Source organism: Triturus cristatus, chromosome 2_1, assembly GCF_964204655.1.
Source record: "Triturus cristatus chromosome 2_1, aTriCri1.1, whole genome shotgun sequence".
Lineage (NCBI taxonomy): Eukaryota > Metazoa > Chordata > Amphibia > Caudata > Salamandridae > Triturus > Triturus cristatus.
This window is the reverse complement of record NC_140581.1, coordinates 194770682-194842770: the sequence shown is the minus strand read 5'-3', so window position 1 is coordinate 194842770 and position 72089 is coordinate 194770682. Positions and strand designations below refer to the sequence as shown.

The following is a 72089-nucleotide window of genomic DNA, read 5'->3' as shown; positions in this document are numbered from 1 at the left end:
CGGTTAAATCCAACACTCAAACCAATCTGAAACACATATATTTAGGGCAAAGGGCAGACTCGGAGATAGTTTTAAGATCTTTTCAATTTTTTAACCTAGGACCTGGCATTTGTAATGAATATAAAAACAACTTTTAAAACTATTCCAGTATGCTGCACAGAGCAGACCCAGATTTATTAAGGTAAATTTCAAAGGTTGCTTCTCTTCACAGCAACAAACGGGTAAGGCAGTGGGAGACACCATAGGCCATCATATTATTTAAGGACCCACTGAGAAATGATGTTGGCCCATTACAGGGCCAGAATTACAGGAATTGCTATGCACCAGCCTAATACATACAAGCAATTCCCAGTTCTTCCTTTAGGGTAAGTGAGGTTTATTTTTTAAGACAAACCTTTCACAGGAACAAGTGCTTTAACCGTGATGTATCCACCAGTTTAGCACCATATTCTGTTTCTATCTTTGCACTAAAGGTCTATAGGTAGCTGTCAACGGCAGATTTCCATTCTTACATATGTATAAGCTGACTCGAACAGGATGTTTTTGGATATCATGCCCATGGTCTTAGACCACTGCAAAGTACAGAGTTAATTTTAACAGTTTCAATGGTGGACATGCTCTTCCCACCATTAACAACATTTTACGCCTCGATTAATTGGGCTCTAGATATTACTTAGAGCATGGTCATTCTTGGCAAAATTACAGTCACGTACATACAGTAAGCATGGAATTTGCGTAGGCAATCCATGTTACATTGTCTCAGGGAGGCTATCAAAACATTGATAAAGATTTTAATAAGAACAGAGCCTCAAAAAGTCCCAGGTTTACTTCCTTTATCACTTTAAAGAGAGCATTACATTTCCCTCCTACTGCAAACTGTGCCAACTCAAATTGCATTAATAAAACATTAAGGCAGCTTTTACGAGGCATTTCTGGGCCCCACACTATAAATAAATGCCCTGGGAGGCTTTTTTCATAATTAGAAAATGCCACTCTGTGGTAAAAGAAAACCAAGCATAGTATTCCTGGTCTCAGATAAACAGATTTCATTATGTACAATGATAGCCACAAGGTCTACCGAATAGTGCCTTAGACCGGAAGACAACCTGAATCTGAAATAGTGTAGTTATCCAAGTTATCCCATAATCTCATGACTAAGACTTTACCTAAAACATTTCTCTTACCCATCCAAATGAAAGATGGGGTGTTGTTCAGCGACATTGGATTGCCATTTTTAAATACATGAACAGTCACTGCAGTGTGCCATGAAGCCCCAAGAACCTGAAAAAAAATTCTAATGGGAAATCATGGGCCCATATATCTTGCATAAAGAATTATATAGGGAACATTCCTGCACCCATGGCCATGCACTACATTAGATATCTCAGAGTTCTCACCAAATCCTGCATTTCAATTAGAAAGTAGTAGGTGAACTGGAATATAGATAGGTAGCTTCAAAAGAGGGCGGAGCTTGCCCGGCTCTAAGATGGCCACGGAGTAGAGAGGCTCCAATAACCCAACAACAATATCCGTCATTATCCTACAGAACACCACATCTATTAATTTCTAAAGATCTCCACGGACTTCGCTGCGATTCAATCCCCGTGCCTACCCGGAGTGAGCGGCACTCAGCGGCCAGCAAGAAGCTGTGAACGGCGGCTGTGATCTGGAGCCCTGGTGCGGACTCAGCAGGATGAACATTGTGATCAGACGGGACGCGGCCTGATCGGAGTCCCGCTTCACGGCACGGATGAGAGGGCCGCGGCTACGGTGTGGAGTGGAACTGCCTGCGGCAGCTGCTGCAGGGAGGGAGACCTTGGCCCCTCCCTGTAGACGCATCTGTGACAAGGTAGGCCTGCCTCTCCCTGGCCCTCGGGAGTGGCCACCTGAGCATTGCGGGGGCTAGGCAGGAGTGAGCGTGCCATGTGCCACTCAGGATTTATTTTAATATGTAAACACTTGCAGAGCCTACCCTGCCGGTAACTGCACTGTGATGCTGCTACCCCCAGCACACTATAGGCCCTGTGAACAGCACACAATTGTACAGAGAGGCACTGCAAAATCAATATAGCTCGGCCTGCAGGTTATTAAGTTTGAAGCCAGGAAGCCTACACCAAGTAAGTGTACTTAGGAGGCGATGGAGGACTACACTCTCCTATTTTAGACACAGCTTTCAAACAGTAGATGTGGATTGGCCCTGAGGGTGATCTGTGGAGGGGCCCAGGGGAATGTGACCTCAGACCTAACTGGCAACAGCTCATTATTTGTGAGAGTAATCGTAGAGCCGTGGTTGGACAGGGTTCTGTTGGACCACCATTGCTGCTGGGTCTCGTTAGTCTTCACGCTGTATTGTGGGGCGTTGGGCACAGGTGCATTGAAGAGGAAGCTAGCTACCCAAAGAAATACGCAAAGATGGGGAAAACGTGATAAGATGCAATCGAAGCTGTACTTTGAGGACCACTAGACAAAAAGAATAAGACATCCACGTCGCTGATTCGGAACCGGAGACCACAGAAACCACCACAGATCCTGAACTAAAACAAATACCACCATGCAGCGAAGCCTAACAAAAATAGATGGTAAGATAGAAGAGCTCACGTTCAGGATGGGCCGCATGACAGAACGACTGGATAAGCACACTGGGCGGCTTGATGCGGTAAAACAAAGCGTGTCAAACTTGGAAGACATGTTTATGGAAGAATCAACTAAAGCCCAAAAAATGGACAAGCTCCTTCATACCCTCCAATTCAAAGCAGAGGAACTGGAGGCGCGCTCTAGAAGGAAAAAATATACGTGTCGTCGTAGTGGCAGAATCCATCAATATCGAGAATATGGAGAAGTTAATGGAGAACCTTCTTAGTACACTGCTGGGGAGAGATATCTTTTCAGAATTATTTGTTGTAGAACGAGCACATTGATCGCTGACGCCGTAGCCAGCCCCGGGGGCCAGTCCACAGCCAATAATAGCACGGCTCCTGAACTACAGGGATCAAGGTGCAACGCAACCAAGAGCACTGGAAATGAAAACACTCTGCTACGAGGGCTCCTAACTCTCCTCATCTCCAGATTTCACTCGATAGGCCCAAGATGCTGGCCAGCTTTTCCTTCCAGCCAAAGACAACTGTGGGAACTGCAGATGGAATACAGTATGTTGTATCCGGCTAAACTAGGAGTCATAACCAAAGGGACGGCAGAGAAAACCCCCTAGACACAACGCAGAGGACGATGAACCTCAACAGCACACAGAAGAACAATAAATTGCAGCCCAATCTTTTGAGAGGGTCAGAACTAGTAGACAGATAGGGGATATATACTGGCACCAACTGGCTGTAAGCTGTAACCATACTAGTCCTGACACAAGAGCATCACAAAGTGTTGCTTCATCGTTCAATACCTAGATGGAGTGAGAAGATGCTGTGGAATGTATGGTAAGACGGTTCCACTTATGTCTTCGGGTAATTGGGGTTCTGCGCTTAGGCACTACGAATTGCGGAGAGGACTTCTACACCTGCAGCCTTATACGTGAAGACTGTCATGCTGTTGTTATTATGAATTGTGGACAGTAAGACAGTCACTAGTTGGGGGGGGGGGTGGGGGGGGGGCTGAGTACATTTCAGTTGGAGCCGAAACAAGCACAGTACCTATTTGGTGATGTTGATGAACTATGTTGGTGCTAATATTGGCCGTGGGCTGGCCCCAGGGGATGGCCGTGGCGCCAGCGATCAATGTGCTCGTTCTACAACAAATAATTCTGAAAAGATCTCTCTGCCCAGCAGTGTACTAAGAATAAATCGAGATGAGGAAGCCATGAGGGATTACCTGGAACATACAGCCATGACATGGCTCTCCAACGAACATAGGAAACACTTGATGGCCCCATAATCCACAACTAAAATAAAGTTAGCGCACTCTGGTATGCAGTTGTGTAAGGGCCTGGGCACCGACGTTAGCTTTTATAAAGCCTATCAAGACCTTCTCATCCCACACCTGAGCACTATTTCCTAAAACAGCGTGATGGAGGTTATTATGCCTCCCACTATGAGTGAAGAAATGATTATCACTCTGCTTAAGCCAGGCAAAGATCCCTCATAATGTGCTTCATATAGACCCTTGTCAGTATTGAACGTGGATCCCAAACTGTATGCTAAAATATTAGATAACAGGCTAGCTCCGTTAACAGCCGGAGTGACAAGACAAGAAAAGTCAGGATTTGTCCCTGGGCGTAACATTACATCCAATCTCCGCACCATCTTTGGGGTGATACAGCATATTAATCCAGAGGTGCAGGCTGCACGCGATATTTCTGGACAATGAGAAGGCTTTCAACTCGAATGGCAGTTCATGCACGCTGTGCTCTGGCATATAGGAGTAGGAGAGGTTTTTTTCAGAGCCTAGTAGACATACTATATTCGGACCCAGTGACTAGGGTCTGCGTTGGGAGTTCTGTTTCACCGATGCTGGGGATCTCCAGAAGTACCAGAGAAGGATGCCCTTAGTCACCCTTACTGTACGCCTTAATAGCAGAACCATTAGGAAGTGCCATACGCAAATACCACAGTCACAAAGGGATGCACTTCCCAAATTATAATCTTACTATCTCAGCATACGCAGATGACACTATATTTCTGAGATCCGGAGATAAATCTCGTCCAGTTTCTCAGAGGTGGTACCTTTTGGAGCCCTTTCGGGAGTCTGTATAAACTGGGAAAAGTCTATAGTTTTTCCCCTTACCCCCTTAATGAAGCCAGTCCCTCTGGAGTTTCCTCTGAATTGGACAGTAGACCCGATTCGATACTTGGGCATAAGGATTCACACAGACCCCTCGATGGTCAGACGAAAACTACGGGAAAGCAATAGCTAAACTTGAGACAGGTGTTGACCGTTGGATTAGGCTCACTTTCCTTAATGGGGTGCATTGCCAATATGAAAATGGTGTTCCTTCCTAGATTCCTGTCTTTATTCCAGAATATCCAAATTCTATTTACACGTGCATTTTTCATTACATTAAGCTCAATTATGATCAAACTCGATTGGGCTGGGAAACAACCGCGTGCAAAGTGGGAAACTCTTACCATAAAGTATGACATGGGAGGCCTCAATGCAGCAGACCTCGAATTATATTATGAGGCGGCGCCAAGCACCTTTGCGCACTAATGGGTACATGGCCCACAGCATTTACCACATCTGTATATAGAAAAATACGCTGCTGCAGCAGACCCAGATTTTATTCTCTCCTCCCAAGAGACACCATGGTTATTTGGACTCCTTGAATACCACAGGGCAGGTCTGGTGGAACCTCTTGGAGCCCCAGGCGAGTTCCATATTGTATTCACCTCATACATTAACAGAATGGTGCATATGGTTTAAAATTGGTAGGGAAAGAGGGGTAGTCAAGGTCCTAAAAATCACTACAAAGGGTGATTTGTTCATTGAAGGAAAGGTAAAGAGCTGAGAAGCCCCAAGTGCAGAAATGGCGCCTGGGACTTGTTTCCACTGCTTTAGGCTTAGTCACGCACTGCGTACAATTTTAGGAGGTGACAAGTTAGAACCCTCGACCATGCCGGCTTTGTCCTCCCCGATAAAAGAACAGGTACCTATTAAACTGATGTCTAGATTCTACTCCCTCGCACAAGATTCTCGCAGGCAATCCATGACTAAGGCGAGACAGGACTGGCAGCGGGAGCTGGGAATAGTCATAGATGATGGAGGTACTGCTGTGCCATTATTAAGGATACATCACAAAATGGCAGACATAGGCTAATTCAGTTTAAATACATTAACAGGACATATTATACCCCCCAAGAGGTTTCACAGATATGGGCATAGCGAATTAGCGGCATGCTCCAAATAATCAGAGCAGACAGCTAACTTTATACATGTTGCCTGGTACTGTCCTGGGGTGCTCACCTTCTGGAGGGCGATTATTCAGGAACTAGAACACATAACCTGCACCACACTAGAGGTTAATCCAATTATGGCCCTATTGAAGTACACCAAAACGTTTTGACAGCACACCGCAAATTGATAGCGATAGGATTCTTATTAGCTTAACGGTGAATGGCAATGAGATGGGCCAATGGTCCAACACCCACATTGGAGGAGTGGCATAGAGATATGATCTACTGTAGTACCCAATCCAAAGCATGTAACAAATTGATTCCACTGCACAACAGACCCAAGACTATCTGGGGAAACTTACCGTATATACCTGATAAGAAAAGAGACTGGTGAGCAGAAGGGGAGGCTTCGCAGGCTTGTTTATATACGGTTGTAATGATGTGAAACCAACTATACTAGATCACACATGAAATTGGTTAGTAATGTATGTTATCAAGATAACCTAATTTTTGGTAAGTGCCTATGAAATTGTGATTAAATATATCTAATTACACTATATATAGCTATACTATGTGAATTGATCTCGAATATATGTGTTCATCATATAACTAACTGGAAATGGCAAAATATCTATGTCAAATAGTATACATGTATAGAAATATTAAGCATGAATCTGCGATGCGGAGTACGTTTTCATACCTGTCCAGTCATTTGACCTATATGTCTGTATTCACAGAGAGAAAAAAAGAAAAAAAAAGTAGCCTAGAAACTCTTTCTCCAGACCCTTCACAACATATAATCTTGTGAGACTTCCATAAGTTATATGTACATTCCCATGTACCTTATAAACAACTAATTACATCTACCTATACAACCTGGCTATGACTGGACAGCTGACTCCACTTCAAATAGTTTCACAAAGAAAGTTCACGTCTGTGGGATTTCTCTAATAAGTGGCCAAGAGTTTCAAATTTTTGTAAATAACTATTGATTAAACTGTGATAGAAGTTTTTCAACACAGTTGTGTCCCTTTTCACAATTCCGTACTGGAAATTCTCATCTCATAGTTCCGTTGTGCATGAAAGGGAAATGCATAGTGCTAGGGAGTCATGCTCTTGAATCCATTCATAGTTTTCTTATCCATCATTCGAAATTATAATTCCAATGATGACAGCATAGTCTACTATGCTAATGAAAGTTCTTTTGAAAGCAAATTTAGCTAGGGTGTCTGAAGGAAACCTCCCAATAACTGATCTCAAGCCATTCTTATCAAATCATCCTGGGACACTCTTTGTTACACTGTGCTATGTCTCCAATGCCTTAATTTTGTTGTTATGGTGGATAAACCACCACAGAATACTTAGTCCTCAGTGATAACCTGAAACAAGACCAACCATGGTTTCCTTGTCCATAAAAACATAAACCAAGTCTGACATGCCATCTCAAAATTCTGTCGTACCAATCCAAGGAATTACTACTACCTGGCTTTGTTAGCAAAAGCAAGGCCGCTTCCAATAGTTGTAATGAAATGTAAGCACAAAGGCTGTGGGATTTGATTCTTTCTACAATACGAGATAGATGATAAAATATTGATTGATCTGGGAAAGCAGTATTTCATGGCCTCTGGAACCTGTTCAATTCCGTGTTTACAAGTAGAAGAAATAATTCCATTGTTTTCACCCCACCAGTTAGAAATTGCCCTTCTTAGGGTGCTTCCCCTCCCCTCCCCCCCTCGACTTTTTGCTTTTGTCCCTCCTGTTTTTCTGCTGATCTATGTGCTAGTCTTAGGTCTTTGAGCACTTTTGGCACTGCCATTGAGTGCCAAATCGTTGTGATTGTCATACATACTGGTGATTAATGAATACAAAATTAGCTGATTTAAATTAGCTGAAAGTCCCTTGTCTAGGTGTGAGACATATACCTAGGGCATGTAACTCAAATGCTCCTCCGTGTTCCTGCAGCACTGGTTGTGCCACCCACGCAGGTAACGCTTCAAACGTGCCACACGTTTGCCCTGGCAGGGCCTGTGTGTGCAGGTTACTGTTACTCATCTTGGCATTTAAAAAGCTACTTGCCAAGGTTCTGCATGCCTCTACATCGGAGTACTCCCTGGGGTTAGGGTGCGGGGTCCGCAAGAGGCAGGAAATGTGTATGTGAGCGCTACATGCACTGACAGTGAATGGCACCGGATGGTGTGTTCGGTACGGTGGGGCCTGCTTCTAGCATTAACATTGAGGATCAGTGGAACAGCTATTGAGCAGTATTTCGTACATACAGAAGAGTAGCAGTATATTGTTTGATATTGAGGAGTTAGTAATGGCAAATCGTCTCTGGTAGTGAGAGAGGATTTGACATTACAATGTGGAATTACCACTTTGGGAAAGTGGGCATTTCTGTGATTGTGGCTCTCTGTGCTGGTCAGCCTGTCTCCAATCAACATCTGGGTGATTGGGGACAACTGCAACTGTACAGTCCTGATAGACGACCATAAACTAGGGGCTCAAGGGAAACCGCAGACCACTGGCTCTGAGGGGTAACCCTGAGACAAATATGAGGGGGTGGAGTTGGCAGCTGCATTCCAAGGGACAGGGTTCTGCTGCATTCCAAGGGACAGGTTTCTAGCCCGACTAAAGATTTTGATCAAGCCTCCCAGGGTAGGATGGCAGACAGGACAACATTTAGAGAGGGCCTGTGCATTTCAAAAGATGGCTTTTGAACTTCTCATCTTCAAAGGCCATTGTGGGTGTAACGACTGGTGCTCTGTCCTCAAGAGTTAGAGAAGCTTTTGGATTGGAACCATACCTCACTGGTTCGATGCTGGGACATCAGCAAGAGGAACCATTGGGGCGGGAGGGATTGCCACTAGATTATCCAGAGACTTGTGGTGGCCTGAGCTTGTCGTGCGCCAGGAAGGGGACTATCAATTGGTGGATTTTGCCTATATTTTGCTGGCCTGCAGCTAATTGCCAACTGTTGTGGCCCGGGTCCCTAAGCACTCTCCAAGGAACGGTTGGCTGGCCTCCTGTCCACGAGATCCCAGGGACAGAAAGAATCTCCTCGTTTCCTTGAGATCGTAAGGACCACACAGGGTGCAGTGGAAACGGGTTGAAGTGATCGGTGGTTGAGACAAGTACTGTCCTGACGTACGCTGTAATCACACTGCAGAGGAGTGTGCTCGTAAAGATCAGAGGCCCACCTGGGGTGCAGGAACGTGCGGAGTGCTAGGGAAGTTTGCAGAGTTGTGGAGACCCGTGCTTGCAACCAGAAACCTGTGCTGGCTCGCACTCTGTAGCATGTGATGTCCAAGGGGTGTTGGGGGACGTTCGCACAGTACACGGGACCCGTGTTGGAAGCCTACACTGTCACCAATCTCCAGATCGGGATTATGACCGAGCCAGACATCATGGCCTCAATCCAAGGATGCTGGCTACCTCTCCCCGGACCCATGCTGCAAGGTACTCGTTGTTGAGAATATCATGACTAGACCCTAGGGTTCTCGGTGTGCCTTGTGTGCACCCACAGTTAGCTGCCTGGAAATGAAATGAAATACCGTATTTAATAAACGAGCACAGCTACTCAAATTAGAGTGTCCTGGCGCATAGACAGCAGAAGGAGAGGAGTGGAGGAGCCAATTATTGATTGAAAAGCCACATTTTTAGATTCTTTCTAAATGAAAGTAGGTCAGTATTTAGCCTCAAGGACTCCGGAAGGTTATTCCATAGTTTAGCGCCCAAGAGACCAAAGGATCTACCTCCAGTGCGGACAAGGCAAATTTTGGGAACAACAGCCAGGTTTGCGTTGGAAGAGCGTAGGGGTTTTAAAGTAGAATAATGGTTCACTCGTTTGGAGCAACTGCAGCTCGCACCTCTGCCTGAGGGGGAAATATTTCCCCATTTCAGAAGCTTCCAATTTCGCAGTCTGTTGCCTACGCAGGGGTGGGGGGGGAGGAACAGTGATACCGCACTCATGAAGCTGCTACTGGGCACCTGAAGGCCTAATCTGGAGGGATGAAACAAAGTAACTGTTTCCTTCCGCTGTCAGTGGTCCCTACAATCTAAGTGTAGCCAGAGGAGCAACGCATTTCATCGCCTGGTGTAGTTTGAGTGTCTGGTTCACGAGGCGTACTCAAAACCTGCGATTCCTGGACCATTACAACTGTATTGGGCATGCAATATTGGGAATGTCGTGTTCTATGCTGATGTGTTAGTGGGAAAGTAGAATACCTCTGAGCAGCCTGCATACATTTTTTTTGCTTTTGGTGTGGGACGGAGCGCTTGGATTGTGACCACCTCAGGGAAGTACACACATTGGTTTATATTGCTTACGTGACAGAGAGTAACGGGGCAAGTGAATGCCTATGACAAGTGCATATATGTGCATGCTGTTGTGAGTTTGACCATTGCATATAACTGTAAAGCATATACCCAATGTGTATGTTGTTTTGATTTCCATGTGTGTGTAATTCAAAGTTCAGTGAATTATATATATTGTGTGGAGCCTTTTTGTAGTGTACTCAGGGTGCTACCTGGGTAGTGTTGTGCCAATACTTTACACTTTGAGGCGGAGGATAAGCCCTACTGCTCTGTACAAAGCTACCCAAGAGAGGGCACAGGATATTCAATGCATTCCAATCAGCCAGAAACCACTGGGTCTAACACAAGCTTACTAGAAATTATCCTCAGACTGTTCTTAACCTAAAAGGGAAATATGTAGTGCCATGGTGTCATAGTCACTTTCGAATCTATTCATAACTAACTTAAACATACTTCAAACTTCGAATCATGTGAAAGTACAGTTAATCCTAATAATACAAGATACACTTCTGCGATTAAATTTAGCTAGGTATTCTGTCAAACCTCCTATTATCTAACCTCAAACCATTCTTAAACATCAGACTGGAAATTTAATGTCAAGCTTTGGAACACTGTACTATGTTCATAATGCTTCAACTCTATCACTGGGGCTTTCTGACATAAGATAGCCTGTTGCAGAATGCACAGTCCTGTGAAAAATACTTAAGACACACCTGGTTTTGCCAAAATACTGGAATCAATTATTGTGTCGATTAGATGCATTGATGAAATATCCCGGACTTCACAACAAACCTACTCATGATGTATATACACTTAAATTCCTCATCTCATTATGGGCACCCATGAGACTCCTAACTTCACTAACCCGAATATGAGCCAGCCCCTGGGTAATGACTGGCATACTTGATAGAGAGTCTAGTAGCTTACTATTGGATCCAAAACAGGGCTCTGCTGTTTCACAGACCACAGATTTTAAGACAATTGCGGATTGTTGACACAAGTATGACCTTTTGGGTATGGGGAATTTTACATTGCTGACATGTTTTGCGTTGTTTCAGTTTTGCACCCGATTAAAGCAGGAAAGCAATAATAACCTCTCCATTCCTCCACTGGTAAATTGGTATCATTGTTTCCCTGCTCTAGAGTTAGTAAAGAAACCAACTAACTTTCAGCCTGTTCTTCGCATTAAAATCAGTTCTAGTTGCTGGGAAGCTTTTTCTCTCCACCCATGTTTCTGGACCTTTTTGGCACTGGAGAATCTTTCTTCAGCCTATCTTCAAAAAAGGTCATAAGGCTCCCTGTTTATAAGTAGCTGCTGAAGAGCTGTGAGAATATACACTGATTAAAAGGTTGCATGCAAGATACACAAGCAGTTATGAGAAAGGACTGCCACATATTACCGCCTTTGTAACGCTAAATAAACCAAAAACCACAAACAGGTGTACTTTTTGGTGACAATTTTTAGGGTACCTCGGAGATCAAGGACAAGAATTCTGGGGTCACGGATTGAAGGAGCCCAAAGATAGCCAGTCCTAAACCTAACCTGTGGTGATGGTGGGGTGCTGTGTATGACAAGCATGATACTTCATGGGAAAAGGTAAAAATTTGACCCATGAATGCTCTTCAGGAGGCATATGAGTTAACTAAGGGGAAAAGAAAATATCTAAGACGGCTTACTAGTCTTCCTTTAAAAGCACAATTACAGATAGGGAGAGGATGTGGCGTTATGGCTAGAATTAGACATGGAACCGGGGAACCAGGTTTGAGTTCCAGCGTCAGCTTAACATCTGCGAATCTGGCAAATCACCTATTATCTCCATAATCCTAAAATAGAAATGCAAATTTGACCTTGGGTAATGTAACGTCCGCTCATGTTAAGCGATCCAATGCCCTTGGGCCAAGATCAAGCAATATAAAAAAAACGCAAAAACCAAAAAGTTGTTTAAGGCGTAAGGGCAGTTAAAGACGTAGGTTTAAAAGGTAGGTAAAGATTCACATTAAAAGGGGTGGTAGTCTGACTGGAAACTAGATTAAAAAAAAGGTTAGCTAGAAAAAAACCTTAACGACTTGACAATAAAATGATTATTTCAGGCTTTTGTGTAAAGTAATTTCACTCTGTTGGACAGGGCTTGTAGGTCCACAATAAGCTTCTTTAGTCCACGTTCACACCATCTCCAAACAGCTGATAATGTATCACGGTCACGGACATCCTTCTAAAATATTTGAAAATGTCCTTTTTTACAGACCTATAGGAACGAAGAACTAAAGTAAGTTAAAGTCATAAATAAGGCCAGTAAAGGCCAGCAATTTATTCCGTAGCTCTACGTTTAGACCTAAAGCAAGCATAAATTGCAGAACCGGTTGCTAAATATGCTTTCAACTGTAACTAAAACAGTATCATCCAAGTGCAAAATAATAGGCTTGATTTCAGTCTAAACATAGGACTGTACAAACCGCTAGAAGAGGAACAGATATGCAGAGTGGGTGACTGGGCTTTAAAGCACATCAAGAGAGCTTAGGAGCACTAGGGTTATAAAGCATAAACTTTGGTCAGAGTGTACAGGATACGATCCTCGAAATACAATGGCGTCTGGTAAGTCCATAATCACAATTGTATGTGATAACATTGATTTAATGGATTGCTTAAAAGTGAGGTATCTGCAACAAATGTGTTAATTACTCCATTTCTTTAACTGTGTGTTAATGTAAAACCACACCTTGGGGAAATCACTGGGTGAAAAAAGAAATACAAGCTTTTTAAAAAAAGCCAAAGAAACTCGGAGAGTGACAAATTAATGGAAACAAGACTTTATTAAGTAACTTTTAATATCAGAAAAATAAAACTCTTATAATTCTCTTTACAGCAAATATATAATATCAGTGCTTTGGCCATCATAAGTTAAAGGCCCTTTATCATAAAATATATCGTTTTGAACTTTACTGAAATTGAATTTATAATCCCTATAACCTCCCTACATATACAAAACAAATAAGTTGTAAAATTAGTAAATTCTACACTATACTGATAGTTTGTCATTCGCAGTTGTGGATTATTGAAATATGGTACACGCAGCTAATGTATGTTGATTCCTTGGCTTATTAGTTGCAGTGTACAATGCATATACAATACAAAATACATGCATGGTGAACATTTGTTCATACCTACAATACGGCAGTTTAAAATTAGGTCTTAATACTGACATTTAACTATTCTACAAGCAAGTAGCAATAAAGTTCTGCATTACATCATACTGTGCCATCCAGGCAAAGTCAAAATAAAAACCGTCATTTGTAAACCTTTTTTTTTTTTTACGAAATGTAACTTTTCAAGTGGAAATAAAAAATAAACACTCTATATTTTACTATTTCAATAGACATTTTTTTAAATTTGTTACACAGAGAAAAGTATTTATTTTACCATGGGAAAATAATGCTTAAAAAATAATTGGTAGAAAATTGCAACAGGGCATCAAAGCTGATGCCAACATAGATTTGGAACCCTAGGAATAATAAGTAGAAAATTATTCATAGGCTGAATTGTGAACACAATACAAAAAGGGTTAGTAACAAGCACAGTCGTACTGATCCTTTAGAGAGAAAACATCATTTGGAAACACAATCAGTTTATTACATGCCTTCCAACAGCTGCCATTTTTCAACGTGTTAAGAATCAATGGGCAACCTTTTTTTCCCTGTGATTAATAAAATAAGAATTTGTTTCAAACTAAAAAAGTAAAACTATATTCTATCTAAAAACGCAATTTAATAATTACTTGATCAGACTAATGAATGGAATGTTTGCATCCTCACTATTAGTCAAATTGTATGCGATTTAAAGAAATCATTGTAATGGGAAGAACACAACCTGCTTTACTATGAATGAGGTGATTGGCTTTGTTCTCTGAACACATAATCTACAAGCAAATTAAGAAAAACTAATATCAACTTGATAGTGTTTTATCCCAAATGAATTACAGCGAATGTGAAAATGGCAGACTATACTATTTAAACTGATAAACTGTTAAAAAGTTACTTGCAATGCAACAGAATTAGGCCAAAGTTGGTGCAAATTAAAATACTTAAAAAAACTCGTACTGTGCTAAATCCATCAGGGCCCGATACCCATCACAATACATTATCATGTCTAGCAAAATTATAAGGCCAATGGTCAACAAACAATAATCACAATTGTTCAATAAAGTTTCCTTACATCTCAACTTCATACATAGCCAATGTTATCACAATACTTTTTTTCTACTAGCCTGTCCCATCATTAAAATGTAGTGCAGAAACATCGGTTTGCTAAGTGTATTCGACTAGTCTGCAATTAGTGTTACTGTAGCAGCGTTAAAAAAAAGATATCCAACTACGGCCTAATTCTAAGAAAGCTTAATAACAGCGAGGAGAAACTCCTAGGAAGACCACTAAACGGTACCATTTGAGTTAACATATTTAAGAAAGGATTTGAATAGCCTGAGTAACTGATGCCTGGCAAATAGGACACAATGGCATTTTATTTTCACATATTTTGTCAGCACATTCCATGCAGAAAAGGTTATGGCCACAAGGAACAAGGGCGGCAATTACATCTTTTTCAAAGCATATAACGCAGTCGTGCTTTCTTCTCGATTCTGGAGGTGAACTCGATGTAGATCCACCATTGGATGAGGACCCTCCATTAGAAGAAGAATAGCTGTGTGAACTATTAGAAAACGCAGGGATGTATATCGGAAGGCCAGCTTGGCTATGCACACTGCGTGGATTACTACCTACCCTCAGTGTAAGAGATTGCTCCATGCCTTCTACAAATGTAGGTGACAGACTTTCCGTGCGCTGATTTTTTATGTTAGCTGCCGTATCTCCGCTATAACCTGCAAGGGTATTTGTAGATTCAAAGGGTGCCCAGAAAGTCTGAGGTGGTGGTGGTGGTGGTGGTAAGGAATCAAAGGTCGGTGGTGAACCAGCCACAAGATCTTCTGAACCCATTGGGTGGAGTGTTTCTCCAAACCAGAAGGCTCCCGTTCCAGCGTTAAATGGGCTTGTTGGACTGAAGTCTGATAATCTATTGTTTCCAAAAAAGGAATCTGTGGATCCACTGCCGAGAGAGCTGGAACTGTCATTTCGGTAACTGGAAATCATTCTAGTGCGGACAGGAGCAGTTGCATTTGAAGGAAGCCAAGCAGATGCAAAATTTCCCGATTCAAAACTTACATCTGTACCATTGTAATGGAAATCATTTTCTTCGTTGCGCTCAATGTAGTTGCCAGTGCGCATAGCAATATGCATTTCAATTTCCTCACGGGCTCGGTCTACATTTTCAGGCATTCCAGTCACTTCGAAGACTGGCTCCTTGTCCCGGCTTGGAGTTACTATATATGTGTGGGTCTGCTGCTGGATTCTTTTAATTGTTGCGCCCTTAGGGCCAACCACTAGTCCAACAACACGGTATGGTACTCTAACTTGTACAGTGGTCTGACCTGGTAGGTTGGTAGTCGCAGGAGCACTGCCAGCAAGAACAGGCCCATTTTTGTTGCGAGAAGCTCTTATCATGGAAAAGTGCTCAGCAGCTGAAAGGATTTCCCGTTTAGCCATGGCCACATCCTCTTTTCTCCCAGTGACAACAAAAATAGGTTCTTCTCCACGAACAGGAGTTTTGATGTAAGTATTTGTCTTTGCTCTTAGTGCTTTAATTTTGCAACCTTGGTAAAAACAGAAAAATAGGGTTTAATACAAGTATTTTAGAAAACATGGCATAACATATCTACCAAATAGCTTGCCATAAGTGGCAATAGGAGTTGCATTAATATTTGTAAGACATTCAATAAATTCAGGCAGCAATAGATCTCAAACAACAAAATGATGTACAACAAAAACCATCAATGGATACATTACGGACAAGAAGATGGCAAACGTTGCTTCGCAAGACTTCTTTAGTAGGTCATTTAGAGTACTCTTGAAATAATGATTGGTTGAAAAGACAGGGATGGCAGAGAAGTATTAGCAGAAGAGACATATTTAGAAAGTATACACATTTACTGAATAGACAACTGGAGAGAGCCGTAGACAGGAAAAAGAGTGCAGAGGAAGGGTGAGATATAACCACTGGACAGAGTGACTGGAGTGACAGAGCTAAATGAGAAGTCATATTTCACAGAGGTTATCTTGAAGAAGGAAATAGGGATTCATATGGTCAAGGGTGTGTAATTAATTTAAATATCTACTTGTTCAATGGACAGAAAAAAAAAAATCACAAATCTGTCTCACATAAATAAAATGTACTTGTCCCTTCAGGAGTCATGCTGTGAGCTGACAAATGTTGGCAGCAATCACATTAGATCATACAGGGGTGTGGAATTCCTATAGCCCTACTCACAGGACATATTGTTTGGCGTCAACGACTACAAGTGTTCATGTTTATTTTATCATTGGGACAGGTAAGTGCAACCGCATGTAGCAAAAACCCTTTGGCTGCAGTTTACAGTACCACATTATGGATCAGGAAGGGCATCATCTACAGTTAAGGTAATACTTGTGTCCATATGTTAATGCTTTTAGAAGTTGTATTAATGGTTCATTAATACAAAACCTTTCTTATTATGTTGAGTGCTCTAAGTGAATGTTGTAGGCTTGGACTGCACTAACTGGCAATGGTTACAGTGTAAAAATGTGTAAACGTGATTAACAAAGTTTAACAATATGAGGCATTATACAATGCTCCCAGACTGCACTCTAATTAGATGCAAATATCTGAAGAAACTCGATAGGAAGATTAATGATCCTTTGCTCTCAAAATAAAATGTTCCCCAAAAAAAAAATGTAACTAGAATAAAAAAAAATGTAGGTTACATTTCTTTGAAGCATCATTTAGTAATATGTGTTTATGCATGCTAGTATTTCCCAAAGTTTAGTGCAAACAGTCTCAACAAGATAAAGGAAACATGAAAATAAACAAGTACTGGCAAAACCAATAGGTCTGATATTGGTGGTAAGCCTTTAGGTTTTGCCAATGCAGGTCGTGTTTTCATAAGGTTTTCGCAAAACGTTTTGGGAACTGCCAGGCCCTCAACATTATAACAAAAGTTGGCAAAAAAGCAATAATATTGTTTGGTCTCAAAAAGCACCCATTGTCACAATACTCCTTGGCATTGAATAAAACTATTTTATGTGCCGATATGCTCCTTGAGAAACAGAAGAAACCAGTCGATGGATGGCGAAGGTTAATAAAAAAAACAAAGGTCTTGGTTAACTCCAGAACTAATTAGAGGCCAAATTGTTAAAGAAAGTCACAAAACTGCTGCAATGGTATATATCCTTGCATTAAGGCAGATTTACAGCTTTCATTAATTCACACGAATTTACAGAAGCAGGTCAGGAAATCATATTCCTAGAAAGATTTGTGAACTGCTTTTGTGCACAAGCAAATATGTAAGTGTAGATTTGCTCCTGCGAAAACCTGTTGAGCGTTTACAAGTTCACTTTCCCTCCAACCACTTTTTCCCAAACCTGGGAGAAGCTTTGCTTCTGCCATTGTCAGGATAAAATGCCCAACCTGTCTAAGTATGGGAAAAAGGGAGCTGGCATGCTATGTAGTAGGTTTGCACAGACTTAAGAGGGTATTCCATCTCTGGAACTATTGCTTAATGCTACCTCCAGCCCCAGATCTGTGGAAAGGTGGCAAAAAAAGTAAATTGCTAGAATTCAAACCCTACGATAGCATGAGCCTTGGCATAATAAGAAAGGCTAATATCAGTGCTTTTATATAATGTATTTGCTGCCATAAGTTGTCGCTGCAATTCATGGCACCAAAGGGACAAGTGGATTTGTTTTACAGGACAAGTAGATCAATAAAGCAACCTGTTCCATGGACAAGAAGTTTTTTTTTATTAAATTCCACACCCCTGATCATAGCTTTGATGACAGCCTCCCCTATTATGCCAGAGCTCATATTATAATCAGGGTTTGGACTTGAGCAAGTTACTGATTTGGCTAGCTTTCTGCAAATCTACATATTGGGCTGGAAGCAGACGTGTGAGCGATGAAATGAATGCAAGTCTGTGCACAACACAGACTTAAATGTTAAGTGTGTACAACTCTTTACCGATCTCTCCCCAAAACAAGCATTGGCATAGCCGACAGGTCTCGCTTTTGGGACCTTCTAAGTATTTAGTTATGCAGCACAATATCCTTGGTGCACCAACATCAACTGTTGCATGGCTAAACACTTGCTTATAAGGTCCCAAAGGCGAGATCTATTGGCTATGCCAATGCTTTTTTTTGCTGTTGTCTCACTGATGGTGTGGTATGCGCAGTTTACCTGGACTAGCATTTTAAGATTATGACACAAGCAGGTGGTGTGAACAAGCATGGGCCCTGACTGTCTTATAAGGTGCGGGCAGGTGGAATGGAGCTGCAGTTCTAAGTGAGTGTGGAAATCAAAGGGTGGACTACGGTAACCCAAATGGTCAAAGGGATGAATTAGGTGAGCAGCCCAGGCAAGTTGTTTCCTTTAAGTGGTGGCTGGAGCAAGACCATTAGGGCGCAGCAAGGCTATCACAGTATAGAAGGGGCTGTGGAAAAGGCTTGGTGGGGTGGGAAATGGACTGGGATTAGGGTGTTGTTTACCAACAGAGGACTCTCAAACGAGTGTCTTTCATGGGCACTGCGTTAGAGGTGTGCTGGCATGCCTCATTCCTCTGTGGTGCAGTCAATGTATAGTGTAAAGATAGGTGCATAATCCTGCATTCAAAACTGGCCTAAAACAGGAGCCTCTCCACAAAATAAACAGAAATAATTCAAAAATGCACGCTTCAATTTAACGTGTTTGTGGTGCTGTAGTAGTAGTGCTCCATTGTTGGAATAATTACTTCAACTAACCCGGTTTACTTTTGCTATAATCGCGGCACGTAATGCGCGGGTGCCGCGATTATAGCAAAAGTAAAGAAAGATGTTTTTTTCTATTTCTTTACTTTTGCTATAATTGCGGCACCCGCGCTTCACTTTTAACATTAAAAGTGAAGCGCGGGTGCCGCGATTATAATGACCCGTGAAAGACAGCTGGCGGCTGCGCACGTGAACGCAAGCGCTAGGCCAGCCAAAGCGTGGGTAGCAGCACTTCTAAAACGCACCTATAAAATGTCTCGCAAAGCAGAGCATGCGCTGACTCAGCGAGACCTAAAAAGGAAACATCAGGATATTTACTCCTGACAAGGACAGGAGTGAAACTTTTGAAGGTGGGGAAATAGCATATTTGCAATAGCTAAGCAGACTCTCATATGTATATTTGTTTATGGGAGAATGAAATCACGCAAACATTCGCTAGGAATATAGTTTCCAGCCTTCTTATAGAAGCTCTTGGGAATTCCTGAAAGTCCTAAATCTGCACCAAGGCAAGGACATAACTGCAGGTGCACTTTGGTGACTATGTGCAAACTGGGCTCCAAATTCATTTTCACTTGCTCATAAAGTTACCCATTTTGGTTTTACACTGCATTATTAATCTTTTTTAGGTCTACACCTACCAGATAGCACAGCTGCCTGGTTAGTCAACGGCATCTTGGGGACACTACTAAAGCTTTCCTAGGAATGCATTCTGCCCGTTGGTTACCATTGGCTTTGTGGTTTGTAACTCACATCTGAATGTTTTCTATTTGCGGGCTGTATTTGTTTAGGTTGTCCAGCTTTAGTTTGTCCCTTCTCTTGCCCAAACCCCATTTACTGTATTCTTTCACCAGTATTGAATTTCTGTATAGAGGCCTTTAAATCTTGTTCTCATCCAGTCACATTTGCTGAGCATTCAAAGACAGAGTTCAAATGTCATGCTCCATCTTCCAGGGAGCTGGGTGTTTATTTTCGTTCTCCGACTTTCAAAGTGTGAGGATTTATGTGACAATCATGCTTGGGAAAGGGTTGGTTGGGGGGGGGGGGGGGGGGGGGGGGGGGGAGTTGCTCTACGGTAGTATTTTTTTACTAACACAAAATAACATTTAACAATTACCTATGCTGATATTTCAGAACATAGAAGACAGAAAAGAAGCACCTCTTATAGAAATTCTGAAGTCTGGTAGAAACAAATATGCCAACATGACCAAAACAAAACACACTAGGTGATGCCATTTTCACACATTGTTTGGGCTCCATATGCTTTCATCAGTAAAACTGTAGGACGGTGCAAATGTAACAGTCATTTCAATTGAAGATGTGTTGTCTGTAATGGCAGTGCACTACCACACCATGCATACTCCACTTCAACACACTCCACTCTATGATGCACACTCCTCTGTACCACTCCACACTGCACTACACTCTGCACCACTCACACTATGCCACTCCACATCACTGCACTCTACACCACTACACTCTATGCTACTTCACTCAATGAATCTCTTCTCTACATCACTTCACTCTACGCCACTGCACACTACTCCAGATTACTATGCACCGCTGCACTCTCTTTAAGTCAAATCGAATCTACTCTGCAACACTGCACTCTACGACACTCTATTCTATGAGACTTCTCTCTACCCTGAAACAATCTACTCTATGCCACTGGAATCTACCATGAGCCACTCCACTCTAAGTCACTACTCCATTACACTCTACACCACTGCTCTCTACATGAATGCACCATATGCCACTACTCTGTGTCACTGAACTCTACACCACCCTGTGCCACTGCATTATTCTACAGCACTCTGCGCCACTCTAATCTACTGTGCAACCCTACACTCTTCACCTCTGCACTTTATGCCACCGCACCACTCCACATTAGGATACATCACTCAACGCATCTACTCCTCACCACTCTGCTCTATGCCAATGCACTCTACACCACACTCCTATGCACCACAGAACTCTGTGCCACTCTACTCTGCATCACTCCAATCTAAGCCATTCAAATCTTTTCTCCATGCCACTACACATCACACTACTCTATGCCACTGTACTCTACACCCCTCTATAAATCTGAACTGTCCTGCACCACTCCACTCTACTTCGCTCTATTCTGAGACAATCTACTCTACATCACTGCACTCTATGCCACTCTTCTCCACTCTACGCCACTGCAATCTACTCTGCACCACTTTACTATACACCAATGAACTCTACATCACATTAGTCAAAGCCAATGCACTCTATGCCAATCTACTCTGCACCACTGTACTTTACGCCACTTTACTACAGTTAACTCTGACATTCCACTCTACGACACCACAAGATACTCCAATGTTTGACGCTCGATCTACTCCATTAAACTTTACTTCACTCTACACTACTTCACTCTATGCAACTCCCTTTGCACTTCATGCTACTATACTTCACTCTATACTACAACACCCTACTCCCCGCTGCTCCACTTCACTCTAGGCCACTCCACTGTGCAACAATCTACACTGAGTCACTCTAAAGCACTCTACGCAACACGCTCTATGCCACTCTACTCAACAGCACAACACTCCACTCTACAACACTCTACTCCATTCTGACACTCCACTTACTCTATGCCAAGCAATTCTACTTCACTATATGCCCTTCCACTCTGACACACTACTCTCTCCATGACACTCCACAGCACTCTACCACTCCACACTTTGCCATTCCATGACACTGTTCACGCCACAGCACGACTCCAAGCCACACCGTGATATTCCAGTTAATGACACTGCACTCCCCTTTACCTCACTAACTTTCAGCCATGCTGAACAGCAACCATGCTGGTGTACACCACGGCTAAAACAGATTTGCTTTGCAAGTGCTTGCTTTTCTTTATTTTTCAATTTTGACATGAATCAAACATGTTTAGTAAATGCTTAAAACTTGGTATCTAAAGTTGAACTAGCTTTTGGACATCATTTTTTCATGTTGCAAATGTTCCGTGTACATTTTATTTTGAAGGAAAACAAATCGGGCTTCTGCATGCATTTTAGTATATCCAGGGGGCATTATAAGTAGTCTCAAAATGTTACATTTTGACACCATGTGGAGGGGTCGAGTGGAGATACGAGAGTTGGGCACGAAGAAAAAGAATATGGACTGGTGTAGGATTGTGGAGATTAGGGACGAGGATGTCCAAAAAAGCGCGGGATTCCATGGACAGCACACCAAGGAATGCAATAGCAGGAAGAATGCTCATGTTTAAAGTGAGGATATTACCTCAAAGTTACTGGGCGAAGAATCAAAAATTGAATGGTGAAGTTCTGGATTTGAACAGTGTCTTGCGATGATGCGGTAGATAATGCTTACAATCTATTGTATGTGCAAAGGTGGTTATGGGCTTCATTTCTATGTCTAAAACAATAAAAGGTTTAGTTTTTTAGGTCTCGCCTAGCGATGCAGCGCGAAGCGCTGTCGCTAGCGAGATCTATTGTTGTCGACTTGCCTCGGAAGGGAGACAGGGGATGTGCACGCGCACAAAGGACTGCAGTTGTGCACGCGTACGGCGGCATTAGCACAACTCCAAGGACATGAGTTGTCGACTTGGGCTCGGAAGGGAGACAGATGAGCACTTTCTCCCGGACAGCCCATGTGCATGCTCACGCCATCTGTTCTCTGCCAATGCGCGCTCCCACCGCGCTCGCCTGGACAGCCACACGGAAACACTCACCACTCGCGGGACGCTTCATTTGTTTTTCTTTGTTTGCTTTAACATGAAAGCTATCCCGAAGATGCAGCGGCCTAAGCACATCCCTTAATTTAGGCCAATAAGCCACTCTTGGTTGATTTGGTGCTCCCGATAAGCGCAGATACAAGACTATACAACATCACACCATCGTAGCGGTCCAGACACTACCGCTCAACAACCGTTCAAATGGCCTCAAATCCCAGTCTCAACCACGTCACCAATCTTAACGCACCCCATCTAATGGGCTCAAACGCCAATTCCTTCCTTCGACATCTTCACTACCCATGTTGACCCCTGGCCCTTTACCACCGTCCAGCTTGCCCAGAGCGCGTTTGGGTGGTTACAAAGCATTGTTCGAATACTCAACTATTTTATTTCTCCCCGCGCGACACTCGCTACGTCGTTCAAAAGCCTACCGGGGGAGTCGCATAGGTAGGGAAGAACACGTGCCTGTGCTCCGGACTCATGGGGGAATCGAGGACATCCCGAGCAGAGCGCATGTGTTCATCAGAAATGGACTCCTGCCCCCATACCAACCAGCCAACCACCATTACCGTGCTCAGCCGCTCTCTTCACATCTGTCCAGCACGCGCACACAGAATCCCTCACCTTCCGGTCTGAACCAACTGCTCCAGCTGTATCTGGGTGAAATTTCTCGCAAGTCGGTCACTGCCCGGATAAAAGCATTTAACTGAGTTATCACGCGTGCGTAGTGATAGAAGTTGAGCTGAGAGAAGTCACATACGTAAGTAAGTTCTACAGAAAACTGCGGGGGCACATTGAGAAAGTAAATCTGCATGAGGCTTAAAACAGAGGACGTGCGTGCGCAGTGCAGGAAACAAAGTCTGGCGCATAGCAGTTTCTATTTACTTGGCAGTACTTCTAGTTCAGTGGTTCCCAAACCAATACTGTGCGCATGCTATACTGCGATGAATTGACATGGTGTGGAAGAGGATTTCGAGACCCCAGTGTATAATTTGTATAGCCCCATGTTCATAGAAAGTTTGTTGGGGGAGTTGTGGGGTGGGTGGGGGGGGGGGGCCTGTAACACTGTGCTCTCGTTAGTGTGTGCATGAGGACAGCCAGTGGGCACGCAAGCTGGTGTGCTCAAGCTAGGGTCACACACGCGGGTCTGTGAGTCTGTCCACCCATGGAGCAGTGCACTCAGAAGAGGTGTGTGTGTGTTTGTGTCATTCTTGGTGCGGGTTTGTGAACTATGCGAGTGGATTCGGCTATGGCGTGATTGTAAGGGTGACCTCTGTACGGGTCTGTGGGTCGGTGTGTAGGGGTGAGTCTGTGGTAGGTCAGTGAGTCTGTGGCACCGCAGTGTCTGTATATGGGTCTGTGGTAGGTCGGTGTGTTTCTGTGAGTTTATGGCACAGCAGTGTGTCTAGATGGGTCTGTGGTATGTCGTGATAGGTGGGTGAGTCTGTAGCATGCAGGTGCAATTCTCTGGTAGGTTGGTGTATCTGGATGTGTCTTGCTGTGCCTGGTTGTGAGCGAGTGCCCTCCGGGGCGTCTGTGTGTTTGAATGTGTCAGTTTGAGAGACCAGTTGTTGGGATGCATTTGCCAGTGAGAGTGTCATGCGTGTGCAATGCCTGGCTGTGCGTGTGCTCGCCTGCCTGTGAGAGGTGTGTGTGTGCTCGCCTGCCTGTGAGAGGTGTGTGTGTTCGTGTGTGTGTGTGTGTGTGTGTGTGTGTGTGTGTGTGTGTGTGTGTGTGTGTGTGTGTGTTCGCGTGAGTGTGTGTGTGTGTGTGTGTGTGTGTGTGTGTGTGAGTGTGTTCACGTGAGTGTGTGTGTGAGTGTGTTCACGTGAGTGTGTTCGCGTGAGTGAGTGTGTTCGCGTGAGTGAGTGTGTTCGCGTGAGTGAGTGTGTTCGCGTGAGTGAGTGTGTTCGCGTGAGTGAGTGTGTTCGCGTGAGTGAGTGTGTTCGCGAGTGAGTGTGTTCGCGAGTGAGTGTGTTCGCGAGTGAGTGTGTTCGCGAGTGAGTGTGTTCGCGAGTGAGTGTGTTCGCGAGTGAGTGTGTTCGCGAGTGAGTGTGTTCGCGAGTGAGTGTGTTCGCGAGTGAGTGTGTTCGCGAGTGAGTGTGTTCGCGAGTGAGTGTGTTCGCGAGTGAGTGTGTTCGCGAGTGAGTGTGTTCGCGAGTGAGTGTGTTCGCGAGTGAGTGTGTTCGCGAGTGAGTGTGTTCGCGAGTGAGTGTGTTCGCGAGTGAGTGTGTTCGCGAGTGAGTGTGTTCGCGAGTGAGTGTGTTCGCGAGTGAGTGTGTTCGCGAGTGAGTGTGTTCGCGAGTGAGTGTGTTCGCGAGTGAGTGTGTTCGCGAGTGAGTGTGTTCGCGAGTGAGTGTGTTCGCGAGTGAGTGAGTGAGTGTGTGTCCATGAGTGGAAAATGTAGGTGTGTCAGCATATGTGCAAGCATGAGTCAGTGTGTGTAAAGTTGTGGGTGCGTGCATGACCGTGTCGGTGTGTTTGTGTATGTGCGCCGTATGGTGGTACCGGGTCCGGTTTTGCTGCCTCATTTGGTCAGCCATTCCGCTCCGGTGCCGCGACTGCTGAGGGCGTTTTGAGTGGGCGGGCTGGGCCTCCAAGAGTGCTGGAGGCCCTGTTGACTTCAGGCGGCACTGGGGGAAGGGCGCGTGACTTCAACATCGCAGCTTCAATACCCCCACCCCTATTCCAGGTATCTCAATAGGTTTGCAGGTGCGGGGATACACCGCGTGGGGCCTAGTAGTGGCTGTTCTGTGCGGACCGGGTAGGGCCTTGTCTGCTCTGCTAGTGTGGGTGGTCTGGGGTTCCGCATGTGTCCTCTCTTTGAGGATCCCGCTGTCACTGAGTGCAGCTCGTGGCAGCCACAGTGGGGCACCGGCAAGCCTGCAGTATTCATACTCACAACCCGCGTTTTGAGTGCCCAAGGAGGCAGAAAGGGCCTCGGTGCCCCTGGTGTGCCAGATATGTTTACATTCTACAGAGATATGTTTAGCTCCTACTGACATTAAATGATCATTGCAGCGCGATTGAGTGCGGGGCAGTGATCTCATCGCGGAATTTGAGAAGTATCGTCAATAGTGTGGTTACGGTGCGAAGTGGCACCCTGCCCAGGGACACACCATATACCAAAAGCACTTTGCTTGCATCTTAGACGTCTTAAGCCCATACATTCATCATAAAAAAAGAATTTACAGGTCCACGAAAGCAAATGCTACTGTATATAATGGCGCTTTTGGGAAAATGTTGGATACATGTACCCACTTTCACGAGTTCGACATCAGACCATCTATGATACAAACGGGAAGCGGGGGGTTGAGGGGCAAAGTGTCGAGACTTCCATTGTGAGAGGCTGGCAGGGCCGGGGGAATCCAGTCACATCTTTCATACTTCGTATATGCGCAAGGCCGGCAGAGCTGGGGTGCAGTCAGTCCTAGGTCGGAAAGGTTTTGCTTGCCTTAAGCTGGATCAGTCAGTAACAGACACCCTTACCGAGCTCCAGAGACTTCATCCTGGGTACCCGCATCCTTGCTGTGAGATGAAGCCAGGTGTGGAGCCGGAAGGGGCAGGGAACTGCGAGGACCCGCCGTCAGCTGGGGACAACGGAGGTGCATTTGTGTCGCAGTCATGGTTTTGGCTCGCTTACCATCTGATAGGCAGGGCTCCACACCTTATGTATGTGCCCCATGTGCATCCCTTCCTGGCCTCGCTGGTTCTGGGGGGGAATTTACCAGAAATTATGGGCCAATTACTGTACGCTCAACGTGTCCCCCTGGCTGTGACTGAAATGAAGAGGGATCATGGTCACAACCTCCGACTGTGGAATTGCGCACTTGCAGGGTTTTCACAGGGTTTAGACTTACGGTAATTCCTGAGGCTCGGCCAGTGCTGCCCCACGACCATGAGCTGACAGATGGGAGGAGGGCTAAGGAGATGTGGGCCTCTCTAGGGCTTCTATTGGGGGGGGGGGATGGCTTCCGAGCACAGCACCGGAGCTCTTGGGGGTCGGGTCTCTCCCTGACTGTAACAGAGGTTGGGCTGCCTGTTCACCTGATGCTACGGGTAGCGCGCCTCTCTCAGCCTATGAACAGCCAGGTTTTCTGGACACAATATCGGATATTTATTTGATGGTTTCTGTGTCCTGGGTGCCCTTGGGACCCTACGTGAGAGGAAGAGGCCCTGCTGTTACTTCAACCACCAGCACAGATTTACAAGCCCAACATAATTCCCTCAGAGGAGCAGGAGAGGAAGACTGTAGGAAAGTAGGATCTGCTTCTTATGGTTATCCCCACGTTTTGCTTCATGTGATGCTCCCGCCTCATCCTTTTACTTTGGTGGTTACACAGTGAGTCTTTTTTAGTCTATAAGCACCATTTTATTTAAAAGGTTTCTCCTACTGTAGGCACAACACATTTTCCTGCAACATTCACTGCGTCATGCGCGCATTCACTTTCTAAACAGCCCGGGACAATAGCGGCCTCTTCTTTCAATAGGTCTCCCATTTATAAGAGTTTGAGCTATTGGCATTGTACATAACAATGCCTTTTATTTATGGTTTAATTATCAAAACATATAACTAAGACATTGTCATTTACAGTGCCAATAGCTTAACCTTAAATAGCTTAAATTCTCGCAAAGGCGTGACCTATTGCATTGCAAATGCTTGTTTTTTAAAGCCTGAAATCACGAGGAGAGTGAGGAACAAGAGTAGCTAGTTCGCTTCCCCGAGGGATATGTAGTAATCAAAAGGAGCTAGCTACTTGGATTATGTACGTGTCATATGTGTCTGTTTTGGGAAAAAACAATTGTTTTTTTATGAAGGCCCTCACCCACCAACCTAGTTGGTGGCATGCTTCATCATCGGGCCCCAACCGAGGCACCGATGTTTTTTTAAAGCCGCCATCCAATGGTTCGTGTAAAATCTTTAACTCTCGTATACCACCCCGTACTTTTCCGAACACCATAAATTTAGTTTTGGAGGTGTTCAGTTTCAGTGTCCTCTTTTTGCAAAAGCACAGACATGTTTCTAAGTAGTGCCTGTAGACCCATGGGAGTTGTAGATATTAATAAGGAGTCATCAGCAAAGAGCAGGAATGGGACTTTTGCATTGTTCAACGAAGGGGCATCCTTCTTGCAACCCATTAGACAACTAACCACATCATTAATGAACAGGGAAAACAGTGTGGGGGCGAGAACACACCCTTGACGCACCTCACGTTGAATCTGGATCCTCTCAGTCAATTCCCCGCTTTCCCCCCACCTAATCTGGGTGCAATTGTCCTTATGCAATCTAGCAATCAGACACCAAGTATTCCGGGGCTCCTTGGTCAAGCATGGTCTTCCACAGCAGATCGCGTGGAACCAAATCAAATGTGGCCCGAAGGTCCACAAATGCTACACTGAGCCGCTGTTTCCGAAGTAGCACGTACTTCCACGTCAACAGGGAAAACCTGAAGGCTTGGTCGTATGTGCTAATTTTAGCACGGAAACCCACTTGGGCAGGGGACAGTACCATATTAGCATCCATCCATTCTTGGAGTCTATCTAAGACTTGCCTGGCAAAGATCTTCTGAAGATTATCAATTAGACTGATAGGTCAATAATTGGAGGGGATAGCAGGATCGCCCTATTTAGGTCTCGCCTGACGCAGCGCATGCGCTGGTCTGGCGAGACATTTAGTAGGTGGGTTTAGAAAGTGCTACCCACATTTTTGTGCTGGCGACAAGCTACAGTGCACAATGGCGTGCACGCGCACAGCTGCTCCCCGCATTCCCCCCTCCCTTCTCGCCCAGCCATCTGCCTTTCCTGCGCGCGCATCCCTAGCGTGCGTCATCGCGATCACTTTCCCTTTTGTGATCGCGATCGCGATGAGGGCACTGCCACCCAATCAATGGAGGAAAACAAACCCTGTTACACTGCACACGCGATTCACACTCTCTCGGATACGTCTTGTGTTATTCGTATCTGGGCTGCCGGGACACCAGAAAGGCTTCCTTTCACATGCAAATGACCTACATGGGAAACACTAATTCCGGCGTTTACTTTCATCCTGACCCAGTTCACACTGAAGTCACGTGACCCGTCTGATCAATAGCCACCCGCCTTTCAGCGGGATTCCCAACATGCTGCAGGGCTGATTGTATTAGGGTAACCCAAGTCTAAGTGTAGCTTTCTCTTCGATAATGCGCCGAGGGTCTAGAAAATTCGCAGGTGAAGAATATCCGTAATTCATTTGTCACAGAGCAATTTACCTCCATTTCCGTTTCCCCCGAGTGCAACGAGTACTTTAAGATGAATAACAGACCGTTGTTTGTTATCTGATCTGGGGAGTCAGATGGGATTGAATTTTTTTTTATTACAGCTGATGAAACCTTTTAAAATTTCACCGGTATTGTCATTTCACATCTAACTAACCCTGCATGCTTGAAGACCCCTGCAAAACTGAAGAATGCAATTTATTTCAAAGTACTAATATGAAGCAAGCGTGCCACCTAGTGTCGACCAACTTCAAGTTTATTATGATCGTAAGAATTCCATCTGTCTTTTTACTGCCTATACTTGTCTGCGTTATTTATAAGGTGTGGCCTCGAGGCCGTTTTAGCTGTGTCGTCATTCTACTGTAATAAAAAAAAACATGCATACAAAAATAAATCTTTACTCTGGGCCAGTCCTCTTTACCATTTGGTTTGTTCGACTGTCATTCACATTTTGCTTTTGACAGCAGAGGCACGGGCAATTAATGTATAAACCCATTCCAGCCTCTCCTGTAAAATGAGCGATGACAATTTCGTAATCACCTTTACATCTGGCTCAAAACAAGAACACGTTATTCCTAGGGTTGGTGAGACAACAGTGTACTTTGCCATTGCTTTTCGCGCTGCATTCTTTCATAGGGTTGTACGACGGTACAACGCAGGGAAATACATTGCATGCCTTTATAATGTCAACTCCTATGGACACGCTTCCGTGTAGAATAAAAGTTCATCAAATGTAGGCAAGTAATGTCTCTTAACGTCTTTTCTTTGTCTTTATTCAAGAAAACAACACAAAGTCCAGCCAACACCTGTTTTGTCGTTAGGGAATTAACCCTTAACTTCTTCTGGGCTGTAACATTTCATATAAGGAATTCAACACCTAACTGCCTGTTATAATTCCAACCCGGCTGGTCATTAATCATTCCAGTATCACAAATCCAAATAATTCTGTGCCGTAAATGTAGAGGAGTAACAACTTTAAAGTAATAACATCCGACGTGTATTCTTTAACACCCAACCACACAACCTCAACCACCCACACAACCTCAACCACCCACCCACCCACACAACCTCACCCACCCACACAACCTCACCCACCCACACAACCTCAACCACCCACCCACACAACCTCAACCACCCACCCACACAACCTCAACCAACCATACAACCTCAACCAACCCCACACACACACACTCTCAACCCCACACACACACACTCTCAACCCCACACACACACACTCTCAACCCCACACACACACACTCTCAACCCCACACACACACACTCTCAACCCCACACACACTCTCAACCCCACACACACACACACTCTCAACCCCACACACACACACTCTCAACCCCACACACACACACAACCCCACACACACACACAACCCCACACACACACACACTCTCTCAACCCCACACACACACTCTCTCAACCCCACACACACACACACACTCTCAACCCCACACACACACACACACTCTCAACCCCACACACACACACACACTCTCTCTCTCAACCCCACACACACACACTCTCTCTCAACCCCACACACACACACACACTCTCTCAACCCCACACACACACACACTCTCAACCCCACACACACACACACACTCTCAACCCCACACACACACACACACTCTCAACCCCACACACACACACACACACTCTCAACCCCACACACACACACACACACTCTCAACCCCACACACACACACACTCTCAACCCCACACACACACACACTCTCTCAACCCCACACACACACACACACTCTCTCAACCCCACACACACACACACTCTCAACCCCACACACACACACACACTCTCAACCCCACACACACACACACACTCTCAACCCCACACACACACACACACACTCTCAACCCCACACACACACACACACACTCTCAACCCCACACACACACACACTCTCAACCCCACACACACACACACACTCTCAACCCCACACACACACACACTCTCAACCACACACACACACACTCAACCACACACACACACACACACACTCTCAACCCCACACACACACACTCTCTCAACCCCACACACACACACACACTCTCAACCCCACACACACACACACACTCTCAACCCCACACACACACACACACTCTCAACCCCACACACACACACACACTCTCAACCCCACACACACACACACACTCTCAACCCCACACACACACACACACTCAACCCCACACACACACTCAACCCCACACAACAACAACCACACAACCACAAAGGGAGGAGACAACTGCAGCAGGACCTTCGGCTCGATCAGGACAGCAGAACCACCGGAAAAGGAACCCCTTGGTACAACCTGGGCAGCAAGAAGTTGCCACTGGAGACATCGTGATCCTATGAACAATAGTGTCATCAATGATCTAATCCAAACTGTAAACTGTGACAAATAACATCCCTATATATTGCAGTACCACAAAAACAGCAACAAGCATTGGCATAGCCAATAGGTCTCGCCTTTGGGACCTTATAAGTGTTTTGCCATGCAACAGTTGTTGCACCAAGGATATTGTGCTGCATAACTAAATACTTATAAGGTCCCAAAAGCGAGGCCTATTGGCTATGCCAATGCTTGTTGAAGATAGTTATTACCTCTGCTCCCCTCCAAGTATCAGGAATATCCCCTCCGGCCAAAATACAGTTTGACAGATTTGTTTATGTATGGTCCTCATATTGTTGGTTCTGACTTATACAAATCCCCCGGTATCAGATCGGGTCCGGGGGCTTTGCCTGCTTTAAGTTTACTAATTGCAGACATAGTATCCTCTAGGCAGAAAACTAACGGAGGGTTGCTTATGGTCTTTTCAAAAACAGTATTAACTACGGTTGGGGTAGCCTGATCGGTGTGTAAGCCCATAGTAGCCACATCATCGGAGTATAGGTGCGAAAAGTGGTCCACCCAGACTTTGTTGAATATCATTATTGGGACCCAGGGGTGTGGAATTCTTTTAATAATCTACTTGGCCAAGGGACAAAATGCTACTGAGATCTACATGTCCTGTAAAATCCACTTGTCCCACCTACACCTACTCCATAAACCAATTATAAGGGCTGACAAAGAAACAACTGTGTCGATGTTTATGGGAAAATATGTACTTTTCACACTGCTCGCCATATACGCAGAATTATATCACAGTCCGCTTTATGCGAGGGCAGAATTAATGGTGGATAAATTTGCTCCAGGAACCAGCAGCCTCTCCTATAATATTTAGACCAGGAACCGGCAGCCCCACCTTTAAACTGGGCTCAAGAACCAACACTCTCTCGACTTAAACTGGGCTCAGAAAACAGCACCTGCGTTATCAGCTCAGAAAACAGCACCCCCAGGCCATTCAACTCCTAAGCTGAGCATATGCACCAGTGCCTCCCTAATTTTGTCCCACGAGCCAGAACCCTGTAGAGCACACCCAGGAGTCTTCAGCCACCTCTAGAGCACGCACAGGAGTCTCCATTCTATCGACAAGGCCCAGGAGTCTCCAACCCTGCAACAAAGTTGAGCCTTTGCTCCCTAAACCAGACACAGAAGCCAGCATCAGCTCCTAACCTCCCACCCAAACCATGCCACAAGTCACACCCCATTCACACCCTAAAAACTCAGGCCTACAAGCCACCATACCTACAGTCAAACAAGACCAATGAGCCAGTTTCGCCAGCCCTCTAAAACAGGCTGAACTTGCCACTGTTATTACTCCTCTAAAACACAAAGTCAAGAAGCAAGCGTCCCGCCGAAACATGGCCCAGGAGCAAGAATCCCCTCTAAACTTGTCACAGAGGGAGCGATGTGCATAAATAATTTACAGCTGGGAAGTCTGCAAAGGTCCACAGTGGAGGAAGCAGGCAAGCATACTGGACAGAGAACTCACCGTTGATCACAGAAAAGAGAGCTGAAGTCCGCTACTCCAGCGCACAGGTGGCTGGAGACAAGATAACTTCTGCAGGAGGGAAAAGCATCCAAGAGCATAAACTGCCTACTTGCACACAATCAGAAGAACATACACATTACAACCATGATGGGAATTGGTTCTCAATATAGGAACTTTGGAAGGATTAAAAGCATAAACCACACATCAACTCCCCCTTATTTGTGTGTGTTGTCCCTCTTGACATCACTGTAATTTCACATTTAAAAAAAAGCTGAAAACTTACAAGACTCCAACAGCATTCCTCAAACGCAGAATTTACCCTTTATGGGGGGCCAACAACTTACTTAAATTTCACAACTGAAACTATATGGGATACCACAAGCAAGGGATGTAAATAAAATGAATGAGTATAGAGAACTGGAGAACAGAGCCCATCCAATCAACCAAGGAGCCACTGTTGTACGTTCACAGGAAAAGTAACAGAGGAAAAGAGCACACAGCTAACCTCCATAGACCTAGAAAGGGATGCATACAGGGACTTTAGAGACCGGTAAAAGCGGGCGACCAACAACCTGCGCAAAGGAGAAAAGTTTGAGAGATATGAGGTAAGGGGCAGCCCACCTCCCTGCACCCAGAAATGGGTATATGCAGCGCGCACAGAGGAGGTGGAACCCTTCTGCCTGCACCCATCCGGATCAGAGGGGTCAATGGGACAGACACAGAGTGGAACGAGGGACTCTAGCGTCCCTGCACTAAGGTGAATGTGATGTGTACAGAGAGGCAAGGGGGAGGGGACCATTTCCCTGAGCCCTAGAGAAGGGGTAGTATATGAGGTGTGTACAGAGGGAAGTAGCAGGCACCAGAGACTGGTTTCAGGTAGGGGCTGGAGTTGGTTCTTTGGTTAGGGCAGTAAAAGGGAAGAGTCGGTAAAAGGGAAAAGTCGTTAAACGGGGGAGAGGCCAATCCCCCGAGGAGAAGGGGAGATCGCAAGACTGGGGTGCGAGTGGAGGGTCATGGAAGGCAGGTCGGTGCCAAGTAAAGATGGTCTGTGAAAGGAGGTGCGGCCTATGCCCCCACTGCTACAGCCTCATGACATACTGGAAGTTTAGGGTGATCCTAGCACTGGTAATGTATCTGCTCCACAGCTGCTTCCCTGGAAGTCCCTAAACTGCAGCCTCTTCTCTCTGCTTAGTGGCAGGGCCAGAGAGGCTGCCTCATGTCTCTATCCTGTCCCACGCTACCGGCTCTCCTCCTCTGGTGGCTGCCCCTTTCTCCCTCCCCAGCGTCTGCCCCGCCCAAAACCCGCCCTGACAGGGAGGCACACCTATCCCCGTTCACAGGCTGCTCTCTGCCGAGCCCATCTGGTCTGTAATTCCCTGAGCTGCCTCTTTCTGCACCCGGTTCTGACCTTCTTCCGGGCCTTCCCACTGAGCAGCCTGCCCAATGCTCTGATCATAGCTAGTGTGAGCCTGTCTTTGTCTCTGGCCCCGTGGACAGCCTCTTTCTCCCGCAGACCGGCCTTTTCCCCTAGAGCCACAGCCTCTTCTCCCTCCAACCATCCTAAGTACAACAGACAGCTTATGTCCGCTAGGCAACCTCAGGCCTGGTCCTCCTCTCTCTGGGTCTGTCTCTGAGCCCCCTACCCGACTACTGTCTTCCAGTGCTCTCGGGGCTTGTGTCTGCTGCCTCCTGGGCCCCTCTCGCGGGCCTGGTCTATGTCTCCAGCCCCGCTCCACTCTTGTGCCTGTCCATCTGCTCCTGCGCACACTGGCCTCTACCTGCCAGCAGCTGCAGAGACAGTGCAGTTCTCTGTCTATCTCTGTGTCAGCACCGCAGCTCCACTTCTGGGGCAGCTGCATCGCGTTTCCAGATCACAGAGCCAGGGAGCTGGAGGGCAGAAACCAATGTTTAGTGATTTAATGTCTTATTGTCCGTCGGACAAAGTAGACATTAAATCTTCTTGCCGATTATAAAAACATCTACATATTCGGACGTCGGGCGATATGATTTCCCCACCCCTGATTGGGAGTAGGGTTTTCAGCATTGTCCTTAGATACGATGAGCCAAAACATACGACTATCCCTGGCTTGGGCTGCTAGGACCAAATCATTCCAATTTGTGCCAGCATGTTCGCACTTCGCTTTACTGAGTGCTGCTCTATAAATGTTGCGGGCAGAAATTATATCCTATCTAGAACGCTCTCTAACTGCTTTTTGTAATGCCTTTTTGTCTTTCTTACAGTCGTTATTAAACCAGTTGCAGGACCTTGCGATGGCCGGTCTTTCAGCACGATTCTGTTTTAGAAAAACTGATTGTAAGACATTGAAAAGTTCTTTATGTGCTAGGATGACATACGGGACATCGATGGAGTCAACTCTACACAGGTTCATTAAGGAGACCACTAAAAACTCGTAAATTCTAGCATGGAGGTCCTGACCAGCTTGGATTTTCGGCCATGTGACTCTTCTACAATTATTGGTTGGGCTTGGCTCTAATAATTTGGAAATATGGCGATGGGCATCCCTATCCAAAGCCTTGCCCTTTAATTTTAATAGCAAGGAGTTATGGTCACTATCTACCCTTGTTTCAACGGTCATATCCTCTATTAATGGTCATAATCTAACATCAGTAAAAATGTAATCTATTATGCTTGTATAAGCATCCCTCTTAAAAGTAGCCTTCCGTCCTGTATCCGACTGGGTTCTTCCATTACAGGCCCTTAAATTCCTACCAGCAGTTAGAGAAGCGATTTGTAAAGAAACATTTAAGTAGCGTTGGCCATATTTACCAGCACCCACATTAGGGATGCCCCATATCTCATCCTCCTCTTCAAGGGAAGCACTTAATGAAGCGGAGGGCTCGAATACAGCGTTGAAGTCGGCAACAACTATGATTTTAGAGTTCACTTGAAAACCCCTACTAGATCATCTAGTAAGGAAACTACTGTGGATTCGCTATTAAATGGTTCTGTCCTAGCATAAACATTTAGCACGGTCAGAACTAAGCCAGACGGAAATGTAAGATGAATTCCCATAATATCAAGTGAATTTATTAAAAGCTGCTTGTATCTACAGGCTAAAGTATTTTTAATCAAAATTAACATACCACCACTGGCCCTACCGGACATTCTGGGAGGGAGGTCATCCACACAATATGAGGTGTAGCTTTTAATATGCACCTTGTCTACGGCCCACGTTTCTTGGAAAGCACAGATATCAATATTTCCTAAAGCGATAAACCATTCGGGGTCTTGGAGTTTTAAGTGTATCCCTGCTGGGTTCCAGGATAATAAAGTTAAACTATTGTCTGTCCTGTTTCCACCTACAGGAACACCCTCAGGAGCATCCGCTGCACACTTGGCTGTATATGCAAATCTATCCTCAGTGGTCATATATAGAAGATTTTCAACTGCTTGTCCAATAGGAGGATTACCATCTTGTGGCGTATAAGCTGCAGCACTATTAGTGCTCAAAGAGTCTATAGGTGACACGACAGTGAGTGTGTCAAGGGTAAGTGTAGACTCCAGTGGTGGGCTACCAGTAGTAGATTTCACATTAAGGGCCCCTGTTATCTCCCTAGGATTAGTAAACATTAGATCTTCCCCACTGGTATTAGGGTGGACCTCAGGCAAGTTACCCCGTCCCATGACTACATTCTCCAGACTTCCACTATCCAATGGGATCAGAGGGGTCAGTCAATCGTTTTCATCTAGGGGGTTGAAGATATGAAATTGGTTGTTAATTGGTATTGCATATCTGGTTTGCCTCCGCCCCTCCGTGAAAAACTCCCCAAATGGTGCCAGCGTCATACAATGGTGTTTATAAAAATATCCAAGGGGTAGAACACTGATCCCTGAATGTGCCAGTGACCAGTTACCTGCCCTTTCTAAGATCGCAAGTGGGTTTCCTAACCTTGTCCTCCTGTTTAACTCAAATAAAGAATTATTTTTCAAGCTAACCCAATGTTCCGATGCTCCCAGGGACAGTTTAGGAACATTGGTTAGTACTATGGTATAAGGAATAGCTTCCGGGGGCAAATCGAGTACATCATTTCCTGTGTATTATCTGCTTAGTTTTTTGTGGGCACCTAAATTCCTTTGCAGCTTTATTTCCTCCGTGCGGACGTGTTTGTGCGTGTTGGGAAGGGATACTTTTTGGGTGTTTTGGCACTGGGCCTGTGTACTTGGGAGTAATGGCTGGATCCGTTGCCCTCAGTTGTGTTGCCCCCACAGAAGTAGTATCTTTGTTCTTGGGAGAGCTGACAGGGAGAGCCGTACCTAAACCTGGCCCAACATTAATGGTTTCACTATTGGAACTACAGTTGGGCCCAGTGTGCTGAACTGGCTTAGAGCAGGCGGATTTATCCTGAGTTGACTGTGAAGAGTAATGTTCATAAGGTTTGGCTGCTTCTGCATATCTAGGGAAACAGCACTTGTTAATTTATCGATTTCCTTCTCTAATTTAGACAACTTATGTATCAAAGGATTCAATAGAGTTGATATGACATCGCCCAGTTTGGACAAAACTCTTCATTATCAACGGATGGCAACGAGGGTGAAAATAACTGAGAAAATGCAGTATTAACCACAGTATTAACTGCAGTAGTTCTAGCTTTATCTGCAGTTTCCTCGACAACCTCTCTCGCTACACCTCTGCGCCCTCTTTTAGGTAGGGGTATGGTTGTTTACTAGGACCTGGCCCTTTCCGTTTCTTGGACTTGTGCCCCCTTGTGTAGCCTTAGTAATTTGGCTTCTGGTGTGGACTTTTGGCCGAACGACCATTTCGCTTGTGAGCGGGGCAACACTTTGCACAGGAACCTGGGTGGGCAGAACAATAGTTGTTAGAAATGCGGGGGGCTTAGCAACAGTGCCGGAATTAGAATGGACACCTGTGGTTATGCAACCAGGAGTGTTTTGTTGTAGAGGAAGGGATTGGGGATGGGAAAGGGGTTCGAGAGAGAGTCTACGCTCTGTGAGGGCAATTTCGTGCACATGGACTGATTCAGCCCTCTGAAGGAAGGCATCAAGAGTCCCTACCATCCCTTGGCCTACTAGCAACTTCTTCTTGGATAATTCCTTCTGCACCATAGTAACGTTGAGGGTATTTTCCCCTTTTTACACACTAATGCAATTCTGTAAACGTCCAGTACCTTATGTATCAGTCTTTCCAGGTGCGAGTCTCGGTCAAAGTGCTAGCTCCCACAGTAGGGGCCTGTGTAGCGTGATGAGTAAATCCTGCCCGGGACACAAGCCAAATGGTGTGGCCCAGCCCAGCCTCTGATGGGCGCAGACGGGCCCGCCCTTGGCCCGGGCACACCCGCGCGCTGCGGGTGCCCTGCGGGTCTTTTATGCGCCTCCCGGCGCACGCTCTCTGCGTGCCTGCCGCTATGGACACTGGGAGTGGTAGTCCTCCTTAACGGCACTGGCATGGCAACTCCAGCTGCAATGATGGCAGTGGCGGCGTGTGACAGACAACAGGTATCCAAACAGGCTCAGTTAGACCTTGGGTATGTCTGGAAGCCCTTGAAAATTCAATGAAACCCCTTTATTATCGAGATTCATTTTTGGAAATGCGCTGAGTTACAGACCGCTTCAAATCTGCTATTGTTTGTCCTCAAAATGTTTTACCTTGATAAGGTCAAATTACTGGGCCATGTCCCTTCTAACTTTTGCTTCAAAGCGTTTTGTAAAAGGGATCACAACTCAATTGCAGAATTATATGGAATCTAACCACTGCTTCTAATTCAACCATAGTTCAGAGCCAGCATGGGCAGTGAACCAGCCATCACTTCAGTTATAGACCCCCTACAGTTGACAAAGGTGGTGAGGTGGGCTCAATTCTTCTGGCTCTCTCCACTGCCTTCGCAACACAACACCGTATGCTCAACATCTGGTGAGTTGTGCTATGAGATGCCATACCTTTCAAATACTTTGGCCTACCCTTTAAGGAAGCTGAGGTCAAGGAGTAAAGTCAGATATGATGGAAAATGTAGGAATCTGCAGGCACAATAGAATTTCATTAAAAATAAAATGGTGTTAAGGTGGACTTAAAATAATAGAAGCTAAACCTCAACACCCAAGAACACCTTAAGTTCCAAACTTTAGCTTTGACCTTCAGCTTATCTAGCACCCCTCCATTAAAAACTCAACCTCAGCTTCCACCTCTGTTTGTGAAAGGTAGAAAATTGATGTGCATGAGATACATTGTTTAAATAGTTTTATAACTGTGTGAATAAATAGCTGGGTGACACTGAAAAGAAATGGCTATTGAAAATGTTTTTTGGGTGGGAATTTATTTTGTTAAAGTGTCTAAGAAGGTGAATTATTGAAAACATGTTATTATGGAGAAGAGCGGTCATCCCTGTTACAAAATACTCTACACGTGTCACTATATACTTTTTGGACATTTTATGTTTTTACAGATTTGTATAGATTAGAACATGGGTTCCTTGCATATGTAATGAGTATACATGACATTACAGAGTTAATTTTATAATTATTTTTATTTCAGACGTTGCTTGAAGGGATGGAAAGTTTTGACCTACTCCAGTGTGTGATAGCATTGCAGGTATAGTACTGAGAAGTTCTAAGTTTTTCAAAAAATAGATCTCATCCCAGTGCAATTATTATGAATGTAGTTCATAAATATACATTTGGAACGGTGTTACTTTTTGTATAAAAATTTGACATTTATAAGCATGTATGATGGGGATGGACGTTAAAATTGAGCAAGTACGTCATGGTGAAGGTAGTAGCCTAACTCTGGATTAATGTCTTTATAGGCTTTAACATTTGCGCCGTCAAGGTATTAGTCAACTTTTTTAAATATATTTTTTATTTTAAATACCACAATATGTAATGCCAACTGTAATCGCATGAAGGAATATCTTTGAGACAGGAATCATGGAACATGCACAACAATGTGCAAAAACAATTTGCATATACATCCATGCATCCTCCGTATCATTTGTCATCTTAGATGTTTGTCCAGCAAGATAGCTCCTCCGTTGTCCCCATATATCCCTAGGCAGACACACCGTAGGCAATATTGTGCTGTAGACCGAGTTTGTGTTGCATAATGCTAAATCATTCAGCCATTTATCCACCGTGGGGGTATTGGGGTGAAAGTTCAACTTATTTCCAGCTATGCTTGGGCACCATTTTGACAAAGCCCAGGAGGTCCGGACGGGACTACTTTTACAGCGATAAACCTACCATATCATTTAGTGTGTTCAAGCAGCTCCAATATTCTGCCAATAGTTGGACACTTCCAGGCTAAATGAATAAAATCTGTCCCTGCACAGGCACATCTCTCACATATTTGTGCATTTTGACAGGAGTATAATAAACTTAATGCAGATATTTATATTAAATTAGTTTATGCCTGCCGTTCATATATACCTCTCTGGTGTGGAGACAGCAGCATTCTCACTGGGTATCCATTAGCTATACCTCCAAGTCCTTAGACCAATTATCTTTGAAACAGGTCTCCACTTTAGGCATATCCGCAAGTACTGTAATATACTTTACAGAGATGGTCTTGCCGAACAAAGCTGGTTGCAGCAAGACTAAGTAGTCTCCAATCTGCTGGCTCTTGTGCATACAATGGAAAAGGTGCCCTCACTGAATCCTTGAGTTTGAGGTACAGGAGCACGGCTAGGTTGTAGAACATTCCCTTTGTAAATATTCATCCACATAAATAAACTGTCCCCTACATACAAATCTCCCATTGTATGAATTGATCTATTGCACAAATTCTAAATCATTAATGGCTCACTGGTGATGGTCAGTTTGGGGCTCTGTATCAGCTTTACATGTGGAGAGTATATAGTACCTACGGCAGAAATGTGGGCTAATTCTGCCCATGTCGCACAATCTATCACATGTATGTGAGACCGAGGCCATTTCAGTGGTTTCAGAAGAACATTTGCAAGCCTCTAAGGTGCCGCCAAACCCAATTTCAGGTGCTGGTGTGGTACAGGTCTTCAACTGTGAAATCAGTGTGTGGCGAAGTGTGCTATGTAGTAGTAAACTTCAAAATGTGGTGCAGCAAAACTTCCCTGTCCCTTTAACAGGGTCCAGATAATTTGTGACTGTAGTCCCCATTCAGGTTAGTTTGACGTGTGAGAACTTCAATCGGTCCCAAAAAAATAGAGTGCGTGCACCCAGGATAGCATGTGATCACACGTGACTTCTCTCATGCCACAGCACGCCAGTGAGAGATAGATGATGAATATAAACGCCCACCAACCCTGGTTATAGCACTGAGTGCCTGCGGCAGTATCATAAAATGTGAATATTTTATCGCAAGCGTTTCTAAGGAGTATATTTAAGTAAGTGGGGTAGTGCATTGTAACCCTGTGGGTTCAGCCTCAACCGTTGAATCTTGTAACTGGGTTAGGTGGTGTGCATGGGGTCCCATATGTCTTTGGGACAAGATCGTGGGTGCAATAGTTCTGCATAAGAGGTCATTTGGTCTTGACAGAAAATGAGATAATTCAGCCACTTTAAACTTGTGTGCCCTGCCCCGCCCATACCGACAAGGCGACTGCACTTCGCCAACAGGAGACAGTGTGACATACTTCCAACTGCCCTGTTCCACTCCCTCTACATGCCTCAAGAGAGTCATAAGTAGGGTACGGGCAATTGCTTGTCCTAGATTGAGAGGGAGTGCTGCTCCAATCTTAGTCCAAGTTGCATGTATTTGGGTGTACACCCAAGCCAAATGGAGAAAGTCAGTCCCCTCCGCCTAACATCGCACACAGCAGTCATCAGCGCATAGGCAGAAGCAATGTACTCGAACATTTGTATAGTAGAGTCTGTGCAGGAATATTTGATGTATTATGCATAGCCTACTACTGGGAGCATTTCATCCTGTTAGTATTCAGCAGTATTGCCACTCTCCCCAAGTGGCAACCCACATATTTCAGTAGCATCTCTCTGCAAGCTTCTTTGTGTGTGACTGGGAATGATGGGTGATAGGGCAATGGCTCAAGATGAGAATAAAGTATTGGTTTACCTGGCTTTCGATCAAGTTGGTACCACGCCGATGACGTACATGCGACCAAGGCATCTGCCAAATTAGGTGAGGTCCTCATTGACCCTAAATAGGTAGAGCGAGTTATATGGGCCATTTATATCTCTTAACTGCCAGGTGTGGCAGGAATGGCATTGGCCTATACCAGTGAAAAGCGTAGTGTGGCTGGGCATTTAAACAGAAAAGCTCCATACCTTGCACTTTGAAGCGTCTTTGAGCAAACAGCCTTGTGAGGGTGTCCCATTGCAGGCGTAGCTGCTTTCCCACCCAGGCTAGGCGGATCAATTGTTTTTTGTGTGCCTGAAATACCTATCGCCTCGGAGCTTAAGGAATGTTGTGAAATTTTGGCAGGATGATCATTTTCATGAGCAAGATGTGTCCCGGCAAGGACAAGGGTAACGAAATACAGAGTGCAATGACATCTGTAATTTCGGAAAGAGCAACCCCATAGATCGCTCTTATATAACTTCTTCCTGTTCACTGGACACGATCACTCCCAGGTCACGTAAGTCACACCATTGCAAGGGGAAGTCTGGAGTGAACTGTTTTGTTGCTGGCGTGAGAGGGAAAAATTATTTCCCCCAGTTTTTTGGACACAAGACAATCTCATGAAGCGGACAAACTCGCGGAGCACTGCAGTGAAACTGTTCCGCAGCACCCTAGGATAAAGTGTGATATCATCCACATAGAAGAATACTAATAAATGTCAAGAGTGGTATCTAAGTGCATATGCCCGATGATGCTGAGAAAGCTTTGCTGCCAAAGATTCTACTGCCATGGCAAATAACGGTGATAACGGACACCCCTGTTGGGTGCACCTGGAGATGATGAATGGCCGTGAGTCCACGCCATTAATTATTACCTTTGCTGTGGGTTGTGCATAGAGGAGGACTATTCATGCTAGAAATCCAATACCTCACAATACGACCATTAAATAATCCCATTCTAAAGAATCGAAAGCCTTGGCGGCGTCTAGAAAAAAAACTGTCACTGAGGTAATATTCGGATCAATATCTTGCAAGCGTGAGTAGTGCCTGCAAATGACTGGAGGTAGACCGTCTGTTTAATAAACCCCGATTGATCAGGTCAAACCAGATACGACATAAGTAGGGAAAGACGATTAGCTAGTATTATAGAGAATTTTGACAATGCAGTTAATGACAAGGGCCTGTAAAATTCACAGTGGTCATGGGGTTTTAGGACTTAAGCACGGCTATAATCATGGCTTCTCGCATGGAGGGTGGGAGGAGGACAGTGGTATACAGCTTTTAGGACTACAATCAATGCACCAATGTACATTTTATACAACTCGTACAGTAGCCCATCCGGCCCTGGGGGCTTTCCAAATGGAGTTGCACAATGGCCTCTCTGATCTCGTCATTTTCGTTCTCCGCAGCCAATAATTGTCTTTGTGTGTCATTTAGCCATCCAGCCCTATGTCAAGATTGGCATTTATGTTTGTATTCTTGGGCCTGCAAGATGTATATAGGGCACCACAGAATGCAGAAAATGTGCTTAATATATCCAGAGTGCCCTGAACCAGTGTGCCACACATATCCCATATCTGCAGGACATAGTTAGTAAATCGTGGTTTACGCGTCATAGTTGCCAAAGTATGTCCAGGATATTCATCTTTGCCGTATGCTCGAGCCCATGCGTATTTTACCCTATATAGGCATTCTCTCTGCAGCCTCCTGATACTCAGACAAGGTGAGGTGGATTTGATTAGAGCATTCAGTGTCCTCAGAGCCACCACAATGGGCCTCCAGTGCTTTCAAGTTTTTCTACATTTTGCAAAGCCGATCGGGTTTCATTCAATGTATCCCTCCACCTTTGGCCAAGCATGCACTTTGTATGGTGACTTTGAAAGCCACCTATTAGTGCCCATTTCAGGGAAAGAGTCTTTGTTCGGATCGAAGAAATCGGTGATCTCTTGTCTCAGGTCCTCGCGCAAAGGGGTGTTAACGGCAAGGTAGGAGACAGTCTCCACATCACTCCCAAAGGGGCATCAGAGGCGGTGGGGGGGGTCAAAGTTTCAGCAAAACAGGGGAGTGCTCAGACTATGTACATGCTAGGTGCCGGACCTTGTGAATCCAACTACACAAGCCCTTGGACACCACCCAATAGTCTAAACTCGAGCACCTGTTATGCACCCCAGAGAAAAGATACCTTCCTTAACCGATGGATGAAGTGCCCTCAATGCATCTATTAGTTCATGCTCTTCCATAATGTCACAAATGTGTCTTGCTGCAGTACCATGACAAGTGGCTGGAGCTTGCAACCTGTCCAGGTCCTGGTTCAGAGTGACGTTACAGTCTCCACCCCAAAGGACATATGTAGAGCCAATGTCTGTGATCCAGAACCTGTCAAAGAAGGCTGAATCATCCACATTAGGCCCATAACAATTCACAATGGTGACTAGATGCACCGAATTTCAATTGTGTGGCAGTAGTTTGCTCGCAGTAAAGTTCAATAAGGCCCTGCCAGTGCAGTTAGGGGGTCTACAAGGTCACTATCGGGCTCACTCTCACACTAGGGCACTCACCAGCATGTATGTGTCAGTAGCCTCCTACAGTGATCCCGAAAGCCCACAGGTGTCAGCAACGGCCAGTAGCAGCTGGGTAAATGTTCTATGCCTCACCTCACTCAAGCGTGTTGGCAAGTGCTGTGCAGTTCACATTCATGAGCAGTAGGTCGACGCCCCCCCCCCCCAACCTCTCCGCATAGGCCATCACTGGAGATTCACCATCTTGAATTTGAAGGCGGAGCAATAGACAGGCACTCCACTCTCCCCCAGCACCCATGCCCTTCAGTAGTCGGGCAAGCCTCCCTGCCTAGGCTGCAATCATCGGGCTGTGTAGGCCCCAGGGAGATCTCTACACTCCACTCCCATTCGCCCCAGACTGAGCGATCTCTGGGAGTGGGCACAGAATTTAGCCACAGGGTCTTGCTGCTTGAGGAAAGTTGTGCCTGCCTGGCGGTATGTGAAAATGTGTAGCTTGCCACTGTAGTGGAACCCCAACTGTGCTGGGTATAGCATCGCAAATTTGACACCGAGCTCCAGCAGTCTCTTTTTTCACTGAGACAAAACCATCTGTCCTCCTATACCACTTGGGTATGGTCAAGGTAGAACAATAACCTGAATGATTCGTGGGTGAATCCTGCTCTAGCCCTAGCCAGTGCAAGTATGTCATCCAGATCTCTGTAATTAAGTAATTTGCAAGTATTGAACATGGTTCAGTTCCGGGGATCAATCTGGGTGGGGCCCAAGGTATGGTGAGCCGGATCCACCACAAACTGGAAGGAAAGGTCATTTCGTCCACCAATTCTTCAAGCTTCCCCATAGTGGTTGTTTCCCAAATGCCTATGATACGTATATTACATCTGCAAGATCTTACCCCCAAGTATTCATTCTTCCTCTTTATCTTTTCCAGTTCCTCAATCATACATTTGCAATCTGTTGTTGAGGTATTCGGGGTATCTGAATCAGAAATGTGGTTCGCCGCTGCCGATAGTCGTTATTCAAGCGCTTCCAGTTTTTCTTTCATGGAGCCGCAATGTGAGGTAAGTGAATTAATCTGGACTAAGCTTCCTTGCGTTTCTAATAGCAGAGACTTGACTCCATGTAGCTGGCTCAACAGGAGGTTCCGCCCACATGATCAGCTCAAGCTGCGTCTCATGCGAGCATGTTAACCTCTTGGATTCAAATGGCAGCTTGCCTTGCTTCAGATCAGTCCTTCAGGTACTGCCGACTATGTGCCCAGAGTCACTAACAGGCAAGTGGATATGTAACATTGTGAGCTCAATACCAGGATGGATACACAAGGTCACAACCAAGAGGTGTTCAGCCAGAGGTTTCCTTAAGCCCATGGGAGGCCCAAACGCCTCACCCTAAGGTTATGTGCCATGAGCGGGTGTTGGAAGACTGCAGTTGTGCTGAGGGTCTGGATCGTTCATGCCTCGGTGCACACCATATGGGAAGATCTAGTAGGCAGTGCCTACATTAGGTCCTGAAGCTCCCACAAGTCTTGTTTTTTTACGCATGTGCCAAGGGGGTCACACTTTAATCACCAACTCCCCAGCGCAATAGCTACAGGCAGAGAGCAGTCTCAGGCCCTGATCTGCCCTCCATCTCCAAGAGAGGGGAGGGGTTTGCCAGTCGTCCCAACCACTCAGACGTGGTGGTGTCTCAGCGCTCTGTAACACGCACAGTGCGGGTGCCTCTAGCCGGCCCGTACCGTTCACAAGCGGCCCATGCTTTGCAAAAGTTTGGAGTGAATCAAACAATGAGACTTTTAATGGTGGATCTAAAGACAACTTGGGAGAAAGAATATCTACTTGCTTCCCCCTGCTCAATACAGGGTGTCACACACATCAACAATGTGAATAGTAGAAATTATAACATAATTTTGATACCTTCAAGGACATCAAAACTTTTATACCAGTGTTATGCATTTTTCACTTTTATAAAAATTAACAATTTGCTGCATGATTTGCAGACTGTAATGCAAACAAGCACTGTCACTGGCAATAGGTCTGGTTGATAAATTAACATGTTCTGGCATTGATTCTTGCACACTCATGCGTAAATCCATCTCCTCTCCAATTACCTTCTACATTCATCCACCTACACACCCACAATAAAAACACACATACAAACTCTATAAAATATGCTAGATGAATTAAAAAAGCAAAAATAGAGAAAGAACACATGCGGTCACCTAAACATAGTAGGCATATGGTTGCAGTGACAAATAAAAGTACACATTTCAGTGAGTGGACCTCTTGCAATGCTAATGTACATATTGGGTCATTGGTTCTTAAGATGGTAGAGCTTTAAAAATGTCTTGGAATGGTACCTCGGTGATCAGCTATGACCAAAACCAATTCATTAAGGACGCCTGATTTAAATACAATGGTCATGTGGAAAGCAGTCTACTGCAGATGGAATGAACGACAAGCAAGCAGCATTTTACCACAGTCTGGGGGGCTGCAGTATGCTCTAACAAGCACTGGCAAAGCCAATAGGTCACACCTCTAGGTGAGCTACTGGCTCCGCTAATGAGGTGAGGGTGGAGAACAGGAGGGCAGGTGGGGGATGGAGAACAAGATGGCAGAAAAAGCACAATGAAGCAGCCAGTGCTGGGAAGTGGGGTGGAGAAGAAACCGGGACTTTGAGAAGAAACAGGACACTGGGGCAGGCGGGAGGGCAAGAAGAAACAGCATTGGGGCAGGCAAAAGGGCAGGAAGAAACAGGGCGCTGGGGCAGGCGGGAGGGCAAGAAGAAACAGCATTGGGGCAGGCAAAAGGGCAGGAAGAAACAGGGCACTGAGGCGACGGGAAGAAACAGGGCAGGAGGGCGGGAATGCCAGGAGGGCGATAAGAAGCGGACATCGAGAAGAAACGGGGACTGGGGCAGGCAAAGGGGGAGAAGAAAAAGGAACTGGGGAAGTTGTGAAGAAACGGACTTGAGAAGAAACAGGGACTAGACTCGAGGAGAAAAAGGAACTAGAATCTAGAGAAGAAACAGGAGCCAGAGGTGAAACAGGAGCCTTCCCAAAGCCTCAGATACAGGGAATATCCCTTTGTATAATTACAAGCAACGGCTCTGGTACTCTATTGACACAAACGAACTAAAGGAACTTCTCACCAATAGCAGGCACCTGTTAACTAACAATCCGGAGTTGGCCTCTGACGACTACCATGACTGAATCCATTCAGCAGTCAGCGCTCTAGCTCCTCTAAAAGATGGCTGGAGCTGTAGAGAAAGGCCTTCAGTCCTTGCTTTTCTGAAAACCTCAGACAGGAAAAACACCTATGACTTGGGCAAGAATGCCGTTGGAGGCGGGACTATGATAATGCACAGAAGGAAACTGATAGAAAGATGTTTGCGAAGCATAAATTATTTTACCGCGAAATCGAGCTACTTCACTGATAAAATAAACTCTGCCAGTAATTGCCCCAAAGAACCATTTGCCGCCTTATAAAAACTTTCCAGAATCAGAGGGAAAAAAACTCAGCTAATGATCAAACCTTCTGTAACACGCTAACATCATTCTTTCAACTGAAGGTTCATGGCATTTACAATGCCTTTTCAGTAAAAGGTAAAAACGGAGCACAGGCAAATCCTTCCAACTCTCAAGAGTACCCGCTTTACTTTCCTGACCCACTTCCGAGCAAAAGCTCTCATCTTAATTCCTTTTCTGCTCCACCACGAATCAGGTGTTCAAACTACCAGGGACAACTAAATCTGGCTCCCCTGCAGATCCTTTTCCCACAAATACCATCGGTCTCGTCCCAGAAATGATAGGATCCCACTTTTTCAATTTAATGTTACAGACAGGAGGAGTCTTTCCAACGCATTGGAAAAAAGCCACCATTTTACCACTTTAAAAAAAAGGCAAAAATGTAGACCATTGGAGCAATCAGCCTATTGCACGCTTACCTCCATCAGCAAAGATCATCAAAAAAAATGAATCTCGAACAAACGTTTTTTAATAAAAAGAATTATTTCTTGACGACTCTCAATATGGCTCTCATTAATGCAACAGAGAAAATCAGATGCACAGTGAACAGAGGCGGTAAGGCCCACTGATCCTGTTGGACTGCTCAGCGGCATTCAACACGGTCGAACACCACCTGCTGATCAGCTGTCTTCAGGATTTGGGGGTTGAATGCTCTGCTCGATCCCTTCTCAAATCCTTATTAGCAGATCAAGAGCAATGAGTGTAAATCGGCAACTCAGTATCCACTCCTTTTCAGCTTCCTTAAGTGATGCTCCAGGGCTCCTCCCTTAGCCCTTCTCTTTTCAAATTGTATGCCACTCATCAAATCCTTTGGGTGTGCCATAGTGTCATACGCTGATGACACCCAGACTATTGCGGCAATACCAAGCAATATTCAGGACACTGCATCTAGGTTTCGCAAGTGCATGCAACAGATCAGCACATGGATGATGGAAAGCTGTCTGAGGTTAAACTCTGGAAAGACCGAGGTCCTGCTTTTCGGATCCAAACGTTTCTTTTACTAGCGGCTCCAAGAACTGGGAAACCTGCACAACCCAGCCGTAAAAGCCAAAAACTTAAGGGTAATTTTCGATACTAAGCTCTGTTTTAGATATCACATCAATGCGATTTCCTCCTCCATCTTTCTCATTTTTAAAATTGTTAAAAAAACTGCCCATTTATTTTGGAGTCCCTTCAGAAAACGGTTGGGTCTGCGCTCATTCTGCCCAGGCTTGACTACTGCAACGCCCTTTTTGTCAGACTTCAGAAGAAGCTGTTGGCCAGACTTCAGGTTCTTCAAAATGTGGTTGCCCGACTATATTATTAACAAGCATTTGCAATGCAGTAGGTCTCGCATTTACATGAGTTTAAGCTATTGGCATTGTAAATGACAATGCCTTTTATTTTATGCTTTAAAAACTAAAACATAAATATAAGGCATTGTCATTTACAATGCCAATAGCTCAAACTCACGTAAATGCGAGACCTATTGCATTGCAAATGCTTGTTTTTATTATCATTGTATTTAGTCCTTGCCTCTGCTGGCATTTGGTGACGTCTCCTCAGGGAATAGAGACAGGCTGCTGTCTTGGGAGAAAATGGCAAACGGAAATTAAATGCGTGTTGCCAGCATTGTATGAACCCCGAATTAGATTTGTTTTACACTGTGCAAGATAAAGTAAATGATTACATTTTAGTACGGTAAACAGAACACATAAAGGACCAAAAAGATATAAATATATTGAAATGCACCCGTGATCGTTAAGCAACCATATGTAAGTGCCCAAATTTCAAAAGTATCCGTTTGTTGTTCTCCTTGAATCGAAAAGGAGGCATGTGGGCAAGTGTTACAATGTGGCTGCCTGATTCCCGTGGAGAGATGCTATCGTGGGTTTCCCAAGTAAGCGGCGTCTCGCCAGTGAATGGGCTGTAAACGGGGTGAAGTGCTATCGACGAGCATATGTTCAAGTGGCGCCAGCAGTAAATTACTGTCTGAAATGTTCAGGGGGTGTAGCTTGGTTGGTAAGGTGGGGTGGGGGAGTTTCAGATTCTACAACAATTTAATGCTAAAATACATTATATCGCAAGAAGGGTGGGTGAGAGGGGCTGTGAAAAGGGAGAGGAATGCGATTTTCGGGGTACTAATGGAAAGACATCACAATACTTTGTAAAGTATCGAACATTTTTCAAGACTTTCAAAACAGAGAGATGGAGAGTGTGTAAGCGTTTTTGTCTGTGTGTATGTAAAGTCCTGGTGAAATACGACAGACACCTCACCAAACCAGACTGGAAGAGCCTGTACCCAATTATTTACTTGAGAATATATTTATTAGGGGGGGGGGGGGGGGGTGTAACACCCAAAACATGCCCCCTGAAGCTACGCCTCTGGGTAATTGTTTGAAGAAGAATTTGTGTTAAATCCGCATAACAGACATGGGGTTCAGTGTAATAAATCTGATGAGCTAAGACAAAGTGATGACATTAAAAAACCAAGCATTTGCAATGCATTAGGTCTCGCTTTTACGCGAGTTTGAGCTATTGACATTGCAAATAACAATGCCTATTGGCATTGTCATTTACAATGCCAATAGCTTTAACTCGTGCAACTGCGAGACCTATTGCATTGCAAATGCTTGTTTAAAGCTGCAAGAGCAAATGCAGTAGCAAGCTGGTTGAAGTGCACTCAGCTAAACTCACGAGGGAATGACTGACCGTGGTAGGGTATGTGCGTGTGTGAAAGTAATCGCGATCACATCAAAGCGGCCGTGCGGCCCGCGAAAGTGAAAGCAAACGAGTGCTTTCAGGCCTCCAAATGGTGCGCGCGCCCGGCTGACGCACATGCACTGTATTTGGAGGCCTGAAGTTTAAGCATTGAATGTATTGTGGGTCTGCAGTCTAGTAATGATTTTAAATAATTTTATACAATAGCGATGGCATTAAAGAGAAAAAAGCATACATCAAAAGGATATCGAGTTCACAAGCAAATAAGCACAAGTTACTAAATTCACGAGTTATGGAAATGAGTCGTGAATCATTTGTCAAGTTCTGTGTTTAATAAAAGTTATATTCCACTCAAAACGTGTTCCTCAGTTGCCCATTTGCATAGCTTGAATTTATTTTTGGAATGAGAATCGAAAGCAACATGCTTTTTGTCCTGAATTGTGACACAAGAAGAAGGGTGCAGTGTAACAAAAAGTGATTGCGGGAAATTTAAAAAGTGAAGATAATTCACAGCACAACTCTTACATACTCCAATAAAACAATTCTAGTAGAACCTTCATTTCACAATGCAGAGCACAGTCAACATGATTATTTAAAGCTGCAAGAGCAAATGCATTAGCAAGCTGGTTGAAGTGCACTCTGCTAAACTCACGAGGGAATGACTGACCGTGGTAGGGTATGTGCGTGTGTGAAAGTAATCGCGATCACATCAAAGCGGCCGTGCGGCCCGCGAAAGTGAAAGCAAACGAGTGCTTTCAGGCATCCAAATGGTGCCGCGCCCGGCCGACGCACATGCACTGTATTTGGAGGCCTGAAAGCACTCGTTTGCACTTCCAGATCCCCATTTACAAAAGCTCTCGCGAGAGCAGCGCTAAAGCGCTGTCTCAGGCGAGACCTAAAAATTCCCAGGTGGCGGTCCGCTAGATCAGTGCTTGCTAACCTTCACTGACTTCCTATGCAGGCAGGGATCAATTTCAAAGCCCTCTGTATTGCCTTTAGGACCCTACACGGGGCTGGTCCAGAGTATTTTAAACAGGTTCTCCTGGTACACTTCTCAAAGAGAGCTTCGATCCTCCACTGCCAACCTAGTTGAAGTCCCAAAGCTCAAGAGCTGGGGTGGTAGGAGCTCCGTCTCCACCACGTTCAAACTAAGGAACTCTCCGCCTCCTCACAAAGTCGGCTTCTGATCTGCTAGTTTTTAGAAATGAGCTCAAAACATGGGGTTTTTATTCAATAACATACGGTAGCTCAGTTCCCGATGCATTTTTGTGGTTATTTTGTTCTCCTTTGCAGGGTTATTACTTTGTCAGAGTGGGCAGTGCCTAGATGCCTCCTGGCATTAGTTGCGCTCTACAAATACAATATCACATCATGACATGGAACAACTTATATCACCTGACTACAGGTAATCAACTTTTAGCCTCTCTTTTTACTTCTTCAGATTGTATCCCAACTCAATATTAAATAAGCCCTCAGGGATGTGAAATTCCTATAGCCCGACGCCCGGGACAAATTGTTTGGGGTCAAGGGCAACAAGTTTTCATGTGTATTTTGTCCTTGGGACAAGAAGGCCCAACCCCCTACAGCACAAACCCTTTGGCTGCCAGTTTACAGTAACACATTATGGATGCGAGTAAGGCATTGCCTGTAGTTAAGGCAATATTTGTCTCCATGTTTTAATGATGTTAAAACATGTATTTATGGTTCATGAATGCAAAGCCTTTATTCTTAGGGTGAGCACTAAGTAAAAGTTGTAGGCTCACACTGCACTACCAACAGTGGTTCCAGTATAAAAATGTGTACACACGTTTTCAATGTTTATTAATATGAGGCTATTTATAATGCTCACCAGAAGGTGACATGCTTCATCATTTGGGCTTTCTCCTCTCAGTGGGAAAACCTAGTCCCACTGAGGGCTACAACCACCGCACTGAGAGGTGGGAGCTCAGGGATGTTTTGTATGGAGAATTAGGATACTCAGATCCCAAAGACGAGCACTTGTGTGATGTGAGGGCGCAGCGCAAAAAAATAGAGGGATGTGTGAATGTGATCTAAAACTGGCCAGTGCTAGTTAAAAAAATGATTATTATTGGCTCATTAGCCCTGCCAAGTATAAAAAACAGTGCAAAGCAGTAACTATTGAAAACTGCTTGGTGACATGTTTCAGCCAATAACCATCTCGAGAGTATGTATGGCTTTCATCAGGACCAAAACAAAGCTGCTGCTAGGAAGTGTTACACACGTGCAAATAAAGTTTGAAAAAAGACCTTTGTCACCAAGCAGTTTTCAATAGTTACTGCTTTGCACTGTTTTTTATTCCTGGCAGGGCTAATGAGCCAATAAAAATCATTTTTTCACTTGCACTAGCCAGTTTTAGATCACATTCACACATCCCTCTATTTTTTTGCGCTGCGCCCTCACATCACACAAGTGCTCGTCTTTGGGATCCGAGTATCCTAATTCTCCATACAAAACATCCCTGAGCTCCCACCTCTCAGTGTGGTGGTTGTAGCCCTCAGTGGGACTAGATTTTCCCACTGAGAGGAGAAAGCCCAAATGATGAAGCATGTCACCTTCTGGTGAGTGAGGGCATTCATCCTGAAAGGGATCCTTTTCCTTATTAGGGCACTGTCACTCTAGACACAGTTTGATCATAGTATTCTTCTTTCCTAAGCTCATGTTTTAAAGTTGCCCAGACCCGAGAGGTTATTTGTGTGTTTTGTGATTACTTATTGGGGTAAAAACCTCTTGCAGGTCTCTAAAACTCGTTCCCTTGGACCCCCTTTTCCCTTTTTGTGTGTTATCTATTTATAATGCTCCCAGAATGCTCTCTGATTAGAGGCAAATATTTGCAAGCGCTTGAAAGCAAGATTGATTCTTTGCTTTAAAAAAAAAATTCACATAAAAATGCAAAAACATTTCGCTAAACTACTGTAAAATTTGAGGTACCATTTCTTTGCAGCATCATTTAGTAAAATGTGTTGATGTATGCTAGTTTTTCCAAAAAATATTCATCATGGAAAATCAGTGTAACCAGTTTTAATAAGGTTATGGGAGACATAAAAATAAACAAGCATTGGTAAAGCCAGTAGGTCTGAAATTGTTGGCCAGCCTTTAGGTTTTTTCAATACGTGACTTGTTTTGGCATGGTTTTTGTAAAACCTTATTGGTGTGGGAGCTGTCAGGCTCTCACCATTATAACAAACATTGGCAGAAGCAAAAATAGTTTTTGGTCTCAAATAGCATACATTGCCACAGTAGTTCCTGGCACTGAACAAAACGACAGTGTGTTGATATGCTCCTTGTGAAAGAACAGAATGTCATCACTCACAGTGAATCTAGCAGAGAGAGAATTTTAGTAAACACAAAAGGCCATTGTTAACACCAGACCTAATTAGGGCCCAATTATTAAATAAAGTCTCTAAAGAGCACCCAGTGAAGATATGAGGCTTTCATGAATTCACAAGACTTTAGACAAGTAGGCCAAGAATTAGTACTCCTAGAAAATATTTGTGAACTGCATTTTAGCATGAGCAGCATGCATGTGTAGATTTGCTCATGCAAAAATCTGAGTGTTTGCAAGTTCACTTTCCCTCCTCCCACCTTTTTTCCCCAAGCCTGGAAGACGTTCTATGTCCACTGTCAGGAGTATATTTCGAACCTTTCTACGTATGAGAAAAGATTAGAGAAGAGTTGGTGAAAACCCTTAAAAGACGCAAGTTAGTAGCTTTGCACAGACACAAAAGGGCATTCCAACTCTGGAACTATTGCTTTCCATTACCTTCAGCTCCAGTATGCAAATCTGCGGAAACGTGGCAACAGAAGGGACTTGCTAGTATTCAAACCCTACTATGGAAGGTGCCCTGGCATAATCAAGAGAGGCTACTTCAGAGCTCTTCTATAATGAGATTGCTGCCATAATTTGTCGCCACATTACATGGCACAAAAGGGACAAGAGGGTTTTGTTACGGGACAAGTAGATTTATGAAGCAACCTGCCCCATGTACAAGTAGATATTTTATTAAATTCCACACCCCTGGGCCCTTTATGAAGATAGCTAGTTTTATAGTTAATGATTCTTCTCTCTATAGCCTTTCTTTTTGAATAACGCTCTACAACATACCATGCCCTGAATGCCTCTGTGCCTATGAGTTTAGCCATCCTTAAGTTACTAGCCAACGACAGGGAGGGTCACATTCAGTGACCTGTGTAATCGATAATCATTTGGCAGGTTGTTTGCTACTCCTTGCCTTTGGAAATGTTGTGATGTGAGCTGTCAGTACATAGGACACATTGCAAAAATACTAACAGGTCGTAAAATGTTAATATGCAATTAAGAGAGGGCGTCACTTCTGAGATTTGCAAAGAGATTTAGCAATAGTTTGTGACTGCAGCCGCATTTGAAAACCACTGATAAGCGTCCAGCTCCTCATAGAAGGTCAAAACTGGTTTGCAAAGTGAAAGTTGTCCAACTGGGCAGCTTTTCATTAGGGAGTAGTTTCAGGTAACCTTGGGATGAGAAGTAGTGGTCCAGGGGTACATTGTCTCCTCCTTCAAAGTCTTCTCAAACAGGAAAAAAGCACACACAATGGTTCCTTTAAAGAACATGGTCTGCTTAAAAAACCAGCATTGGTAATGCATTGGTTTTGCCTATGCAATGTATAAACAGCTGTTTTCATCAATCATCGTCTGGCAGAAGGAAAGGGCTCCCTGAAAGATAACACGGGAGTGGAGAGGATGTGGCGCAGCAGCCAAAGCTAGTGACTCGCAAGCTGGGGATCCCGGTTGAGTTTCGGCTGCGCCGCATAACATCCTGTGATTAGAATGCAAACCACGCAATCTCTCCGGGTGATAAATTGTTATATAAATATGCTGCAAGAGTAAAAGGCAAAACTTTATAAAAATACAGTTCCAAAGCAGATGTTAACTGTATTTCGGCAGCGGGAAACTAATAAGAGAAGCAGAAGAGGAACAACCATTGGTAAATGTTGGAAAATTACTACAGCCAATCGAAATGGAGGAAAGGTAAGATGTACGCACAGGAACCAATAGGAAGCCAGGAAAGAGATGAGGAGGGATGTAAGTACCTTTTTAAGTTTATATTAAAAACAATAGATTTCTCAAGCACAGTGCAAATGCTGTGCAGGCGAAACCTAAAAACCTGTATGAGAAAGCAGACACAGGGCTAAAGGTCTTCTGCCATCTGCAGATTATCATTCTGTTGTATGTAGGCAATCACATGAGGTCGTTTATATTAAGTAGGTCATTCTGCAACCCATGGCAAATGTGATTTTTGTGATGCGACATATCAGTACATATGCCAGATGGCAAAATAAGAGACAGGTTGCAAAAAGTTGGTGCACAATCTGTACCAACTATAGCAACCTGTTAGTATATCGTATTATTTTTATAGCACCAAGACCCGTGTCTATGAGGTTATTATTTTTCGTCAGAATTGCTAGATAACAGCGCTATTGAATGTGCTATACAAATTCCCTGCCATTCATAGGATACCTCGTAATGTATCCTTTCCTATCACATAACTCAGTCAATGCGGCTGGATAATTTGGTCCTGCACAGTTGCATTATTCCAGTGTCTGTGGGTATTATGTGACTTATTGGAAACAGTCTGAGAAGCAAAAAAAACAAAAAAAAACACAGAAGGACAGTCAGTGGTTATGGCACCAAAAGAGAGCAGACTAGGAAAGTGAAGATTATAGTTATCCGACAACTCAGCATTGAAGGGGACAAAATAGGGAATCAACCGTGGAAATTGCAAATTATTTTACCTCATGGCTAAAGAAGAATCCTTGTTTTTGTGCACACATGGAAGCTAACAATTTGTAATACATCATTCCATTGTTTTAGGACTATACTGCTATAATGTATGCGTCTATGAAAATCTTGCACTTTTCAACACACAAGGCAGACTAGCCTTGATTCCGGCTACCATGTTATCAAGATTCGAGTACTGCAATTTACTGTACAATGGATGCCCTGTTTGCGCCGTTGCTTGCAGAAGGTGCAGAACAACAATGTTACAGCAACAGGCTTAACAGCGAAAAGGAAGGAGGGCTTGGGTACTTTTCTCAAAGGTAAGGAGATGCAGATTTACCATGAAGTAAGTTTTTTGCTCATAAATGTGAAATAACTTTGCAGTTGGTACATCTTTTACTGTGGAGAGTTCAGCACCGGCTTTACCCTGGTGGTAACGTGACACCGTGTTCTATGCTTTAATGCAGAAATACACATTTGTAATGTGTTAATTTATCAGTGAAAATCCATAAAATACATAGACATGTGTGGCAACACGATTACTGTAAGCTTCTCCAATTAGCACAGGTCCCTAATTGAGGAGGCATGTCATAAAATGAATCAGACTATTAACTGTGTAAGGATTCAAGGAGGACAAAAACGTGATCGCATGTCCTCAGCTGGGTATCACGTCACTGCCAATGATGTCGCTAAATCATGTTTATACCGAATGTCTGTCCAGATCCGCAGCAGTGGCTTGTACCCATAAATGCCAACCAAAGAAAGAACACAAATGTTGGACAATGCAAGGCAAGTTCACTTCAATGGTGCATTTAATATCATTTTGGCCTGCACTGCACCCCAGAGTCATTTAAATAATAGTAGTATGGTAAACACTAGTACCCCCCTCCCCCCCCTTCACAAAACCTCCCCCGCTAAGAAGTGCTGCCACCAAAGACAATATGGCATGTAAAGACATCTGTAGGGTTTCGGAAGAAGTCTCCAATACCACCTGCCACACAATAGATAAAAATGGTACAATTCCTAAGCCATCTAACAACAAATTGAGTCAAGCAGAGCAGCTTCCTATAATCAGACCCCATCAGTAATTGCATGGCAACGTCGATAAACATTTTGCAGGTTGCCAATATTCGATATTCATTCAAATGGAAGACGGAGTCAATATGCAATTGCAGTAAAATGCACTGTTTTCTTTAAATTAGCACCAGCTTTGTATTGAACCCAAGACAACATAGATCTTGAGATACCGAACTGCAGATAACCTATTTTGTGTAAAAGAAATCTACAGAGCCACCACACACATGATTCCATCTCTTCGTTCAGAATGGATTTCGCAACATCTCAGTTTGCCTCACGGGATGCCCTTTCTCAAAATTATTATGTTCTATTTTTTCCTGACTTTCTAATGACCTCTTACAAAGAGGGAAAAAAAAAAAAAAAGTTATATGTCTCCCCTCCATTTCCATCCTGGTGCACGATCCTATACCAGTAATCAACTTCTGTACTCCCGATTCCCTCTTCCCCTCAATAGCTTTTCCCACAACACATTTCCATAACTCTACATCGACGTCCCCTGCCTCTTGACGATTTAATCATGTGGCGCTGGGGAGACGGATTACCCTTACATGGGGCATTTATACCTAGGGCTTTTACGTACTGAGGAAATCATCACTGTCAGGCTTGCATAGGTGGCTACTAATATAATCTTGTGAAATGTGGTCATTAGCAGCTTGACATGTTTTTCAATTGACACAAGTAGATCTTAATACAGAAAGTGACCCCTGCTCTTAAGAGAAACGAGAAAATGCCCAACATTTGGCAAATTTTGGGGGTTTTTATGAAAAAACTGTGATAAGTGCTGTGTAAAAAAGTGTATTTTAGTTTTTTCATGGCTTCAACAAAAGGTTTGCTGTGCTAAGATAGCACTCCTTCCGGCTCTCTAGGACAGAAAGTTTGGGGGGGGGAAATCCAGGACAGTTTTACATGTGGTTTTCGGTTTCTTATTTTTGCAGCTTATATTACATACGTGCAGTTTGTGAGTAACGGGTGTGAAACCAAATGAACCCTGAAAGTTGTACATTTCTGAAAAGTAGATACATTTCTGATTTCAGAAATGTGTTATTGGTGTACATTGGTTATGGTTTTTCTACATAAAAAAGTTGCCCAAATCAAAAAGTAAGAAGGGAAAAAAATACATAGGTGATCTTTTAAGTTGTAATTTCTTTGCCCCCTTACCAAATTTCGAAAGTAATTCTGTTCCGTCTAAGAAACCCCTCCAGTCGCAGAGGTACGGTGTTTGCTGGCTGTCCAAAAAACATGCGACACCAAGAGCCATCAACCGGGCTAAAACTTACGATTTTGAATTATGTACCAACCGTGCATCAATTAATAAGATAATATCTATTGAAAGACAAATAAGTATGAAGAAAAGCGATGCGTTTCAGAAAAGAGCCCAAGAATCTGAGTTTAAGACAAATGACCATTAAGCTTGAATGTTACCCAAAAGATGTACCCAAGGGATTCAGAAGGCGACTGCAAAAGCTGTTCTATATATCATACCAACTTGCATTTAGATGCCATAAATGAAAAGAAATAGGATTTATATGGTCTACATTCCCTGTTCCCACACTTATCCTGATAGCAAGCATTAGCAAAGACAATCGGTCTTGTCTTCATAATGTGAGAGCCAAGCTGTTGGCTTTGACAGTGTTTGTATTTAAAGTATTGTTTTACAAAAGTAAAAGAAATCAAACGCAGCAAAATACTGGAAGAGGAGCAAACACTTTTTTGATGGTACTTCAAATCTGTACATGGAGTGAATTGTTTTTAATCTGAGGAAACGGCATGGTTTTTCTTCCAAATACTTTTCACTCAGGAAACTGAACAGAATTTAAACAAGCATTTGCAATGCAATAGGTCTCACACTATTAAAGTCTGAGCTATTGGCATTGCTATTAATAATGCAACACAAATAGCTCAAACATTCAGTAATGCGGGACCTATTGCATTGCAAATGCTTGTTTTCTTAAGACATGGTACGGGGCAGAGTCAGAAAGGGGGTAACAAAAACAAGCAACAACATCCTTCCAAACACTGCAGTTTGTTATTACAGTCTGGCTCTAAGGAAACATCTGAGATGTACCGAGGAAAAAGCCCTGAGCTGAATAAAAACATTGACACCTAGACGAGGTTTGTCCACTTATTGTCCGGGTGGAGGGCTCCGATCACCGCCCAAACCTGCCGCGAAGGCGACTTCTACGAGCCGCAGGCTCTCCGAGGGTGAAACATGTCAAATTCCAAAACCCTGGCCCATGTGGATTCGGAAACACTAGCCCATGTGGTCACAATAGACAACCTATCCGAGGGTAACACAGGCAGAATAGGAGACTGTGAGAACGAGTCAATTGGTGAACGAGTAGATGCATGCGCAGGTCACGTACGTACGAATGAATTAAAAAAATGAATGACTGGGCACAAGGCTAAAGTATTAGTTAATGAGTACTGGCAGAGCGCAGGCACCTCTCACGAGTAGATGACACCACCCTACAACATCCTGGCCTCCCTCAGTCTTAAGCATTCATCCAGCCACACTGTCACTTGTTTTTCACTCATTCATGCACTCTCATTCATCCATTTGTGCATACATCATTCATCCATACATTCCCTTTTTCGTGCATTAATTCACACACGCACCCTACGACTCACCCATTCATTCTGCTTTGAACTGGGTCAATAACCCATTTGCCCGTGCACTTCCTTATACTTGCATTGGATTGCCCCCTGATACGCTCTCGCCTTCACCCAGGCACCTATAGACACAACTACTCATACAAAATCATATTTTTAAAAAAGATGACTTATTGGCTTTTCTAGCGCTCGTTCTGGTCGAAATAACAATCGATGCGGCTCTTCTCAACCTGGTCGCAGATTCAAGGCACATGGACTGCAAACAATAGTCAGCGCTGTTCTTTTGAAATGAAAGCTTTGGGGTTGTCGCGTGGTCAGCGCTCCGACTCCCATTGGTTGCTGGCCTCTTGGAAAGTCTGCCATAGCACAGTGGACTAGCCTAGCCTACTTGCCATGTTCACTGTGCGAGGATACCTCCAGCTGATGTTTACAATCACACATTTACAAAGGTAGCGAGAGCTGGAAAATGTAGGAGTGCCATCGAAATAAAGTCCTATGTGTTCCCTCGTAAACTGCATTCCCACATGAACACACGAAACGCATTCGCTGTGAATTCAATTGTGTACGTTCGAGGCTACCGCAGTACGGAGCAGAGGCGTCTTAACACAACATTCTCTGTCTACCAGGCAAAGAAGGGAGAAAAACCCAAGAAGGCTGGGGCTTAGAAATACAATGCGCTCGACCAAGGATGCTAGTTGAACACAACATGACCCTGGGCAGCTCACCGTTCCTAAAGAGTGGGCTGAATTCGCTTCTTCTTATATTGAAATTATTTTTCTCCAGAAAAATCTTATAAAAACATACACATGTTCACAATACATGTGGATAGTGAATAAAATCATAAAGATTGACTTTATAACAGTTTAAGCATTCCCAAAATCTGCCAGTGCAGACACTGCTACCAAGGCTACCACAGGCGCAAGAGTCTGGTAAGAACATAAATTACCGGGATCGTAATCCGGAATCCGAGCTTGGTAATCAGCTCCCACTCTCATCCCGACATCTAGAAAGACAAAAGCAAGGGGATGAGCCTGATGGGCATTCTTTTTCTCCCCCACACAGCCCTCCATGACCTCTCTTTCACAGCGTTCGAGGCTCCCACCGTGCTCGTCGTCGCTGCCGCTCTCGTCGCTCATGAGCCCGTTGGAGGGGCTTTTGGTGCCGTTGGGTCGGGTCCTCCCCAGGAACTCAATCCCCTTGTCCATCATGCCAGGCATGGTGGGGCTGCGGTGTGTTAGGTGTGAGTAAGGGGCAGCCCCGCGCCTGGCCGGCTCTGGGTCTCTGGGAGGTGGGGAAAGTTAAACATGGAGTCGCGGTGGTGCTGCTGCAGGAGGCGCTCGGTTACGCTCATAAACGACGCCCCTTTACGCACAGCAGGAACGTTAGAGCAGAGGCGGGTGGTGGCTGAGGTCCGTTTGCTTTCCGTTATGCTGTCTGAGGACAGTTACTGGGTGCCGCTTTTCAGTCCCTGGTTGTTCCTGTCCGTCGGTCTGTGCGCTGCTGTCGCTCATCGCAGGCAGCCGAGGAAAGGAGCTTTGGTCAGTACTGCAGGAAACACCGAGGTTTGTTAGCCGCTTTCTATCTCCTAGGAGGAATCCCACCCGCATGTGTGCTTGGACAGCAGCAGCCCTGCTCCAGGAGTGAGGGACACGGATGGGAGCGGTGGTGGGGGAAGCGGAGGGCACAGGGGTGTGGGGGTTTGGAGCAGGAGCACATAGTGGTTGCGCGGTGCCTAGGACGTGCGTGTTGAGAAACTGCATGCTGGCTTGCGAGGGAAGCGGGACAGGAGATGTGCACGCCGCGTGGCTGTAGGCGCGTACACCAACTCAAATCCGCCAAAAGCCTGCGCGTGCACATCTCCTGTCCCACTTCCGAGGCAAGTCAGCAACAATAGATCTCGCTTGCGAGCAGCGCTTCGCGCTGCGTTCGCAGGCGAGACCTAAAAATAACGACGCATCAGAATGTAAAAGGAGGCACTTGCCAAGACCTAATTTACTTTTCAGATTATTCAGCCTTGTGCTTTTCTGCAGTAGCCCAGGTAGAAGAGTTATAGGACCAGAAGAAATGTCATGATAAGTATACCTTCTCTCTCAGACAACAGCTGAGTGCAGTAAATGACCCCTCCGATTGTACCATAAAAACTTTGTGAGCCAAAGCTTGTGCTTTCATGCAATATGTGGAATGCAGGGGTTAAAACAAAAAAAAACCTTAAACTGCCTGCTCTTCCACCATACCGCAGCAAAAAAAAATCTGTTACTGTGCTCTTACAGACAGGCTGAGAGGAGTGGGGAGAAACACAGTGAAGGAGAAGAATGGATCTGTGTGGCAGTGAAGCAGTACACGAGGGAGAAAGCTAAAAAATCATGTGCACTCACATGGAGTGCCGAAAGAAAAAAAAAAAAATAGAAGAAGTTGCCCAAGCGTATAAAGGATCATTAAGAGGCTATATTACAAGGGTTGGTACAATCACAAGTAGAGAAAGGCAAACCATCGAATATGAAGAAAGGAAATGAGTTATAATAAAACCAACCAATGGTAAGAAATGCAAAGCTTGTAAGCCAATTTCAAGTACACAATAGGTTTTTCGCAACCAGACAGCGTAGTAGGCTCAACCAAAAAATGATAAACACCATTACGTACGCCTATCACCAGTCACAGAAGACCCAAATGTTAATCTTTTCAGGGAATGTTTCCGGCACTTCAGGCATTTCTAAAAGCTAGATAACGAATGGAGTCCAGGGTAGTGTGTCTTATTCAGCTACTGCAACCACAACTTTAGCAAAAATCGTAGACTTTCCGCACCTATCCAAGAGGGAAAGTTTCAAAATCTGCAGGAACCTCAAAAGTCCTACCACACAGCTTTTCTACACCTCCCCAGATAAGAACCGTATCCTCCACTTGTATGTGTGTGTGAGCATATAACAAGTGCAAATGCACCAATATGCAACACAGAGACAGTAAGTTTCTTCCTTGAAATTCCTATCTTTTTGGGGATGTGGGTAGCTGCAACATTTAGACCCACCTATCAACCTCAACCATTTGTGAAAGCTACCCTCAAGAGTCCGTACTGGTTGGGTGAAGAAAAGACACCTCTTGACATCAGCTTGATAGTCCTTAATATTTTAAGGCCATAAGTTCAATACATTAAACCCCATCCTTCAGCAGTCAGAGCTCCACTGCTACTTAGCTCCAACTTCCCGTTACTTCAAAACATAACATTCTTATCTGGGGCATCACATCTCTAACTGTTCCACAACTTACCACATAATAGCATACCACATGGGGCTTATGCATACTCCAAAATTGTCCATCCTAGATTGACCTGCAAATGTTACGCTTTGGCTAACATCACAGGATGTTAGCATGTTTCTGTGAGGGAAGGTTTTGGAATCTTCAGAGAATTACAAATGCCCAACCAACAAGCATTTCCACGCTTCTGAGAAAAATGGCACTGCATGTGTGTGAATAGGCATATCGCTCACAATGTGAACAGATCAAAATTTAGAACGTGAGAAGTCAATGTAGTGTGAATGTTGTCTTCACATGATTCCAGTTTTGATCCAATCCCATGGCACAAATGGAATACCCCACACCGCACATGGAGGAGGAAGCGTTTTTATTGAGAGAAGTCTGGGAACACAAGATGACAAGACTTTGGCTACTAAGAAGTGCCCCGCATGGATTCAGGATACACTTCCATTAGATCCCAATCACATTTCACTTTCGGTAACAAAATCTTAACTTATCCAAATGTTGAAAGCAACTTCAGGTCTCTAGACCCAATCATGTATTTATCCAGCGTTCTCATGTTTACTGTTTTCTCCTCCTACCCACTTTATGCAATTTCCCTTCTTTATATTTTTTTTTCGCCGTACACCATTTTATTTGCTCCATATTTACTCATGTTTGACACTCAAATTTTAGTACTCCGTCTCACCATCCTGTTAATTCAGATAATTAATTATTCTAGTGTTAACTCCCCAATTTTCTCCGTGTCCCGCCTACTCACCATCTTGTACTCTTTCTATATAACCTGCTCTTAATGAGCCAACTCTTGTGATACTGTCACTATTTTCAGTGAACACAATCCAGACTGTTCTAGGTCTCACCACTTCACTGATACTTCTTTACCCTGATGTCCACATTTGGAACTCCTTTAATCATCAAATATTCAATTAGTTATGTGCTCCTTGTACCTCAATCCAAAGCTCTCGATCCACTGTCACGTTTAACCCTAATATACAGTAGACCCTCTCTCAACTGCAGATCACCACACCTTCTCCCGATGAGAGCTTTCTATATAACTCCTTCCTTCGAAACTCAGACTTGCCACTCGTCAACATCTAGCACCTCGGCCTCTCCAACCTTTTGATCTTGAATCTCCTTTCTTTCACATCGTTTTACGAAATCTTACACCACCGCCTCTCCTGATCTCACCCACCCACTCGTCCTCCATCATTCCCACCCCTCCCAGTTTCCTCAAGCAACTCAACCCCTTGATCAGAAGCACACCCGTCAAAAAAAACAAAATTTTTGGCTGGATGTCCCACTTTTGTAACTCACAGCACACTCACCCTGGCGCCCCACGATCTCGGCGACATGCTCTGAGGTAGGCACAGGCACGAACTCGTTTGTGTTGACGCTCCGCCGGCTGCTGCGGATGAGCGCGGCCTGCTCCCCCCCGTAAGCCTGGGCCAGCGCTACGGCCATACCCCCGTGGCGCCCGTCCGGGTAAAACAGCTGGGCCTCGGGTTGGCCTAGGCTCTCCCCGGGAAGCAGCAGCAGCACCGGCCCGTCCTCATCTTCTTCCTCCCCAGACTCGGCTTCCTCCAGCGCCCGCGGTGCGTCCGGCTGACCGCAGCCACCCTCTTCCTCCAGGCCGAGTACAGCCAGGCGCTCCCGGAGCAGTGCCGCTTCCATATCTAGGCCGGGGCCCCCCTCCTCGGGCAGCAGCGGCCCGGCACCGCTCGGCATCCCAGCCGGGGCTACAGTGCGGCCTAGGGCTACCTCTCGGACGGAACCGGCGCTGCCAAGCCGAGAGGGGGACATGCACAACCACCGGGGGAAAGATGCCCGAAACAAGACAGACCCAGAAAAAGACGTGGATGTGTCCAAAAGATGCTAGAGCAATTGCTTTATTCGGACTGCTATAAAAAACGGGGAACACGTGTACATACTTAGAATATGCACACGTAAATCCATTTAGAAACGTTTTTTGAATTTAGAACCACGAATAGAAGCAGGATCATGATACTATTTAATGCAGTCACACAGAATCAATGAAAGAAGTATGTCAGAGTTTACAAGTTTCCGTGGCCCTTGCGCGAGTGACCCATCCAGTCTAGATTTTTACTTTGCATTGCGGTACTTGTAGTTCTTGTTTTATAATAGGTTGACCAGGCCTATGTAATGTTGTACGTAGCCCCCACATATAGAAGACACCAATGCAGGGATGTAAGAACAATCAGGTATTTATTTAGATGCACACATGTAAGAGTGCCGGGCAAACACTCCCTGCTCCGTGCCGCGGCTCCGCTCTATCGCGCGTTCCGGTGTTCGCGCATGCGCATAGCCTCACACGCGTTCTGCCCTCGCGCGCTGCGTAACTACGCAGCGTGCGAGAACTAGAACGCACACTACATATCTCCCTCCTATTCCATGGCCCTGATAACATGTAGTCCTCATAGTCTCTAAGGTACACTCCCTCCATCTAGTTCAAAGTCTTTGAAGCGGCTAGGCCTCACAATCTCTCTGCCAGCTCGGGTACGTCTTACCGGGGTGCCGGGATTACCAGGATCATTGCTTACAGCTGGGCTCCCCTCCATGCCTCGGGGGTCGCCCCGCCCTGTCCGGGCTGTGGCCTTCCTCCATCGGTAGCTCTTCCACTTCCATCGTCCCCTGGTCTCCCTGCTCCCCACTGTACTCTCTCTCTGGTGTTCCTCTTCTTTCCGGGAGTTGACTTCCTTCGCTGTCCTTAGGGTAGGTCTCATGGACTACTCTCTCGTTCTCCTCCTCTGGCCATTTTAAGATCTTGTTGCATTTCGCCATACGGTCGTGGGACCACACGTTTCCATCGCTGAGTAGGGCGGCTCTCTCATATACTTCCTCCACCTGTAGAGGGGGACTGTACTTGCTGTCTCCCTTCTTCCTTCGAACCGCTAACTTGACTCTCACCCACTCCCCTTTCTCCAGAGTGGCGCTTTTGACATTCCGTCTCTTGTTGTAGTACTCCGTGTACACTCTCTGGGCCTTCTCCAGGTTGTGTTGTACTACAGCTGGAGACCATTTGCTCGTTATTGTCTTTTCCCTCCACATGACGTTGTCCTTGGTGAAGGGGTGTCTTCCCATTAGGATTTGGAAGGGGCTGTACCCCGTCCCCGTGGGGGTGATGCGGTAGGCCCACACTGTTTTCTGTATCTCTTTCTCCCAGTCCTTCCCCATCGTGATAGCTGCTTGAATGGAACCCATTAGCACTCTATTGAAGCGCTCTACTTGTCCATTGCTCGACGGGTGGTACACCGCAGTGTGCAGCAATTTGATCCCGTTTCGCTCCGCATACTTGCTCCATTTTTCCGATCTAAATTGGGGTCCATTGTCACTCAGCAGCGTTCTGGGGATTCCTTCCCTTAGGAAGACCGAGGTGAGAAATTTTATCACCGTCTCTGCTTCCATTTGTTCCTGTATGTGTATTTCCGGCCACTTGGAATACTTGCCGACCAGGACACAGAGGTATTGGGGCGTTCCGTGGATGTCCAGCACCGGTCCCAGGATGTCCACCGCCACATCTTCCCACGGCCCACTTGGTACGGGGAATTTCCCCAGCGCCGGCCGTAGGGGAACCAGCGTCTTGTCTGCTCCTTGGCACTGGTTGCACTCTCTCACTTGCCTTTCCACCTGAGCATCCATTCCTGGCCACCAGTACATGTGCTTCGCCCTCGCCTTAGATTTTACTATTCCTAAGTGCCCTTCATGTAGCATTTCGATTAATCGGGGAACCACTGCTGCTGGAGGAACCACTTTGTCTCTCCTTTACAAGAATATTCCTTCGTTCCCCACCGATAACTCTTCACGTACTTCATAATATTTTCGGAGTGCCTCTCCTAGCCGTTTCTTCTCCAGCCATCCTCTTATTATGTGTTCCTTGACCTTGCAAATGTCCCCATCTTCTCCATACGCCTGTATCCAGTCTTGTTTGCTTATTACCCTTTCCGGATCATCCATTATTGCCACCATCTCGTCTTCCTCGGGGGTCATGTCCGGGGACCCCTCCATGGCTGCTGCTCGGCTAAGATAGTCTGCAACCTTGTTCCTCGTCCCCGGAATATATTCCACATCATATCTGTACTCTAACAGTTTAAGCGTCATTTTAGCTATGCGGGGTGTAGCGCCAGCATGCCCGCTTGAGGTGAGTACCTTGATTAAAGGCTTGTGGTCTGTCTTAAGCAGGAATCTTGTGCCCCATAGGAATTGGCGATATTTCCCCATCGCCCACACCACAGCTAGCATCTCTTTCTCAATCACACTGTATTTCTGCTCAGTAGGTGATAGTGTCCTGGATGCAAAGCTGAGTGTTTCCACCAGTCCATCACTTCTTTCCTGCATGAGTACTGCCCCTAGTCCTTTTTCAATGGCATCTGTCGTCAGAATCGACCGGCCTAGTGGGTCATACCCTTGCAAAGGCACCGCTTGACTGATGTCCTTCTTCAGGGCTTCAAACTCCTTTTGTGTGTCCTCCGTCCATTTGTAGGTCGTTTTGTCCCTCGTTAGTTGTCGAAGGTGATGTGTCTTGGTGGCGAAGTGGGGTACAAATTGGCTGTAATACTCCGCCATCCCTAGAAAAGACCTTACTTCCTCTTTGTTGTTGGGTGCTGTCGCCTTGCATATCGCCTCCACGTTTGCTCTTTTTGGGGTGATGCCGTGTCCTCCTATCTCGTGCCCCAGATATGTGACCGATGTCATTTCCAGCTTGCACTTCTCCCATTCCGCGGTCAGGCCTTTGTCCTCTAGTATTCTGAGTACTTTCTCCAGCCTCTCATCGTGGTCTCTTCTGTCTGTGCCCATCACAAGTATATCGTCCTGAAAATACTGGACGCCCTCGATGTCCTGAAACAGACGATGCATCAATTTTTGGAACACCGCTGCTGTGGAGGCGAGGCCAAATGGCATTCTCCGGAATTGGTAGCACCCAAAGGGTGTAATAAACGAGGTCAACTTCCTGCTTGACGGGTGTAGGTCTATCTGATGATAGGCGGACGTTAGATCGATGGTGGAGAACCACTTTACCCCTTTGGTCTTGGCTAGCATTTCTTCAATGCGAGGTAGTGGGAATTTCTCCACTATGAGACACTTGTTTAGTTCTCGAAGATCCACGCACAGACGGACTTTCCCGTTTGGTTTCATCGCCACTACTAGGGGGGCGAGCAATTCCGCACTGTCTATCGGCTCTATTATCTCTTCCTTCTCCAACCTGTGTAGCTCCGTCTGCACCACGTCTTTCACTGCTAGGGGTATGTTCCTGACTTTGTGGGACACTGGACGGGCGTTTTCTTTAAGTACTATCTTGTGTGTAAATTTCTCCAGTTTCCCCACCTTTCCTCCAAACACTTTCGGGAATTTATGCTTCATCGCTTCCAGTACCGGCCAGCTCCCTGGCGCTGTCATGAGGACTTGTGTGTCGCCTCCCGGGTCTAGTTTGATCCCTAGATCCCCTTGGTCCATCCATCCTAGTACGGAGGGGCCTCTCTCCGCTACATACAGTTTGCACTCGGCTTGTCTTCCCCGGAATTCAAAGGTCAGCTTCCTGTACCCCACCATGGGTATCGGTTCCCCTGTATACGACACCGGGCGAATGTCTGGTGGTGCCAGCCTTTTCCCCAACGTGGGTTCAAACTGTTCCTTCCATACCGTTTTCTGGATGATGGTGTACGGGGATCCCGAGTCTATTACTATTTGGATATTTACCCCTCCAATCTTCATGTTGCATTGGGGTTTGCGTGTTCTCTTCCCGTCTATCCCCAGCACCTGCTCATCGATACACAGGACTTCCACGTCTTCCTCCTGCTCTTCATTCTCTTCCCGTTGCTCCTGTTCCACATATTTCACCACAGGCCTCTTCGTCTTCCTTCGGCAGACTTTCTCATAGTGGCCCATTAGGCCGCAGAACATACACTTCGCACGGAACGCTGGGCATCTCTTGTCCTGAGCTGTGTGTGCCGGGCTGCCGCATCTGTAGCAAGCTCCATTGTTGTCTCTAGTCGGTTTCCACGTTTGTCCCGTCTTCCCTTTCCACTTCGAGGGTCCTCTGCTCTCCTGGGCTGGTTATTTGCTTCTTCCCTGTGCTTCTGCGTCATCTACTTTGTTCACCATCGTTTTGGGGACCATTTCTCGTTTTGCCGCCTCCGCGCACCGTTTAGTCAACTCCGCCTTCTTCACCATCGCAATCACTTCTTTCAGTGGCGCCTCGCTATTCGCCCACAGTTTGTCTTGTACGCTTTTGTTCGTGGTATGCATGACGATTTGGTCCTTGATGAACTCATCGTGCAGAGCTCCGTATTTGCATGTCACCGCCAGTTTCTTCAAGGCCGCTACGTATTCATCGATGGTTTCTCCCGGCTCTTGTTTCCTCTGTTGGAAGTTGTACCTATCTATCGAGACACTCACCGCCGGGCGGTAGTGGGCATCGAGGTCCTCCATGGCGTGTTTAAATACGTCATCGTCCGCGTTTTGCCGGAGTTGCGGCACCAGATTCTGGTAGACCCTTATGCCTTCTGGGCCTAAATTGTGCAGAAGTATTCTTTTCTTCCTCGCGCTGGGGAACTCTTCTCCGTTTTCATCCTCGAGGGCTGCTAGGTATTTCTTAAAATATTCCCGCCAATCCTCCCACTTCATCTGGGGTTCTCCTGGTCTTGGCAGAAACGGTATTAGCGCCGTTAGCGAGGATCCTTGGGTGCTCATCTCTCCCCTCCGTCCTGGCACTGCTCCTGGGCCTCTCGGACTGTCTGGCGTGTCCCCTCTCTCTGGTTGCGCCTGCTCCTGCTGTCGCTCCTCTACCGACCCCCCGTCGCTGCGTGCCGCCGCTTCCGCCAGGTTCACTGTGACTAGGCCTTTCGCGTGCTTCTTGCGGTTGTGTGCCTTCTATCGGCCTCTGCACGTGGTCTGTACCTTTTATTTGCTGCCTCTGCCACGCTCTTCATGTGTTTTTTTTCCTTGGGATAGCTCTTCTTCCTGTCTTCCCCCTTGGCTGACCAACGCTGCTTCGCCTGTGCTCCTGGTCAGTAGGTCAGGATCCTTCTGCTGTCTGTAGTGGTAGAATCCCATCCTCGTCGCCACTGTAATGTTGTACGTAGCCCCCACATATAGAAGACACCAATGCAGGGATGTAAGAACAATCAGGTATTTATTTAGATGCACACATGTAAGAGCGCCGGGCAAACACTCCCTGCTCCGTGCCGCGGCTCCGCTCTATCACGCGTTCCGCTGTTCGCGCATGCGCATAGCCTCACACGCGTTCTGCCCTCGCGCGCTGCGTAACTACGCAGCGTGCGAGAACTAGAACGCACACTACAGCCTACAAGTCCAAAATACAAAGAAATAATTTTATTTTATTTATTTTGCAATTATGTTTAGCGTCATAGCGCTTTACAATAGTAGCAAGTTAAATGGGTTACAGCAAGTTCCAGTTATTAAACTAAGATGTTTATGTGGGTGGATGCGTGCACCAGTTAACCACATGAGGCAATTGCAGCAGTTGGTCAAAGGTCGTATACAGTTTAATCATCGATTTAGGTTGTGGGGTCGCATGACAACATAGTTGCCAAGGTTTCAGATTGCTTATGTGTGACATTTTCATAATTTCAGTGTACTTATGAGTGATATTCAACGACTATGAGTGACACTTCCCACGATCAAAGATCAAGCAATGAAGACGAGGAAAACATATAAGTATAACAAATTACAGCCATTTGAGCAACAAGAAAATGTATGATAATCTTAGAACTGCATCAAAACACCAGAAATGAAAGGGCACTAACCGACATGACACACAGGCTCTCCACTTTGTGACACGACTGTAACCAAACGGAAACAGCAAGTGAGAAAGGCCCCAGCATTCGAACTTCAGCTGCCTCAGCTTGCTAACAAATTATAATTACTTGTCACAAATTTATTACGGTCAAAGGTAGTTCAGATCTTGGTGGAGAGAATATTTAAGTATGGCAGAGGGTGAATAACTGGCAGAGGGTGAATAACCAAGGTGTCTGTCAAATAGGAGGAGCTGTAGGCCCTTTTTGAAGGTGGTTAGGTGAAGGGAGGGAGGCAAAGAGTTTCAGATTCTTGTGGCACTACCAGAGAAAGACTCGTTCATGTATCATTCTCGACTGAAGTGGGGCGTTCCAGGAGCAGTGATTGGGCATTTTAGAACCCCAATTTGCTCCAGAGATTTTAGTTTCCCGTTTAGATAGGATGGTGAAGAGCAGTGCAGTGTCCTGTGTGTATGCAGGTTATTTTCCTGTTCCCATTACCGTATTAGATGAACACTCTTTCACCAGGAACAGTTTGAAGGGTATCCCTTTGACAATGCTTCCAGAAGCTTATGATTCTTCCCTATTAGATGTCAATGTGGTATTCTTAGCACAGTCGTCCACTAATATTGTCCTATATTGTAAACAATTGTCCTTGACATTGAAGAAAAGCATTTTTTTGTGTCTGTTATGTTTTCATAGTGTTTCTGATGTTAGGGTTCTGGATTTTGATGGAAGGAAGTTTATACAAAGAGTGTTGATTTTGTAATATCCAGAAGAACGAAAAATTCAATGAGCTCCAATTCCTATCCTCTTTTCCCTGTGAGGTATTCTATCAGAATAATATTTTTCAATATTATCCTACAAAAATATCATAGCCGGAATATCAACTACAAAAATACTGTGAAGTAGGTATACATGGATAAGTATGGATT

General features: G+C 45.1%; 1 protein-coding gene across 1 annotated transcript; it reads right to left on the bottom strand.

The window, feature by feature from the left end:
* Positions 1-12943: 12943 nt before the first annotated feature.
* On the bottom strand, positions 12944-65232 carry MEX3C (mex-3 RNA binding family member C). The gene is made up of 2 exons (XM_085629843.1): positions 64711-65232; positions 12944-15850 (listed from the first exon to the last, which is right to left on the bottom strand). Exons 1-2 carry the CDS (start codon positions 65183-65185, stop codon positions 14604-14606), a joined length of 1722 nt encoding a protein of 573 aa, XP_085485969.1. The 5' UTR covers positions 65186-65232; the 3' UTR covers positions 12944-14603.
* Positions 65233-72089: the final 6857 nt, after the last annotated feature.

Excerpts from the sequence above, each read along its gene's own strand:
- MEX3C (XM_085629843.1), bottom strand. The coding sequence starts at position 65,185 with ATGTCCCCCTCTCGGCTTGGCAGCGCCGGTTCCGTCCGAGAGGTAGCC. Across the intron at positions 15,851-64,710 it reads CGAGATCGTGGGGCGCCAGG|GTTGCAAAATTAAAGCACTA; the intron begins GTGAGTGTGCTG and ends GTTTTTACCAAG.